This window comes from Pogonomyrmex barbatus, unplaced genomic scaffold (assembly GCF_055798465.1).
Source record: "Pogonomyrmex barbatus isolate J1 unplaced genomic scaffold, ASM5579846v1 scaffold19, whole genome shotgun sequence".
Lineage (NCBI taxonomy): Eukaryota > Metazoa > Arthropoda > Insecta > Hymenoptera > Formicidae > Pogonomyrmex > Pogonomyrmex barbatus.
In genome coordinates this window covers 2,752,277-2,817,573 of record NW_028297115.1, presented here as the reverse complement: position 1 = coordinate 2,817,573, position 65,297 = coordinate 2,752,277, and the positions used below count along the sequence as shown (strand labels likewise).

At 31.2% G+C, this 65,297-nt stretch overlaps 4 protein-coding genes and 1 pseudogene across 9 annotated transcripts in view; 2 read left to right on the top strand and 3 right to left on the bottom strand.

Annotated features, from left to right (window-relative positions):
• Positions 1-4,616: 4,616 nt before the first annotated feature.
• Positions 4,617-6,346, bottom strand: LOC148936902 (uncharacterized; annotated as a pseudogene). Its single transcript, XR_016138938.1, has 2 exons — positions 6,062-6,346; positions 4,617-5,749 (listed from the first exon to the last, which is right to left on the bottom strand). The product of XR_016138938.1 is annotated as an uncharacterized LOC148936902 (transcript).
• A 246-nt stretch (positions 6,347-6,592) lies between these two features.
• On the top strand, positions 6,593-12,610 carry Uvrag (UV-resistance associated gene). Of its 4 annotated transcripts, none has more exons than XM_089075711.1 (10): positions 6,593-6,686; positions 7,245-7,385; positions 7,469-7,673; positions 7,821-8,408; positions 8,486-8,658; positions 8,746-8,972; positions 9,045-9,215; positions 9,282-10,259; positions 10,342-10,411; positions 10,492-12,610. In XM_089075711.1, the coding sequence occupies exons 2-10, from the start codon at positions 7,281-7,283 to the stop codon at positions 10,684-10,686; spliced, it is 2,712 nt and encodes a 903-aa protein (XP_088931837.1). In that variant the 5' UTR covers positions 6,593-6,686; positions 7,245-7,280; the 3' UTR covers positions 10,687-12,610. The 4 variants fall into 4 exon arrangements, with proteins under 4 accessions (XP_088931837.1, XP_088931836.1, XP_088931835.1 ...); XM_089075710.1 differs by having other exon boundaries at positions 6,630-6,817; XM_089075709.1 differs by having other exon boundaries at positions 6,630-7,162.
• On the bottom strand, positions 12,161-13,570 carry LOC105433541 (uncharacterized). Of its 2 annotated transcripts, XM_089075716.1 has the most exons (5): positions 13,275-13,570; positions 12,977-13,134; positions 12,689-12,868; positions 12,594-12,611; positions 12,161-12,484 (listed from the first exon to the last, which is right to left on the bottom strand). In XM_089075716.1, exons 1-5 carry the CDS (start codon positions 13,361-13,363, stop codon positions 12,312-12,314), a joined length of 618 nt encoding a protein of 205 aa, XP_088931842.1. In that variant the 5' UTR covers positions 13,364-13,570; the 3' UTR covers positions 12,161-12,311. The 2 variants fall into 2 exon arrangements, with proteins under 2 accessions (XP_088931842.1, XP_088931843.1); XM_089075717.1 differs by lacking the exon at positions 12,594-12,611 and having other exon boundaries at positions 13,275-13,569.
• A 484-nt stretch (positions 13,571-14,054) lies between these two features.
• On the bottom strand, positions 14,055-16,223 carry LOC105429622 (uncharacterized). The gene is made up of 3 exons (XM_011642730.3): positions 15,102-16,223; positions 14,686-14,803; positions 14,055-14,563 (listed from the first exon to the last, which is right to left on the bottom strand). Exons 1-3 carry the CDS (start codon positions 15,393-15,395, stop codon positions 14,211-14,213), a joined length of 765 nt encoding a protein of 254 aa, XP_011641032.3. The 5' UTR covers positions 15,396-16,223; the 3' UTR covers positions 14,055-14,210.
• A 23,999-nt stretch (positions 16,224-40,222) lies between these two features.
• Positions 40,223-65,297, top strand: part of RhoGAP102A (Rho GTPase activating protein at 102A) — a 33,612-nt gene continuing 8,537 nt past the window's right edge. The window contains exons 1-5 of the mRNA XM_011642724.3: positions 40,223-43,862; positions 48,726-48,882; positions 52,249-52,365; positions 58,433-58,620; positions 64,826-65,041. Of these exons, the coding sequence (XP_011641026.2) occupies positions 41,943-43,862; positions 48,726-48,882; positions 52,249-52,365; positions 58,433-58,620; positions 64,826-65,041 (2,598 nt within the window). The 5' untranslated portion in view covers positions 40,223-41,942. The remainder of the gene's footprint in view (positions 43,863-48,725; positions 48,883-52,248; positions 52,366-58,432; positions 58,621-64,825; positions 65,042-65,297) is intronic.

Here is a 65,297-nt window from a genome sequence, read left to right as displayed (position 1 = left end):
AAGGGAGGTTCAGCGGAAAACGAGGGATGGAGCGTAAGGTGTTCAGACTCGCGACGGTGGTGTGTGAGATCTGTCCTCGGACGGTGATGAAGCTCCAACGGACGAATGAAGGAATTCCCGATAAACCTGATCCAACAGACTTCGCGCTCGGAACCTAGCTTCCCGTCGTAGCCGTCTAGCCGTCTTCAGATTAATTCTTGAGTTGTTCACTATTAAGTGAATATAAGTTACGGATGTTAAATTTGGGTTGCGAAGATATGCGCGGAAGGAAACCGAAAGGAAATAAATAATTCGACTTACTTTGAATGTGATGACAGTCCTGGTACTGGAGATCCTGGCCCGCCGGAACACACTCACTTGGATTAAAAAACACGAGAACTTGTTCATTGGGAAGGTTCCGCGGTGAGAATTTTGGATGACAATGTAGTGGGTGGAGTGTATGTTGTGTTGGATGTTGTTTGGTATTGTTGGCTGTTGTGCTTGGTGGTATGGATAATGATTGCGTGTTGCACACTGCGTCTCGAGCGAGTGTGTGGCCTGCTGCACTGCGTCGCCCGCAATTGGCTAGTGAAAGCTGGTTCTCAGTCCGAGGGGAGTGTCTGTCCTCGAGTGTCTGTCCTCGCCCAGCTGTGTGCAGACCAACGGTGCGAGTCGGTACCAAGCAAAACGGAAGGTTTAGCAGCCAAGTGTCGCTATGCGTTTAATAATAGGAGCGCAAGCTGAATATGTGAAGGTTGCATGCACGCTAACAATCAAGGAACTCCGAGTTAATATAAAGCCATTATATTCTCGCAAACAAAAAGGAAAATGTTACAAAAAGGCTATCGGGACTTGGTTTGAGTCCCGCGAGAATAACGCGTGGGCGAGTCGGTCGCGTCGGTCTCTGCGCGCGCAAGCTTTTGTAATCGCTCCCTGCGTCTCTCAGGAGCCCCGGCTCCTCCTCGGCGTGATCGGGAGGTGAGTATCGGTGGCTCGACCTGGGCCGGTGGCAGTCCCGCGGTCTGCGTGGCGGTTTCGGTGTAGAAGCGGCGAGTGTCACGGCGCGGCGGCCGATGCTGCACGTGACCGAGCTCGATGATCGCAGAGTTGCCACGGCCTATCTTGCTGCGCGCCGAGCTCCAAAGAGCGGCCAGGAGTCGGTGGTCGCTCGGGTGCAGTTGAGCTCGAGGAGGTCGAGGGCCTCGATGCGTCCTCTGCGGGCGGAGTCGGCGGCCGGGGCAGGCTGTCCTCTGAGGAGGAAGCTGACCCGAACAGATACAGGAGCCGTTGCTTGAAGCGACCGGTCGGGCGCCTGGCTCGTCGTCCGGAAACTCGTCCCTCCTCGTCGGTGCACGGTGAGGGAGGTGTGTCCAGGCAGCGGCGTAGATGGCCGCGAAGTCGGCGGCAGCGAGTGTGGTGCCGGTGACTGCCGGATGATGGGCAGCGTCGATCATCTCGAAGATGACGAGTCGTCGTGGGCGGCCCCTAGAGAGGAGGCACGCCGGTGGAGGTCCTCCTGTTGCGCAACGGCTCCCCGAGTCGATAGAGATCGGCGTGCTGAGACTGTGGCCTGGAGCAGATCGCCCGAACACGAACGGATTGGGCGGCGTCGCTGGCCGCGAGAGTCCTTCCTGGACGTGGTACGGCTGCGGCGTTCACGGCCGACAGGAACACGTCCGTAGAAGAGAGGCGAGATGGATATGACGGCGTTTACGGTCGTCAGAGGCAAGGCCGGAAGGATGGCGGCGTTCACGGCCGTCAGAGATAAGGCCGGAAGGATATGGCGGCGTTCACGGCTGTCAGACATAAGGCCGGAAGGGTATCCGCGGCGTTAATTGCCACGGGGAATACTGGTCAGTAATTTCCAGCAGGAAAAACTGCCGTGTACTGAGCAATGAGACCAGGGCTGACCTCCAGAGCTCGGAGGGCGTCGCAGTGCAGCTCGTAACCAGTAACTGGTTGGAGGCGACTGAGGCAAAGAGCGATGCCAAGTGCCGCTCTTATATAACTCCGCTGCGGTGTTTCAAACACGAGAAAGTGTTTGTCGATTCGCCATCTAGTGGTGGGCGCGCGAACCACCATGCTGCGCGGGACTGCACGCGACAGTGTGTCGATGGTGCGGTCGCGAGACAGTGACTGCCACAACAGAAACTTTGCAGTTGCAGAGGTTGGAGAGCACAGAATGGTTGCAGTGCACAGAGAGGTTGCAGAACACAGAGAGGTTGGAGAGCACAGAGAGGTTGCAATGCACAGAGAGATAGCAGAGCATAGAGACAAAGAGCGAGCCGGTCGGAGTTGCGGATTATATATAGGATTTTGGAAATATGGGGGAAGTTCTAGGACGTGTCGCTTACATCTAATTAAAATTTTGGATTTTTAGCCTTAACGATCTTTCGACGTATTAAATCTAACTTATCAGTTAAGATAGTGCATCTTGAAAAATACTTCTCGGCTTTTCCAGGTTGGTTAAGTTGAATTCCCACCGCCGACTTTTGGGAAGGGGGAAATAAAAATATAAAATAAAATAAAATAAAAAGATTTACAATTTCCGTTACGGAATTTCAACTGTTTATTACCCCGTTCGTGGGTCCGTGGGAAAATTTCTTTTATTGGATTTTCCCGTTCTGTTGGCGTCGAGACTATTTGTTTAAAAAAGAGAAAAAAATGTTTAGTGGGCAATATAACTTTCGCCGAGAAACGAATTTTTCGAGATATTTCGAAGCCCTTCGCGATTGTTCGAAAGGGAGGAATTGTAGAGTACGCAAGACGTAACAATATATATATATATATATATATATATTAGGTGTACAAAAAAGTTCTGAGCTTTTTTTTGTAAAATTCAATCTTTATTCAAAAACAAACAAAAAAATATTAATCAGCGAAATATTCCCCGTTTGCATCAACGACCTTTTGCCATCTTTCGGGTAGCTTGCGAATTTCTTGACGATAGAAACTCACCGGCTTCGAAGCGATAAAGTCATCAATGCATTTTCGTATCTCTTCAAATCTCACGAAATGTGTATTAGCCAAATGATACTGCAGCGACCGGAATAGGTAATCGGAAGACGCCATGTCTGGGCTATACGCCGCGTGCGGGAGAAGTTCCCAGCCTAACGCAAAGATATGGTCCTGAGTCGCTTTCGCAACATGTGGTCGAGCATTGTCATGAAGCAAGATCACTTTACAACGTCCTTGGCCAATAAATGGCCTCTTTTCTTCTAATGCATCGCTCAAATTGATCAATTGTTGTTGGTAGCGGTCTGCCGTGATTGTTTCACCCGGTTGTAACAACTCGTAATACAACACACCTTTCCAATCCCACCAGATACAAAGCAAAACTTTCTTGGCGTAGATATTGGGCTTTGGCGTCGATGTCGAAGGTTGGTGGACCAGGGTCAACCCATGATTTTCTATGTTTAGAGTTATCATAAAGAATCCATTTTTCATCGCCTGTAATGATTTTGTGCAGAAAATCTTTTTTCCGAAACTTTGAAAGCAAAGTGAGTGCAGTGTCACGCCGACGATTTTTGTTGTCTTCGGACAATTCATGCGGAACCCATCTGTCTTCCTTCTGAACCTTTCCCATCGTATGTAAACGTACGGAAATGGTTTGCTGCGTAACGCTAAACTGTTCTGCAAGCTTCTTTTCAGTTTGCGCAGAGTTTATATCCAGCAGTGCTTGTAATTCGTCCGTTTCAATCTTTTGAGGGCATTTCCAGCACGCGATTCATTTTCAAGACTGAAATCTCCTTAGCGAAATTTTTGATACCATCTTTTACATGTAGTATGACTTACAGCGTTCTCTCCATATGCAGCACAAATCATTGCAGTGGCTTCAGCAGCATTTTTCTTCAGATGAAACATGAAGTGGATGGAAAATCGAATATGCTCTTTTGCCATCATTTATTGCCATCGTGAACACTACTGATTTTTGAGGTTATGTGCATCAAACGCCAAACCGTATGGCATTTTAGAAGACCAAATGTCAACGCTTTAAAACTGCAAAAGGACGGGAAGATATATAAAATTTAAATTGTTATTTCGGTTGTATGAAATCTAAAGCTCAGAACTTTTTTGTACACCTAATATATATGTGTGTAACAATTATATATTTGTTTAACTTTTTTAGTATTACAAGCATATATACAGGATATACGTCGAGTATACATATAGCACTAATCATTTTGAATAAGAAAGTATATATACATAGATATATACATACCGCACTTTGTTGTTTACTTTATATATATATATATATATATATATATATATATATGTGTGTGTGTGTATGTATAAAACTGTTAAGGAAATAAAGTAAACAACAAAGTGCGGTATGTATGTATCTACGTATGTATACTTTCCTATTCAAAATGATTAGTGCTATGTGCATACTCGACGTATATCCTGTATATATGCTTGTTATAATACTAAAAGAGTTAAATAAATATATAATTTAATTATAGAAATAATATAAGATCATAAGATATTTTCACAAAACAAAATTTATATAAAATAATTATAAACTTTTATTTAGGAAAATTATAATATATTTGATAATAAATATTATTTTTTATGTGATTTTGAAGGATAAGAGATATGGCATCAGGCTAATGATAAAAAAGCCAATAACACATATATGTATAATCATATTCAAAACATTTATTACATATAACTTTAAAACATATAACGTAATATATATAACTTTAAAATAAACTCAAAACTATTTCAAAAACAAAAATATCAATGTTATTAAGTACAACAGTTAGTTATATGCTTAATATATTTTAATATTCTAAAATGCACATTTTTATAGGAACTTATGAGTGAGTATGAATAACAATGACTTTATCTTGTTAACTACAACAGATGTTTGTAATTCATACAATATAATTAGATTTGCCTACTAAAACTTAAAACATTTTGTTATAATAAAAAATAAATAAACTTGCTTTTAAATATAATACTTTTAAACACAATCTAATAATATATAACAATACTAATAATATAATTTTAGTATCACATATTTTCAAACATGGGAAAGGGAACATATAAAGTGAAATGTTAACATACGAAAATATAAGAAGTATAAATATGTTATATTTTAGATATTGATGAAATCAATTTTTAGTTATATTAAGAAAATAAATTCTCGTATTAAAGAATACAAAATATGTGATAAAAATTATATTATATTTAAAAATATTTTTCTATTCTTTCCTGTTTTATATCTTGAAATGTTTTTCTAATAAAGATAAAAATCGTTCTTTTTGCGCACACTTTTCTTAATAATGTCTTTCTTTTTGTTCTATTAATGCTTTCATTCAGACTCTTGTTTTCGATTTTCTTCTTCTTATATCTCTGTTCTTCAAAATTGGTTGATTCGACATTTAATTCATTTTCTTTTTCATTTTCTTCATCAGATGAATAAAACATGTTTATTTATTATAAAATCAAGTATATTTGATGTAATGAACAACGGTGCAATTGCAGAATTTTTTTCCAACACGTCATCAATAATATCGAAATATTCCCAAGTTTTGCTGCACCAGTTCGATTTTTCATGTCTTTAATTGTTTTATATTTTTTCTTCATACCAGTCCATTTTATATAACAATTATCTGCAGTCAAATTATATCCATAACTGTTGATAGATGCAGCAATATTTTTCCAGACTTGTTTATTCAATGGGGTAGTAAAAGATTCTGCGTGTGTATGCATTTCTGCTAACAGTATTTTTATCATAGCATCTCCATTGAAACTTTGTAATTAACTATATTTAAAAATATTATTTATTATTTAAAAAGATAACTTATATATAATTATATTTATTAAAAAGACATATATATATCGACATTATTTGTTTTTATCTATAGATTTATCTATAATAGACATTTGTCACAAAATCTATTGAGATTTGCTTGTTAATGGATTAACTAAATCTTTTCTTCTTTTATTTTTGTATTTAGACGTGATATGCAAATGGACCAAAACAAAAATCGTTATAATTTGAGATATAATCGTAATACAAAATGACGCAATATAAAAATTTTTTATGCGGATGAAATACATTTACTTCGCTTACCGGTCTGGAAGTAACTCAACTCAACTCAACTAATAAGAATTCAAGAGCAGCATTGAGTTGAGTTGTCATGAAACATGAAGATATTAGGTAGTTGTATCTATCATATTTTTCGATCTTAGTGAAACTAAGGCTGGTGTCCCATGGCGCGGAAATCCACAACGGAATAGAACGCGCAAACCAATCACAGCGAAAGAACCAAAAGAAAACTCGTTCATTCTGTTCGTTCTTTTGCTGTAATTGGTTCGCGCATTCCGCTGTAGCCTTTCCGCGCCATGGGACACCAGCCTAACTCGAACTTGGGTATCGTAAACACCCAGTGTCTCTACACGACACTGACACAGACACATTATAGAACAGGCCTTAAGGATAGATCAAAATCTCATTGTAAACGCTGCTTTATGCAGAAATGTGTGCTCCCGGCCTAAAGCTTGTTCTACAATCGTGTGTCGATGTCGATACATAAGAATAGGCCAATCATAATCAAGTATTCTCTCCATATTCATCTGTGATTGGCCCGTTTTACGGCCCACGATCCACGATACCGACATACGACGCATTATAGAACAGATCTAAGGAAATGGAGGGCGGATTGAAGGCATCCAAGAGCAGTCGAAGTTGATAGCAGGTGGCAGTTAAAGAAATATAGAATATAAATTAACGAAAATAGAATTCTTTAAAGAAAATAGAATAGATGCAATTTAAAGCTGATGAAGAAAAAATTTTAAATCAGGAAGATTTAATAATGCGATATGATTTGTAGAGTATTTTCTTTCTATCAATATTGATCATTTGTTCGATCAAACTTGATTAGAGAGTTGCTGATTGCAGAGAACTGCAGAAAACTGCAGAGAACTGCAGAACTGCAAGGAGTTGTCAAATGTTATCGCCTATTGTCGATTGCAGATTGCAGACTGCAGATTATATATATATATATATATATATATATATATATATATATATATACGCGTGATCGAATGACTTGAATCACGACATAAAATGATAAACCAGTCTCCGTGATTAATGCGTGAATAATTTATCAATCGCTGAATACGAATTTATTTGTTATATAATGCAAAAAATCGGCATAACCTTTGTGCGAACGTCAAACTATAATTATTTGTTATGTATATATCATTTATATTAATCGATATCGCCTCACATTGAAACGTGATTCTCTTCTCAGTTAAATAATACTATCGCAGTACTATGAAGTTACACGATGGAGTTATCCGAATCGCAAAATCTTGTTAAAGATTTAGATTTAACTCTTCAACCAAGGATTGCCCCACGGTATAAAACCTGGCTTCATCTTGCCACACAACAGGTGAGCCATGACTAAATGTTATTGTTAGGAATGATTATGATATGTTTAAGCAATAGCGCTTGATATGGGTTTAAAATTTTCAGTTACGACTCAGAAGTTTAATACAAATAATAGGCCATAATCTAAAAGCCAATATAAATGGAGAAATATGTTGGTTTTATTACACATTACATAGATCAAGTATGTCGTCTCCGTTATATACGAGTGAACCAATTGACAATGCTAATCCAAGATGGTCTAGTCTCGAAGTACCAATCCTGTATGCCACAGGTTATTCAACAGCCAGTGGTGAGCATTATTATCTGTTAGTACAATAAATGTTATGTTTCTTGGTATAAGTATATGTGTCAATTTATATTCTCAATATGTCTTATTTTGAATTTATGTAATTAGAAATTACTAGAAATTTAAAAATAATTATATTTTTTTAAACAGAGATTATCTTAAGAGTCTGGAAACGCTCAATACCATATGATAGAACAGCTGATGTAACTCTCTTCACATGGGGAATATCATTCACAGGATTGGCATATATTGGTCCTAAGCTCCCAATTAATTTAGAAACCATTCTAAAAGAAAATTCTTTAATATTCCATTTTAATGGTGGATATTTTACTCCTCCATACTGTTTTATGATAGCCCCAGATTTGAAGCGTTATCTTTATATGTCTATAAGTACATCTGAAGTCAAGAATAGTTATACAGTAAATAAGCTTAGCAGTTTAAGGAGCAAAATGCAGGCACTAAAGCAACAAACGGAATCTGTACAATCACTCAGAATACGTATTGCTTCGGGTGATGATTTTCACACTCCAAAGTACCCACAGTCAACTTTGAATAGACTATTGCAACCACGAAGAATCAATAGGGAAAAAAAGTTGGAAATTATAAGAATACGTAAAGAGCTAGAAATAGCTAAATTTAGAACAAAATTGCTGGAGCAAGAAAGAGCGCGAAAAATGGGAGAAATTCGTGTACTGAACCAATTACATACCAATATTCTAGAAGAAAATCAAGATCATGGTCAATATACATGTGCATGTTATATACACAAATATTCTAGATAAAAAAGTTTATTTTCTATTTATATTTATTCTTAGGCTCCGATTTGATGGAAAGGTATAGACAACTAAATAAAGACATAGAAAGATTGAATGAATGGCGACAAAATCATATTGATACAAGGGAAACATATTTGCAAATGAGTAATCAACTTGCACAGAGACGACGACAATTAATCTCAGAATTATATTTGATATATCCAATTAAACAGGTATATCTCATAAAGAAAAAAAACAAGTATAAAATATATTTATAGCAGAATATGTTGACATCGAATAATACTTTTTTTATTTTGTAGGATAGTGCCGGAAAATTTAGAATAAATGATGTTTATTTGCCAGATAGTGAAGAATTAGAATTGTCGAATGACACACAAGTAGCTGTGGCATTAGGTTTCGTTGCACATACAACACAAATGATTGCAAATTTTTTAAATGTACCAACCAGATATCCCATTATACATTACGGCTCACGCAGTAAAGTTATAGACCATATCACAGATAGTTTACCTGATAATGACAGACAGTAAGAATAATTAGCAATTATCCTTTTAATTTAGCTTTATTCAATGTAATATCGGTAGCATATTATTTTTAGATTTCCATTGTTTGCTCGAAGCAAAGATAAACTGCAATTTCATTATGCTGTGTACCTATTAAACAAAAACATAGCACAACTTCGATGGTATTGCGGCCTTCCAACCATTGATTTAAGAGCAACATTGCCAAATCTCGCTACGCTAATTAATATTAAGCCCAATCAGACACAGTATGTATATACATATCACATTAATTCATTAATTACTATCTGCATATTTATTTTTATTGTAACTAGAATCTTGAATGTTATTTCATATAGTCTCGATGATTCAAAACGAACATTTTCTACCTCATCTTTGGATACTGAAGGTGGTAATGGTAAACAGAATTCATCTCTCACATCATCACTGCAAAAAATTATTTTTGAAAAATGCCATCGTTCTTCTCGGTCAATGAGTCAATTAAAGAATATAAAATCATCTCTTGGATCTTCTTTGGATCAAGGTTTAGACAAACCTATGCAATCACTTGTGCTGGGTAGACAATCAAAGCGAATTTGTAAATCAGAAGAGAGTGCTATCGACAATAAGACTTTGATGCTGGTTAAAGATAGATCAAGTAATAGTAGTAACGAAACATTAAACAGTGCCATTCTGAACAATATTGATAACATAACTCTTAAGGATAAAGATGATTTCGAAATTAGTGATAAGATCGTTATTGAAAGCAACATCGAGATTATGATACCTGTATCAGTTTCTAAAGTGAGGAATGTCGCGGATAGCTTGGAAAGTTCCGTGAATGCTCGAGACAGAAGCTCTAATTCTATAAGTAGTTGCGAAATGGCTCTTGGTAATAGCCAGAACGATGTAGATGAGAGTTCAAACGGTAACCATGTTAGAAGAGAAAAAGTCGACGATAATTTATTTTCAATCGATGAAAGTTTGAGAAATATCAAGGATGTGATAGACAGCGCGCTAAGAAATGGTGAACACAATAAAGAACATAATTCCAAAGACAATGTTTCGCAAAATTATAACATAAATAATGTAATTATCAGTGAACAAAATAACAAACATGTTTACGAACGAGATCCATTTATGGAAACCATCTATAATAGAGAACGTTTTGCTAAATCGTGCTCATCTTTGGATGATGCATGCACTTTCGAAGAATCCAAACAAAAACAAAGAACAAATTCCATTTGCAGTTATACAGAAAAATATACAAAAAATACGATTTCATTACGACAGAAATATAGTTCTGAATCTAGGTACATAAATAGAAGTAATTATACAACTTAATTAGTTTTTAATATTTTATATATTATATAAATAAGACAACTTCTTTTACAGAGAGAATAAATCAGATTATCTTCAACATGCTGAGAACTGGTCTCAGGATATTGTAAGAAACAAACCAAAGGTAAATTTTTGTATACTAATTAATTGTCCTTTGTACATTTCTAATAATATGATAAACTAAAACGTTTACTTTATACCTAGGTTGATCCGAAATTAATTCTAAGTACATCACAATCAGACTGCTGTTCATATGATGAAGCAAAAATGCAATGTGACATTCAGGCATCGAGTGAATATATAGATATCATTAGACGCAGCTCAGAAAACGTGTGCGCGCGTACTGAAGCTTTAGCTAATAAGACAACTAGTTTCAAAGTTATGAAACCACGATTTTAATATCTGCCTATATCATAAGCTCTGTCTGATAATATGTACAAGTATCAAAATTTTCGAGCATGTCCAGTTTATATTACAATTACATACATACATACATACGTGTGTGTGTGTGTGTGTGCGCGCGCGCGCGCGCGCGCGCGTGTGTGTGTGTGTGTATGTATAAAATTGTTGATATATTTTTTAAATTTTATTTAAAATTGAAATTTTAATTGATATCATAAGATGTTACAAAAATATTTATTGTTTTTTTATTTATTCAAAATTATAAAATATTTGTAACAAATTGTTACTTAGTGCAAATGTGGCAATTATGTATTCCACAAATATAAGCTAAATTATTTACAATGCAAGCAAAGTAAAAAAGTTAGTTATGCCTATTATTTTATTATATATATATATATATATATATATATATATATATATATACATATATAATTTCTTTTGTTTTTTTGCATTTATGCAAATGCATACATCAAGAATTATTATTGTTGATATGATTATTTGATATAATAATATAATAATATTATGTATAAAGATCTTGGAAAATTGATAATTTTTGTATAATAATACGTCTTATACATATGTTAATAGTTATATCACTTTAAATATTTGTATCATGCACTTAAAACTTTAGTTGAATATTTAATTATAATTAATCGTTATAAGTCAATATTTTCATAATTTGGCAGTGAGATATATATATATATATATATATATATATTAATGCAATCATTAAGTTACAATCTTATGTATCTTACAAAATTTATATTATTATTGTTCTCTAGGAAGACATTAAATTGACATAATATGTAATACATAAAGTTTGTACACATACGCGCGCGCGCGCGCGCGCGCGCGCACACACACACACACACACACACACACACACACACACACACACACACACACACACACATATATATAATGTATACTAAATTTTTTCACTGTACTTATTTCAAATAATTAACTAATGTTTAGTTCATTTCTAATATAATACAAGCAATCAGAATGCATCAATATATAATTGATTCTATTTTTACCATTAGAAATATTAATCATAAATTTATATATGAGGACCAAACCGCATAATCGCTTAAAAGATCAAGTAGTCAATCTATAATAATCTCTAATTAGATAAATGTGAAAAGAACAATTTGAGAAAGCAGATGATTTCTTTGTGGAACTTGAACGGACTATGCAATGTGATAAATAAAAAGAATTATCTAAAAAAGAGAAGAACTAAAACTCCTTGTATATTTTTATACTCTATTAAATAATTACATATACCTTTACATATTACCATTACCTTTACATATTACTTTGTTTCGTAATAAATATTTAATTTAATTTTTTGGAAAAGCAGTCTAAAATATTTCTTTTTCTATGTTAATTTATATTATACAATATAATTTATGATTTTTATACCAATTTTATTGTAAATGTACAGCTTTTTTTATATTTTTTATTATATATATATATATATATAGATAGATATTACCATTTGCTCTTTCTACTACATTTTTCTCTTTTTCTTAATAGGCTTTGTTAATTTATTTTATAAAAAGATAATTCTATATTTACGCGATTTGTTGTTTCTTTTTTTGCAATACATATTGAATTCATATCTATTTCTGTATATTATGTTTAGTAAGAAAAGTGAAATCATCAGATTTTCTGAACACAGAGAGAGGTTCTAAATATTGTTGCTGATTTTTTATATTAGCTAAACCCATCTTGCTGATAGTATTCATATATTCGGAGCATTCTTTGAACGATTCGTCCCAAAAAGAACAAGTTTCTGTTTCCAATTTATAATTATAACAATTATTATTAAAATTTATTATTATGTGTTATTGATAATCAGTTATAATTATTCATATTATATAATGTAATATATAATAAAATACCTTTACTATAAGTATAATCTGTAATGTTTGAATTCTTTCAGCGGTCTCTTGTTTATATAGTCGACGTATGGATAGTCTTTACTATTTGTGCTTACCTTGCTTATCATTCAAGACATTTATTGTTTTAAAGGGAGTCTTTAAATTTTCTATAGTTAAGTATCTAAATCTGGTCAGATCTTTATAAGCATCTTTTAAATCGATTGTCGGCATAATAGATAGCCCAATTGGTGAATCCATTGCTGCCATTAATAATTTGTATTGTGTGACAAGCCAACCTAGAAATATAATTTGATATAACGAATAACAGATGAGATAATAAAGAAAGGGTAATGCAGATTTTCATTCAAATTCCTTCGTCAATATTATTAAAGAATATTATTTACCTTTCTTCTTATAATCTGTTTGATAAACACTCTTCATTATCTCTTCTACATCGCAATCATTGTCTAACATGAATGATGTGAGATTTGTCCTTTCATGATTGACTTTTATCAGATCGTCGTCAGGAAGTCGACATTTCTTGTCAACTAACTGCTTATATCTGTAAAACGAAACGAAAAAGTCTCAATGCATAATAAAACATTGACACTCACACTCACATATATAAAGGGTTATACGTATTACTCAAACTGAGATTATTAGAAAGAAAAAAACATTCAATTAGAAACATTTTGTATTTACCTAACTTTTTTAACTTTTAAGCCATGAACATCACATTTACAATCCTCCGAATCGGGTCTAGAAAGATACGGCCCAATATCGATATTCATCGGTAATAGCGATTTCGAAGATTTTACATATACTCAATTACAATCCTGATGAATTATATTAATAAAAATTTCCGACGATTAATTTTGTTACTGCATATTTTTATATACATAATCACATTATGTTTTAATCAGAATAAAATATAGCGATGTAATCTGAAGTATACATAATATTTGATATTTTTTGCAAATAGAGTTTGAAAAATCAACTATGTGTCTCTCATTTCATTGCACTCCTTATACATTTTTCCCTTTTTTCCTCTTTCTTTTTTCTTTTCTACTATTAACTTTTTCTACTATTAGAACATATATTTACTTTTATTTTTTCAATATTCGCAAAACAATATATGCGTTAAAAAGGCGAATAAAATATTAATTATTATTAAATTTTTATTTTATAAAATAATTTATTTAATTTTCCATATTGGTTTATAAAAAATTGTACTGCATATATGTATTATATATATATGTGTGTGTGTGTGTGTGTGTGTGTGTGTGTGTGTGTGTGTGTGTGTGTGTGTGTGTGTGTGTGTGTGTGTGTGTGTGGTGTGGTGTGTGGTATGTGGTGTGTGTGGTGTGTGGTATGTGGTGTGTGTGTGTGTATGTGTGTGTGTGTGTGTGTGTGTGTGTGTGTGTGTGTGTGTGTGTGTGTGGTGTGGTGTGTGGTATGTGGTGTGTGTGGTGTGTGGTATGTGGTGTGTGTGGTGTGTGGTATGTGGTGTGTGTGTGTGTGTGTGTGTGTGTGTGTGTGTGTGTGTGTGTGTGTGTGTGTGTGTGTGTGTGTGTGTGTGTGTGTGTGTGTGTGTGTGTGTATTTGGCGATTAACCGCAAATCTTTTGATACAATTGATTCAATTGGATGTAGTACAACGCTGATATTGAACTGGTAAAGCTTTCTTTTTTGTGTAATGTAATTTGGCTTTAATAATGGCTTGACCAATTTTACTAATACTATCTTGATATTCTGATTTCCAAGATGGAAATGACATTTGTCTTCTCTCGACATCTTCGCATTTTTTTTCTCGTTTTGACTTGTACTTATGATTGTGTTTCAAGTTTGCATTATATATTGGGTAAGGAAGACGACAATGTGACGGACAGTCGGCCTCTATGGTTATCTTTATTGGCATACGACATTGTTGCTGTTGACTCTTCGTATCGATGACCTTCAATGCCACGTCACGTTGTGTCATACGTACAGCTGCTAAAAAAAATAAAATTTTTTTCAAATGATGAAAACAATATTAATAATAACGCAAAAACACATATTAGCAAATATAATTTATTTCAAATATTTATAATATGTTTCAAATATTTTTACCATACCAGGATCACTATAATCTGCTTGATATGTCGTTTTCATATGATCAGCATTCACACGTGCAATTGTATTTGGAAGTGATTTCTTTAACACTCCAAACAAATCAAAATTATCTTCCTTAAGCTTGAAAAATTAAATATAGAATTTAATTTAAATATTTTTATCATACTTTTTATTTATATGTGTGCATGCGTGCGGTGCGTGCGTGCGTGCGTTCGTGCGTGCGTGGATATTCAATTTTTAATTATCTCTCATGTATACGAAACAAATTTATGAAGAAGTATAACGAAAGATAATAAGCTATGTGTAAATGTAAATGCATATTAGCTACATACATTCGTAAAATGTCGATGTAAACCACTTATTCTAAAATTATAAACATATTTATATGTTCAAGGAAATTTTATAAATTTTTGCTCACACAAGGGGGTAGCTGATCGAATCGCGTTACATCTATCTTCGGAACTCGTTCAATCCTGCGGTAAATCTTTGGCTCCCGGAATCGTTCCAGTCTCGTAGAGTCCATTTGAATCCAACTGGGACATTTCTCGAGCTTCCCATCTTGAAATTCTTTAAGTATCTGTCGCAAATTAATGCAACCGCATTCTTTACTAACAATTGCTTTTCTTGGAGGTTCAGTATAACATATAGATGAGACATAGGGCCAGGTATAATGCTTCCGATAGGTCGAAACGTAGTGATTTTTCTGATTCATGATTTAATTTCTGGACAACGAGAAATCTTGAATTTTACGAAAATGTCTTAAAAGTCTCAAGCCATCATTATTGCCACCATGCTTTTGCAGATCTTTTTGTAACTGTCACCGAACAAATGTCGATATTAAATACATAGAAAGTTTTCCATTATCTCCATTTATCTGTTAATCTGACATCCACATTTTTTAGAGGTAATTTAGTATTTTAAAATTTCATTATAATTTCCATCACATCAATTTCAAAAGTTTATGCGTTATTTGATGTCATAATAAATTTGAATTTTAGGATGTTTACATTTTTCCATGTTTACATTTTTCCATTGCAATTCTGCAATTTTAAATAAAATTTTTATGGTATTATTTAACTCTGATATAAATGTAGGTTCATATTGATATTGATAATTGATTATTGATTTGTCAAGGAAACGCTTTTCAAATTTTTACATTTTTAATTTATGGAAATTTACAATCTTCTGACATTGTAGTCCCTCCTATCACTTCTATTTTCTGTATACAAATCGTTGTAATTATGTATGTACATACATAATTAATATGATTACGAATAATATTAATGTATTATGAATATTCTAATTAATAACGGATTGATCAATTTTATGTATTACGTGTACATTTATTATATTATTTTCAAAATTATTGAATTCATTTTAGTCTAAACTTCAAATTTTAATTTTTTTATGTAATTATTTCATAAAGAAAAATCTCCTATCTCAATCGATCATACATTTATCAAACATCACACATTATATACATAAATATTGACAATTATATTGAACTTAAAAATTGATTAAAGAGATTCATTGATTTGATCTTTATTTATACAAAATATTTTTCATATGTAAATAATGTAAAGCTATACATTTTTATTTCGCATTTATTTTATGATTTTGTTCTATGATTGTTTATAAATGAAATAAAGAAAAAAATGTAAATCAATAAAATAAGCAATACATTGATACCAGCCGAGTACATGTTAACAAACAACAGCAACAAGTAACATAGCCGGTTTCTCGGCAAGCAGGATCTTGGTTGCTAAATTTTTGTATAAAATAAATTCAAATAATCATATCACCAACTATGTGCCACTTAGACATGAGCAAACTCTCAATGTAGTGATTCTATAATAATTCAATAATCAAATATTTTTTATATCGATTCAAATCCTTTTTATTATCCTCCTCCTGGGGAGAAAAATAAGCTTTAAGACATAGATATCTTTTTACTTGAATAAATCTTAATGAAACTCGAACCATCTTTATGAATAAATTAAGTACATTATAAATTAGTGAACCAGTCTACTTCTTCGTAAATTTTCTATGTAATTTACAAATTTCTTTCAAATTCAATGATCTTTTAGCGAATTGAAACAAAATTGTTCTTTCTAAATTGGATTTTTAATTTGTTTGTTCGATAATAAAAGTTGCATGTAGTAATACTTGATTGATGCTAAATCTGAGATTGTATTTTACAAAATTAAAATTAAAAATGACAAGTCTGCGATTTGTAGAATGTATCTAAATTTGAATCGAAAATTCACTATAGGATATTATATTATCAGATATTTATCCCGATCTGGCTCAAAAAACGTTTACTCGCGTTTTAGACAAATTAATAATATAGCACAATGAGAAAAGTGGTAAGATTAAGATCTGTCATATTCGGAAAATATGGTGACTATGTGGCCGATTTAGTTAGTATAAATCAATTCCGCCTCGCCTTCTCTCGTTAACTAGCACATTTTCGGCCCTGAAGAAAGGAAAGCTCGGAAACCGTACTGATGATTACTCTAAAGATATCACTGCGTCCACGCTACCAAGAATAGAATCGTGTGACGTAGTCATCTGAACATCGACGAAACAAGACGCGACGAAGCCATGTCATGCACCGACGGACATTTATCTGCGGTATTTGGTATATGTATAATTGTATAAATTCTATACCCCCCCCCTCTCTCTCTCTCTCTCTCTTCTCCTCCCCCCTCTATCTCTCTCCTCCTCCCCCTTTCTCTCCCTCCCTCCTTCCCTCCCTTCCTCTCTTCTTTCCATCCTCTTTCTCCTGCTCTTTCTCCCACATCCCCCTCCTACATTCTTCTTTCCTTTAATTCTTCCAAATTCTGTCTAATATAATAAAAATTGGCGTAAAGCTGGTTAGATAAAACAAAATGATATACAGGACGTCCCAAAAAGGTCGGAACCCTTGAACATCTCGAAAAATATAAGTTTTACAGAAAAATGTTTCGAATAAAAATTGTAGTGTTTAACAAGATTTATTTAATAATCTTGTTTTGGCTATTGGTGGCGTCGCCAAGATCAGATCACATCGATTTTTTTAATATGGAAACCCATTTTTGATTATACATTTTTGTAACTGACCTCGAGACCTCTTCAAAACTATGATAAAATAATCTTTTTAATAAGTACTTTCTAAAGTATGAGGCTTGAATATTGATATGCAATTAGATATAAAATTTGATGCAATTTGACATGAAATATAAAAGATCTCGTAAAATATTCATTTTTTGGCAACTATATCTTAATACTTTTATGCACAGAATAATGAGATGTGTCGATTGAATGAATAAAGAAAATATGTAGTTGTTTCTCAAATAAGATATTGCAAAGCATTATTGCAAATTTCCATTCTTTTTAGACAGCAATTATGTATTTTCTTTATCACATCAATTGAGTCATCTCATTTACAAAAATCAATGCGATCCTGACCCGGCACCACCAAGGTCAAATTAATAAGATGAAAAATAAATAAACCTTTTTGAACTCTACAACTTTTATTTAAAACACTTTTCTGTACTTATAACTTATATTTTTCGAAATATTCAGAGATCCCGACCTTTTTGGGATGTCTTGTATAACTAATTACACGAAGACAAATTCAACATTCTATTAAACACAGAAAATACACAAATAATTTATTATACAAACTATTACATACTATTTGTTTGAAAGATAAATAAAAATTCGTATTAATCTGTACCGCTAAATAAGCTTAAATAGCTTAAATAAGCTTAAATAGCTTAATATTTCATCGTTGCTTTGGTTCTGAAATACAGAGCTATCTGAATCTATTGTACAAATCTAATTTACATTTGACATGATCCGAAATGATCAATGGATCGCAGATGAAGGAAAAACTTTTTATATTATCTCTCTTAACTTGTAGTTTACAATTAGCAGGGGGATGAACAGAAGTGTCAAGATTTCCATCATTTGTTTTTAGAAATTGTTTCTAATACAACTTTAATAAAAATTTGTGTATGAAGAATTGTTTTATCATATTGCATTATTTTGCAAAAACAAAACGCTTGAGTTCATGGCCACAACATGGACGCAGACGCGTAACGTGGTATCACGCATCACGAGTATTGTGAAATAAAGGAACAATTGACTCAACTAAAAATAGACGACAAAAAAATGAAAAATGAAACAAAAGAGAAATACATGAGAAAATGCGTTGTGATCAAGATTTACATCATGCTTTATTTCATCATCCTTTTTTCCACTTTGGTTCAAAATATTCGTTTATTCGCGCAGAGAGACAAGGAAACTCAGATAGCGTCTTTGAGCCAAAAATGGGCAATATATACGTTTGCATCATAAATTTTGACTGGAAGCAAATTAGTGTTCACGCGATTTAGTGCGAGATAGTAATCGGCTCTGACCAAAAGCCGTTATAGTGATTTATAAGTATACACTCTTGTGTCTCGTCTCTTTCTTCTTTTCAGTATATGGTGTTAATCATAAAATTCTTAGTATTTTTGAAAATTGAAACGAAACGAAGAAAGAAAAGCAAAAAGAATTTTTCTGTCGCAGAAAAGTTTAACGTATATTAGTAGAAACTTGAGCTTTAGCTCAATCCTAACTTTAAAAAATAAATATTTTTTGTATCTTTGTTAATTTTCCATAGTTAATAAATTTTTCTAACTATAGAAATTTAATCGCTCTATAATACGTAATTATTATCGTTTGTTTTAATGATCATTTTTGCGATCTAACTTGCGATTGACTTCTAATATCACAAACTTGTTTAACGTTCGAGAGAGAGAGAGAGAGAGAGAGAGAGAGAGAGAGAGAGAGAGAGAGAGAGAGAGAGAGAAAGAGAGAGAGAGAAATTGCAAAGGCATTTATTTAAAATTTTAATTCAATTTTATATTTGAAGCTGATTTTTACAATGACATTTATTTATTTTATTATTTAAATCTATTTTAAATTTTTATATATATATATATATATATATAAAATTATTCATATTGTTTATCTATTTTTCAGATAAAATATGATGTGAAAATTCAATATAAAACATATGTCTAACAAAAACAAAAATATATACAGCTCAACGTTTTTAACTCGACACCACAATAATGTTTATATACATGATGGTTATACATCGAGCGACACGCGGGGTAAAGATGGATAGGTATTCTATCCCTATTTACACTCGCGTTCGCATTTCCATGGACGATGCAATGTTCAGTTAATAAGGGCAATAGGCTCGCTGTATGTTTTAAGTTTCGTGGTGATACGTGTTTTTGCTGCGAGACGATGTGGCAAAAATAATTTACCGTGGAACGAGGGTGGAGAGAAAGACCTCAGTCGATTCGCGGAATGACGAAAATTCGTATGAATACAAAGTGTAAAATTATCGTAATGTCAGGAGCTGCGATCAAGAGAGCGCTTTTTGTTGCACATTAAACGTCAGCCGAACAGCTTTGTTCGCGATGTCCGTATGTCGCATCGATAAATAAATTCTGAACATCTACTTTCTCATTGTCGCCTTAATATCGCTGCTATGCGAGGCAATTTTTGTGTAAAATAACTGAAAATGTTTCTTTTACTTTTTTCGACAATTACGTTTTGACGAATATACAATAACAAAATGCAAAAAGAGCATGTTTATTATTAATATTTATATTATTAATATTTATATTAAACAAGTGTAAATAAATTTAATGCAAAGTGAAATAGAAAAGATACGTAAAGATAAACATGTCATATAAAACTGCAAATTATTGTCATAAAATGTTTTCGTACCGTATTTTAAGTTATTTCTGTTTAACATGGAAATTCAGCTTGATATTATCAGCTTAAGTTTTTTTATTAAATTAATTAGCAAGTTTGAAAGAGAGACAAAGAGAGAATCATAAAATTAATATATATATATATATATATATATATATATATATATATATATATATATATACGTAGGATAAACAGATAAACCATTAAATTACGTATTGTACCTTTGTGTGTGTGTGTGTGTGTGTGTGTGTGTGTGTGTGTGTGAGATAATGGAAAGAATAAGAAATGAGATATTTCTATTTTTATAAAATCATCACATCAATTTGTTATAAAGCATATTTATTTAATTTAAAATGCTAAGAAAAATCACTAACGGAATAAGAAATTTATAAACTTTTCTTTATTGGCATCTTTCTCATAAAGTAACGTAAATCATGTCTACACGATTATTGTCAGAGATCAATTAATAAGCGATCACGCGGTAAATTATCAACACATCTATCAAAAGAGCTACTCGATTACGCATTATCCAGCACACAATCGCTGTTATGAAAGATTACGATACATAGGTATACATAGGTCGGAGCGCGACTGTGCATCGACTGTAGAAGGGACGGTCGCTCACAAATTGGAAGGACAGTGGTTTTAAAATAAGCACCGGGAGTTCCAACGCGACGCGAGGCTTTGCCAATGCTCATCGGACCAACCGTTCACTCACACACACTCTCTCTCTCTCTCTCTCTCTCTCTCTCTCTCTCTCTCTCTCTCTCTCTTCCCTATCTCTCTCCGACTCACTCACTCGTTCTTTTCTGCAGCGGTGGTAGTTGATCGTGGATCGCGCTCGTGGTAACTACTGTGTCATTCGCCGTCAGCAACAAACAGTAAGAAGAGAGCGCGTAGTTTTATAGTCAAATGTCAAGACTATCGATATCAAAAGAATGAGAAATAGATATTTAAGGAGATTTCTCGGAATATTTAATGACATAGAGGTTGTTTCAAGTCACGTTAGTCAAACAACATGTGCCGCGATTGATTTAAATCAAGTGATAATTTATTTTATCAGCTGAAATCATCTTTGATAATTCTTAAATGATTGTGCCACAGGTGAACCGGAGTTCAAACAAATTTTTTTCAATTTTCATAGTGTCGTAGAGTAATATTCATTCTGGAGAACCCCGAAGCGTTAATGCGATCGTATGTGCCTGAAATTGAAATGAACATTATGTTGATCACGTGACCGTATGGATGGCGAGAAAATGACGGAATGATCGATAGCATCGAACGCTGATTGACGATAAAGAAAGAAACATCCGTCTATGGTCTACGATACATTTATCCGGCAAAATGCCAAATTCGTTGTATCGGGTTATTTCTTCGACACGGCACGCACGAGGATGATTTTTTTCAAAGCAGATTCACGTGTCAGACTAAATTCGAATGTTAGATTATCTTGAACATCTTGAAGTTATAACCACAACTTTTTCTATCGCATCACATTCTGCTCATTAATAAACACTAATTTCTAATCGGTGTTCTATAAATAACCTACATATATATTTTATATCAAACATTATATTTTTGTTAACCTAACATAGTAGACGCGATTTAACGATTGCTGTATTACCAAATGTTAATATCCTTTGGAAAACATAAAGTTGATTTATAATTTAATTAAAAATATAATAAACAATTTTGATATTTTAATAAATTTAATAAATTTAATAAATTTAAAAATATCCCACTAACATTGAGTTCAATTTATCAAAGCTAATTAAACGTTGATTAATTGATTGTTCAGAGATTATGTAACGTTTGTGAAGCACATTCGTTTCTCAACTATTTCACTTTTTTATGAACGAAGATAATATTGCCTAAAAGTAGCAATTCTCCCTTTCCTCCTCTCTCCCATTCTCTCTCTCTCTCTCTCTCTCTCTCTCTCTCTCTCTCTCTCGACGTCAATTAGATTCTGATTAATCTCAGGACATTTCACAGTGGGCATTCATACTTGTATATTATTCTACTCTTCACCTCTTGTTTTACGACTCTCGTTATATGCCAACGTTTCCGTTTTCGTTTCGTTTCTCCGGTTCGATACGAGTGGTAAATGACGGACGACAAGTAGTCGTACGAGTCACACGTGACGCAAGTCATCGTTGCATTATCGCTCCACGCGTATATCGTGATGCTACAAGTGAGAAAACGTGATTGAAGACGCGGTACGCGAACGATGGAATCGATGTTCTTTCTCCATGGAAACAAGTGTGCATTTTCTGACTCAGCCTAGATTGGAGAAAATCAGAGTGATTCATCTGCACAGTGAACGACGAGATACGCGAGATTCGCGAGTGAGATAAACGCTCCAGCGAAGGCAAGTTTCGAAGTCGCTCGCCGAAATGTGAAGCCAATAATAAAAGTGATTCGGGCCGGCGTTTAGTCAGACGTCGTCTAACGCGTCGCGACGACCGTTCTCGCGTTTACTGTTTTTATCGTTGAACTCGTTTACGACGATCGTAGAACGATCACTGCCAATTAGGAAGATATCCGTCGTAAAATTATCCGACTCGCGCAGATGCCAGGTATCAATTACGTGCAACCGGAATCACGATATACCGCATTCAACTGGTACACCAACATCGACGCGGCACTCATGGGAATTCAAAGCACCGCGCAATTTGTTGACAAGTACCACCACGTTATTGGTAAGGAGCGACAATAAATTTATGTTCGGCCGGAAGGAGCACAAAGGAACCGAGAAGTTTCTTCGGGGTAGCTTCTCAAATCGAAAGGTTTTATTTTCTCGTCTCTCATATACATCGAAAGACACGCAATTCTCTTTAACCGTTTCACCGTTGAATTTTTTTGAAAAATGGGACATAAATTGTTTTGTTATTTTTAAAAGCTTAGAGGGACCGTTGAATACAAAAGTGAGAAGAAAATATAAAAATTCAAAATGACGGATTTATGACATAAAATATTATCAAATTATGAAATGAAATTGTTTACAATGAGATTTTTTTGGATTACTAAACACGAAAAAAATAATGTCGAAACATAAAAATTATCGATCTAAAAATAAAATAGCATCAAATTGCAATATAATTGTTCGTTATAGAGGAATGTACATGACGTCAAAAATAAATCCTCAAAATCGTTTTTCTCAAAAATATAACGTGATAGATAAATTTGGACAGCGGATTAGTGCTCAGCAGGCAAAATTACATCGAAAATGACACTCATAATAACAATCACTTATGAAAGAAAAGATCAAATTTTGTTGAATAGTGTATATTAGTGTATATGTATATGTGTATTGTATATTAATAGTGTATATGGAAAAAAAATTATTTTCAAATTGCTATATCTCGAAAACGAAAAATTATAAATGCATCAATTATAAATGCATCAAAATAAATGCATTTTAAAACTAAAACTTGATACTTTCATGTGGCTATTAATAACTGTAGAAAAAAATATTTATAATACTACAATACTACATTACAAAAGTACTACAACATTACAAAAGTTCTCAAAATTGTTGCCTCTTTGATGTCATTTGTCTCAAAATTGTAAAGTGATAGCCAAATTTTGACAACATCGTGTTCAACAAGCAAAAATCATTGGAAATGATTATTGTGATTCATATTTGTATTGTAAAAAAAAGTCAAATTTTATCGGATCGGTGTTAGTTCAAGAACTTTACTTTATTTTTCTACATAAATAATTTTTTAAATCTTATGATTGCATTTATCACAATATTTTTCAATTAAAGTTTAAACAATTTCCTTTAAAACAAATCCTAGTTGAGCTGAATAGTTTAATATTTATCGAAGATATGATTTTTTTTTAAAGATTCTTATACAGGTACTACTAGATCTGAAAGGATTAAATAGATGTTCGACAAAGGTGCTTCTCGTTGAAGCGTACGTTGAATGCTACAGTATAATGCTCCTTATAGTACTAAGGAGCATTTCTGAATTTCCACGCAAGAGTGAAGGAGAATAATGTATCGCTGTTCGTTGCATGAAGAGATTCGAGAAGTTGAAAAGAAACTCCTCGCAAATCCATTCTTTGGCACTTACATACGAGAATCGTAGAATAAAGCCGATCATGTTTTGCGCGCAGGCATATTTTGCATGACATTGATTTTCCTCCATCAACCAGATGCGACTGTAAAGTATTCAATTTATTATACCGTTTAGATAAGTTTGGAGGCACGTGTAACAGCAAGATCTATGACATAATTGTTGAACGATCATGTAAGTTATCAATTTCAGACTTCAGGCATTTTGACTTTATAACGAATAAAATTTACGATTCGGTTTCCGGCTTGACTGTAAAATCTTACTTCGTAAATGTGATTCTCTTTTGCGCTCCTTCTTTATTTAACGAATCTTTACTTAATGTAATGTAAATGTTTATAGCAGAAATGACGTAACTACATACAGCTACATTATCTACTTTCCGAAAAAGTAGATAACAAGATAAAAATAATATTATTTCTTAACGAATTATTGTTAGAGAATATTCGAGATTTAAATTTTGTATTTGTTTCTGTCTCTAAATATTTCACTGTACATAAAATGTTTCTTTAGAATATATATTATAAATATTTGCATGTAAAAGTAATTTTTGTTTTATTTTTGTAAAGAGAGAAAATTACGTCATTTATGCTGTGTGTGTTTTATATACGTTATATATTAATCATTTTTTTAAGTGTCAGCATAAAAATATTGTGTCAAAAATTTTGTCAAAAATTTAATATTTTTCAAATATATTTCTAATATTTCTGTAATATTGATTGTGATTGTAAGTATCCTCAATATTACAGAGTATTCTCAATAGTGTATTACATAGCATAGCAAGTCAGTGGCTGATCGAGTGTTTGGAATCATGTTTAATACATGTGTTCCCCCTTTCTCCTTCTTGTCCTCTTTATCCTGAAATGTATAAATTACGCAAATAACCGCAAAGATGAAAATAAGGAAGAATAAAGTCTCACACTTCTTTCTCGCAATTAAAAATATCAATGACATATTTTGTGAAAGCCGATGCGAATTATCATCTCTTTTTTTCTTCATTTTTTACATCAAGCAAATAAATCAAACTATATAAGTCATGAACTTAATAATATATACATATATACAATATACTGATGAGCTTATTATTAATATTTATATTATATTATAAGCAAGTGGTTGGAACTGCAATTGTTACACACATTTACCGTTCATTCTTTAATAAATCGTTTCTAAAAAGAACAAAAATGTTTTAATTTAATTTTAAACATATAAATGGTAAATAAATTTGAAAAATAAGAAAGTGTTAATATATATTTTATTGTTAAAGCTTTACAACATTTTCCAAGTAAATTGCATCGATCTCGTACTTGATTATGAATCAATACGGGATACATGATTTTTATTTAATAATTTACGATTGCGCTTTTGTACGATTGTTTTACTGCTTATGTAGTAATACAAATCCAAATTTGTGATATAGACCGATTATCAATAAATAAATATATGCACATACATTATTGGCAATGTTATTTGTGAATTGAAATTATTTATCCGCATCATCATTTTGTTGTATGTAAAAAACATACAACAAAAAACATATAAAAAGAACAAGGAAAAATATGATTGTAACTTAATGCTACCTCAAAACGGCCTACAATCTAGATTGTACACACACACACACACACACACACACACACACGCGCGCGCGCGCGCGCGCGCGCGCGCGCTCCATGCCATTTCTGTAACGAAACGTGATCGGCAATCAGTGGACGGACAGGACGGACAGTGATCGGGAGTAAAGCTACGTATATATTTAAAAATCGTTTTACTCTCGCGTCAGGGATTTCCCCGGTCCGTCTTGGATACGTCAGACAGACAGACAGACAGACAGACACGTTCGATAATCCATCGGCCGCTGCGAAACCATTTATACGGCCAATTGACGAGTTTCCTATTTCTAATTTCGCTCAAGTGCGAAAATCTGTCGATCATTGTTGCCGGAAAATAAATGTATAAATTATGATGCAAAGCAAAGTTTAGAATTAAACTGTTATAACATTTTAAAATCCTTTGAATTTCTTTGGAATATTTACAAATATAACAAACCTTAAAAGAATTATAAGTAATTATATTATTAATATTATTACTCCTATCATTGATATAATTACTACTAAAATGTTTTATTTAAAATTTTATATAACTAATTTACCAGCGTAATCAAAATATAAAAAGATTTGTGAATTATATTTGTCTTCTCTCTTCTCTTTTAATATTTTAATGAATAAATAAATAAATTGTTAAAATTCATAATAGATATTCTGTAAAACATATATTTTTTTTTAATATCTACATTATATCATATTTTGATGATTCTCGACAATTTTATTCTTAAATGATTTATTAAATTTTTTTGATAAAGTGTTTCCATCAATAGCTTGAACGGCTATTTAACGGTTAATTAAAGAATTTTTCGTCAAACTTTCAACAAAATAGTTTATAGAGCGAATATAGTTAATTAAACAATTTTATATCGAGACAATGGTTTCTTTATCTGATGAAACGTTTTATCTGACTTTATCGAAGACAAATTCTGCTGAAAATATCGAAATGAACGAAAAATATATTTTGTCCTAAAAATAATTTATTTTGAATTAATAGACAATATGTCAAAATTACTAATGCATGTTAATGTGATACCATCATGTTTGAATTAATATATTTTACATTAAATACATTAAATAAATTTTATTTTCAGTGCATTTACTAGGACCACTCTTGTGGATTTTTGCCAGCTATCGCGACTCATATGACTATGTTGGCGCGTTTTGTGTGAATCGTAAGCATGCTAAGCATGTAAAATCGACGAAATTCACATGGTTCTAGAAAACTCGTATTGTGTTATATTTCATATTAACTCCTATGTATTATAATGTGAGAAAAATTTATATCGTTATCCATCGTTGTCCATTTATATTATGCATAATATCATCTATTATATTATATTATCAGAAATTCTATTTATTGTATTTTAATTACTTTTTCCAGATTATCAATTTTTATTTAACTTCAAATTATTAATGTTGTTTAAAATGACAATTTATAATAATAAATTTATTATAATAAATATAATCGTTATCAAATATTATCACTATGATGATAATTGTCGATTTAACTTGACTTGAAGTATTATTGCTGATATGGATGAAACGGATGGACGATTTGAAAATGAAAATGAAAATGGATGGATACTACGCGTATACACCGCATGTGTGATGCTTGGCAATAGCTCTCGTTTTCTCGCTCGCAAGATCGTCGAGCTCCGCCGTCTGGCAAAGGTTCCACCATATAATCCATAAATAAGCCTTATCCGAGCCGGCCGCATGTATCCACAATGCACGTAGATGGTTACATGGTAGCTATTGCATTCAAATCGAATCGACGTATATGGCCAGATAATGTATAGTTTTCGACCAAGGATAAAAAATCTCCTCCCTTCTCAACAAGGAGAATCCCTTATTAAAATCTTGAATAGAAATGAATAGAAAAACAACATTTGATTGATTGTATAAGAATTTTTGCATATACAAATAGTTATTATTTCATTACACGTATTTATTAATGACAAAAGGTACTAAAATTATAAAAGGTACTAAAAAACAGTTACTAAAATGATAAATAATATTTTAAACTGTAATCTATTTTAAACTATAATTGATTGTTGCACGACGTGTTTATATATTCATTATTTTTCGAATATTGAAGGAGATTATATAATATAATAATATAATATAATATAATATATGTAATAAATAAAATTAAAGTGTCATTATTAAATTTAATGCAATAGAAGCAAAAGTCGTGCCCTATGATGATCTTTCTGTTTGGAATATTCGTCATCAATTGCTAGAAACAATTGCTAAAATTTACATATATCATTAATGGATGTTTTTAATTGAAAAATTTCAAATATATTAAATAACAGTATTCGATGTAACAAAAAAAAGTATTCGTGATTCACATTTGTCGTCTACGGCACATTCGGCTACAAGTAAAATTAAACTATGTATCATCTTAGTTCTTTGATTCATCACCAACCGAAAATTCTACGGAGAGACTGGAAGTACGATGAGTCTGATTATTTAAGTAGCCTATACTTATTTGTAGAAATTCAAAAATATCGAGAAATTCAAAAATATAGAGAAAAAAAAGAATAATTACAAAATCCAATTATTTAAATTTGCTTATTTATATGTACATGATATGAAAAGATTCATTACATTAATATTTATTCTTTTTTCTTTTTGATGACAGAATAAAGTTCTAAAGATAACTCTATAGTCTAAAGATAATACATGAATAAATTTATTTATTTTAATACAACGAATATTTAAAAGTTGTTGCGACATTAGTTCAAATGCAGAGCTTTATAATGGATATGTGTGCGTGCGTGCGGGCGCGCGCGCGCGCGCGCGCGCGCGTGTGCGTGTGTGTGTGTGTGTGTGTTTGTAGTGTTAATATATCTATAAAGTCTTATTGTTATAAACATATTTTATCAATATATTTATAATATTTTATAATATTTTTTCATTATTCATTTCAGTAGTAATCACTTTGGATTTTAATTCTAATACAGTTAATATTATTAATATAACATATTTAAAAAAATAAATATTTTAACTTTAGGAAATATAATATTGAAAACTAATTTTTCTTATAAAACTGCATGTATTAAAAAATAAAATATTAGGAATTGTCTTAATTCTTTGTTATCGATCGAAATATTAAACTACTTGAACATTTTCCATTTAAAAGTAAAACTTCTTCTTTTATGAATTCATGAATTCTTTTATGAATTAATATAATATTAATCTTCTGTCTACAATCTGTAGGTCTTTTTTGTCATAAACAAAATTGTACTCTTAAATTTCTTTGAAATAAAAACAAATTTCTATTAAATAAAGGTTTTGACATTTGAGTTAAAAACTATTTGGCATGTAATATAGAAATGTCGAAAAATAGTTCTGAATTTTTCCAGATTTTTTGAAAGCTTAGAAACAGTAAAAAAAATTGGACTGAATAAAAAACTCAGATTGAGGAAGAAATAAAGATGTGATTGCAAACGCGGAAGATTAATATCATGTATAGTATTATTTTATTTTATTTTGTTACGTGTAGTACTCTGCGCGCATTCAAGTTTTTATAATCATTATCATGTAATAATTACATAAATCTGCATGATTTTGCGATCTAGAAAATAAGAATAATTTCTTGTAATTTTTGTGTACTAAATCTGAATCTACAAGTAAAAATGTTCTATTAAGTCAAGTTTATGAGAAAAATGGAGTTGAGATTCGCCGCAAGCAATAATGTTTTAAGCCATTTTTAAAACTTTATTACTAATAAAGCCGATGTTCTAATAAAGTTTGAAAAGGGCTCAAATTAATACTGAAACATTGCCATAAACCTGTTTTAATATGAAAGTATTAAATCATTTATTATAGACACTATCGCCCCTTAGGCATGTTTTATTTTTAGAAGTTGATGTACGCTCAAAGGAAAAATTACTTATAATTATTAGAATGATTGCCCTATTATCAGCCCGCTTGACTTGAGAATAAAAAATTTCAATAATGGTTTATACATAGGACTAAAGGTGCTCTATTAATAAAATTTTTTTCATTTATTTAAATAGTTTTTGAAAAATAACAATTTTCCAAAAAACTAACTTCATAATTCTATTGCGCGCACGCACGCACGCACGCACGAACGCACGCACGCACACACGCACTTGCACACGCGCCACACGCGCCACACGCGACACACGCGCCACACGCGCCACACGCGCCACACGCGCCACACGCACGCGCTCGCGCATCCTCCCTCCTCCCCCCGACACACCACACACAATATATTTATAAAATATTTATAAAAATTGAAATTTTTATTATTTGCAATAGTTTTATAATGAAACTGCATGGGGCAAATGTTTTACTTGATACTGTGCGACTACCTTACCTAACACTAAAAACAAAGCGCGCTGCAGATTTGATAATGCTGACAATAAAGGATTCGATTTTCATATTAAATGCATAATAATATTTGAATATTAATTAGAGCTTTTTTCGAAATCTTTTGCATATCGGCTTTGTTAGCTACAAATTTTCATAAACGTTTGTTTATACGCGTTTCAACATATTTTTCTCATAAATTCAATATGGTGGAATATTTTTTGGATTCGGTTTACAATAAACTAAAGAAAACTATTACTCTTCTCTATCAAATAACAAAGAAAAAAAGTAGAAAAAATAAAAAAATAAAAAAAATAAAATTTTGCAAACCTGTGTTATTGATCAAATTAATAGCGATTTATCGATATTAGCAATTAATATATAATTTATATTATATATTAATGTATATTATATGTTAAAAAGTTAGATCACTGCGAATTTTGAACATTTTTTCTGATTTGCCATCCGATGGACAATAGAATTATTGGGATGTAATCGGAAATGGTTCTCCATATAGTGGTGACATCTGGCGTTTTAGCTTCGGAAAAGTATAAAGCTGATTTGAAATGGGAAACTTACCCGCGTAGGACAACAGACGCGTGCGGCAACCTTGCGATATTTTTGCACCGATCTAAAAATAATTCGCGCATTTTATAATATGACGAGTTCTAACCTAGTCTTGCTGATCGACGAATCTATATATCTATATCGAATAATATGTATATCAAAGAAGAACATATGGAAAATGACAGGCTCAGCCTGTCGATCGCCTTGGAAACTACTAACTATTTATTTATTTATTTTTTAATCATATTTTAATGTAATAATTCTCCATTTTCATTTTAGTCAACAAAAATTTTAATGTTGCTTCACTTTATCCAGAAATTTTGAAAATATTCCGTAGTAATTTTTGTTGTTATTTTCACGTGACAAATGTTTTATCGGTTTTAATATTATTGTTTGATTGTTATTAGTCGGTTATCTTTTATTTAATGGGAATAAATTGTGTGATAAATCCCAGTAGCAAACTACGAAACAAGCGATATGTCGGCTTTTACTCGATAACATATGCGACGCGACATCAAGTGGTGGCGATCATGTGAGCACCTACTAGCAGAACAAAATTATCGCAAAGAGAGGCCAATCTGGTATTTCTGGCGCGATTGTCCGGCGAAAAATAGATTCGTATGGCGATACGGATTAAAAGACATCACTAGGACGATTATTCTGGTATTATTATACTACCGATGTCTCTCTCTCTCTCTCCCTCCCTTTCTCCCTCCCTCCCCCCTCTCTCCCCCCTCTCTCTCTCTCTCTCCCCTCTCATCCTCTCTCCCCTCATCCTCTCTCCCTCACCTCCTCTCTCTTTTTCTCTTTCTCTCTTCCTCTTTTCTTCTCTCTTTTTAAAAAATTACAAATATCATTATATATAATAATAATAAGTATGTGTATTCCAAATTAATAATTATTATGTTAAAAATAAACATGAATAACTTTATTATCTTCTTCCTTCATTTGTCTCAGTTATATTATATTCATAATTATTTTTCATTATCTGTAACTTGTTAAAGTTGGAAAGCGGGAACACAAATAAAGATAAATGAAATAACGCTTCTACCATGTTTTCCATATAATAGCATAATTCTCATTACATTTCATCTAATATAATAAAATTTCGCAATTTTTTTCCCAAATCTTATTTAAATCATCTAAAAATTGAATGCTTTCTTAAATAATTAAATTTTATCAGTTATTTTTACATATTTTAGAATTAAATAATTTATTGATTATATCTAAAAGAAATAATATACTAGCTTGTATTACGTGATTTTTTTTATTGATAATTGATATAACAACATTTGTATATACATACATACATACACATATGTGTGTGTGTGTGTGTGTGTGTGTGTGTGTGTGTGTGTGTGTGTGTAAATTACAGTACTTATAAATTATCAATTAATCGAAAATATTACTTTTTTCTAAATATCATGTAGCCATATACATAATTAACACTCATATTATACATAATCAAAATGCATGATAATATATATAAGAGTGCATATAAGTGGTTTGTGAATTGTGCAGCAATTAGTGATCAAACTTTGTGTGCGTATCGCATTGTATATTTATTCTAATCTTGCTTACTTTTTACTCTCAGCTACTATAAATATATTATTTATAAATATTATTGTTCTAAGGTTCGCATATACACACTTTATTAGTACTTTGACGTTAGATATATAGACCATTACGTCAAACTTTTTAACTGGCAGGCGTCATAATATGATAATTGCTTTTATGATAATTGCTTAATTGTTTAAAAATACGGAAGTCACAAAATTAGAACAAAGTAAGATTGATCATTTCACGACAAATCGTTTATTTCAATCATATATGATCTCTCTCTTTCTCTCTCTCTCTCTCTCTCTCTCTCTCTTTCTCTCTCTCTCTCTCTCTCTCTTTCTTTCTCTTTCTCTTGTTTGTTAAAAATTCACGCGTGTCACCTAATTAAGTCAACAAATGTTTTTACAGCTAGTTTTTCACAGTAAACAAGTTTTGAAAAAGTCAATTATGATTATGTTTATCACTGATAAAAATGATTATTATAATCTTGAATGAAATATGTGTGCATTATACATAATTGTAATAAAGCATGTTCTATTAAAGATAGATGTGAGAGATGTGACATGTTACATGATTGAATATATTCGATAATATTGAAATATTATCGAATGTTCAGTCGATGCCGTTGTCTGTTTCAAGGAATCATTTAATGTCGCCGTCATTCATTTATGATTGATGTTCGTACAACGCATATGTATATACTTATTCACGCACAATTCATCATCAGCGATTATACATAGATTGTGATTGGCCAAAGTGATGATATTTAGTTCCATTTATCGTGAGAATTTATTCTAATGATATTAACGCATATCATATCGACTATTATTTGAAGATCAAAGTTCTCGGAAAATTCGCACAACAGAAACAAGTTTTATATTTTATTCATAATTTTTTGAAACGTATTTGCTAGATTTTTATCGTGATGTTATAATTATTTTTACTTAAATCAAAATAGATATACTATACTATATTACTTATAAGTATAAACATATTGATATGATAATGTATACTTTTTAGAAACTTGAGCAAAAAATTCGAAATTTTTAGATTTTCTATAAAGTATATAATACTTATTTATATAATTGTTAAAGTGGACATTTTCATTAATTATTTTAATTGTTTATTAAAAAATCAAAATTACAAGTTATTTATATATTACGCAATTTACTTAATATCAATGAATAAATGAATAAATCAATAAATAAATGTATCCACAAAGGTCCACAGCAGACCATTATCAATTCCTCGAGATAATTAAGGTTTCGATTTCCGCGATAATGCAGCTATAAACCTGCAACATAGTACTTCATATAATGTTCTCGTGTGCAATTCTCCGAAATTGAGTTTCAGATATCCAAATGTAATCCACCAAGTCGATCACTAAATCTCAAGGAGATCTTTGCTTTTGGAATCTAAAAGACGACTCTTATATTCTCAAAGATATAAAAAAATGTCAAAGCAATTTAAAATAAAAAAAGGCTTCACATTCTTCTATCATGTCAATCCTATTTTTAAGATTTTTATGTTTTTAATTATACTGACATTAGAAATAAGATCTTCTTCTAAAATGATTGATATTTTTTTCCCGATATTATTTAATTATACTAATACTTAAAAAGAACTTTCTTATGGTTTTGTGATATACAAAAATATTATATTGGGTCCTTCAAAAGTATGAAAATGATCAAATAACCCATCAGGAATGCATTTTTTTAGAAAAAAAGTTACAGAGTAAGTTGTAGGATTTCAAAAGGTCTATTTACTGATCTTATTAGTTTAACCTTGAATGGTATTACCAAGATCATATAGAAATCAACTTTGTTTTTTTAAATAAGAAGCCTTATTTTTTATTACATATTCTAAAACGGTATAATAATAAAATAGATTTTTAGTAAGTACTTTTTGAGTTATCAGGCTTGAATTTAATATGCAATTTGATATAAAGTATAAAATATCTCGTAACTATTTATTTTTTGACAATTATATCTTAATATTTTTATGCACAGAATAGTGAGATGATTCGATTGGATGAATAAAGAAAATACACAGTTGCTTCTCAAAAAAGATATGTTGTCGCATATTGCACATCTCCATTTTTTTTTAAATAGCAGCCATTTTCCATACTTTTGAAGTATGGAAATTCTGTATAAAACACGTTATATGCATATATGGAAAAAGAAAAAAAATGTTGATCGACTAAAAAACATATCACATTAATAATTACATTGCAAATATATATACGTATATATATATATATATATATATATATATATATATATTTATAATGTCATTAATATAATATGTCTTTAAAATGAATATTTGAATATATATATTTTTATATATTATACATCATATTTCTAAAGTATTATTTATATATCTCAAATTTCAAAACCAAAAAATTATAAATTTACCTAATCTAAAAGAATTATAATTTAAAAGTGAAAACTTCTGAGCAGATATTTCTGAAATGAGGTAAAAGCGAATAAAATTACAAAAAAAGGTGCGAATCGGCGATAAATCAGCGAGAGTGAAAACACAGTGGAGTGACGATACATGACACTCTATTTTTAGAATTTGCGTTCACATCATTTGGAAACGCCGAAGAGTCTGCCAGACGGATCTTATCTAAATTCAAATATGTTGAAACTTCTTATCATGTACTTGCAATATAATAGAATTATGCGCGAATATACATAGTAAAGAAACATGGAAATTACTAGCTTTCTAATAAAATGTTATTATCTTATAAAAAGAATAAGAAAATTTTGATTATATTTACTTTGATAATGTACATATTGTAATGTTACTTATAGAGATAATAAATACACTATTAGACATATTTTTCATTTTTTAAACACAAAAAAGTAGTAAAATACTTAAAAGAATATTTACTTAATGAATATATAATTTTAATGAATATATAATGAATATATAAATCTTGTATTATAACTATAATGTAAAATAATGGATAAATAAAGTGAGTGAGTGAGTGAGTGAGTGAGTGAGTGAGTGAGTGAGTGAGTGAGTGAGTGAGTGAGTGAGTGAGTGAGTGAGTGAGTGAGTGAGTGAGTGAGTGAGTGAGTGAGTGAGTGAGTGAGTGAGTGAGTGAGTGAGTGAGTGAGTGAGTGAGCGAGCGAGCGAGCGAGCGCGCGCGTGGTGTGCGTGCGTGCGTGTGTGCGTGTGTGTGCGCGTGCGTGCGTGCGTGTGTGCGTGTGTGTGTGCGTGCGTGCGTGCGTGCGTGCGTGCGTGCGTGCGTGCGTGCGTGCGTGCGTGCGTGCGTGCGTGCGTGCGTGCGTGCGTGCGTGCGTGCGTGTGTGTGTGTGTGTGTGTGTGTGTGTGTGTGTGTGTGTGTGTGTGTGTGTGTGTGTGTGTGTGTGTGTGTGTGTGTGTGTGGTTGAGAGCATAAGTAAAATTTTGAATTTTTTATTTTGTATATTTTTACATACAATTGATAAAACTCCCCTTTAGGGGAGTCAGCTCTGATGACTTTGATCTTGACATATGTTGTTAGGATCATGATCCTGAATGACCTACAAAAAGTTTTAGCCATCGCTCGTTCTTTGTTAAAAAATTATTAAAAAAAGAAGTTTGAAAAATATAATAATTTATATTAGTGCTGAAGGCATAACTTGCTAATATATATTTAGATACAGTACATGCATGAATGAAGATATTTCCACTGAAAAGTATATTCCATCGAGGAAAAATATTCCATCGAGAGAATAAGACCATCATCTCTCTGGAATACCGATCGTGGGGATTCGAGAGAATACATGTATATATGTATATTGTAATATACGTATATATATATATATATATATATATATATATATATATATGTATCATTGTATTGTTGACGTGTTATTCTAAACACGTTATTTGTGATAAATATCATCACATGCCTCGGTAGTCGAAGGGATAAGATGCCCGGCAGAAGATCTAGGTTCGATTCCTGGCTGAGGTGGTATTTTTTCCCAAAATAATTACGAGTTTTTCACGACTGGTTCGTGGTCGGGCCCCGCCGTGATACACACCCTCTCTTCTTATCTTCTTTGGAATGCGTGGAATCAGCATTTCCGCTCTAATGAAGGAGCTTCATTATCAAAAGATCTAACCGGGGCAGAACATACTGATTCCACGTATACACTTTTCAGTGCAAAAACGAAGTTTCACATGGATTTACCATTTTCAACACGAAAGATGGGAGAAAAGTTGGATTATGTTAGATCTTTTGGTAGTGGAGGGAGCAGAACATACTGATTCCACGCATACACTTTTCACCATGTAGGCAATGTACATGTACAGGAGATTTCATCCGATATCGAATAGTAAATATATACTGCTATATGTATATGTTTACATTTGTCGCATACCGAAGATTACGCTTCTGTTTTCTAAGATTAAATACATTCAGGATTTTCACCTAATGTTACTAGTGTCAGTATATCATAATTGTGTGTCAGACAATCGGATCATTTCAAGATTTCTTAAACGTTCAACATGTGGTTGAACGAATTTCTTAATATAACATACAATTTCAAGTATTTATGGAATTTTTATGGAGTAATAAGAAAGTTGTTCGCAATGAAATAAAATGTCCAAGGTGTCAAAATTTATTAGTTCTAATGAATAGTTCCGAAAATCATTTATTTCATTGCACAAAAAATTATTATAAAATTATTAGAGGTCAAAAACGACGAAGAGTTGTATGCAATTTCAAAATTAGTGCGTTTCATGGTATCTGTTTCGAATAAATACACACACACACACACACACACACACACACACACACACACACACACACACACACACATATATATATATATATATATGCAAAGTGTATCGCTTTATTGCCTACTTTCTAATGTTGCAGCCACGGTACAAATTCTTCATGGTACAAAACAGAATTAGAATTAAATGAAGAATTAGAATTTAAGCTGTAGTTGATTGGACAAATTTCTGTCGAGAAGTAAGTAATATACTACTAATATATTTATTTTCTTTTATTCTTAAGTAATGTTACACGTTTGTTCTTTAAATAAACTCCAGTTATTTCAACAATGGATTGAAAATAAACAAAAGCCAATTGGTGGAATGAATAAAATTGTTGAAGTAGATGAGGCAAAAATAGGCAAGAGAAAATACAATACTGAATGCATAATTTGAGGACAGTGGTGGACCAAAAAAATCTTCATTTTACCTGTATCAAATCGATCTACTGAGACACTTTTATCAATTATCCGACAATATATTCTTCCTGGATCCATTATCTATACAGACACATGGCGAGCATATGACACTTTATCTAATGAAAATTATATACATTAAACGGTGAACCATTCGACAAATTTTGTAGATCCTGAAACTGGTGTACACACACAAAACATTGAAAGATTGTGGAGAGATATGCGGGCACATATTCCTCGCTATGGTATACGTGATTATCATTTCACTAATTATTTAGCAGAATTTTTATTTAAAAAAGAATACAATTATGACGAATAAAATTGAGTCTTTTTTTGAAATAATGAGTCCAATATCCATTAAAATATTGAATAAAACTTTGTTCACACATTAATTATTTCTTTTATTATATTCCTTTATTATAATCCTTCATGCAATTCCTAATTTGAAATTAAAATTTACTGAGTGGGGTGGACCGAAGATTTGTACGCGTGAAAATTACTTTCCAAATTTGAAGTTGAACGTATTTTTTTTACGACTATAACTTTTTAAGGGCGAGCGATGGCTAAAACTTTTTGAAGATCACTCAGGATCATGACCTTGCCAACATATATCAAGGTGAAGATCATTGGAGCTGACTTCCCCCTAAAGGGGAGTTTTATCATACAATTAAATGTATATTATTAAATGTATATTTGTATAATTATGTATATTTGTATAATTTGTATAAATGTATATATATATATATATATATATATATATATATACATTTATACATTATATATAATTAAATATATATTATATATATATTATCAAATTAGTAAAAAATTAAAATATCAAAATTGCAGAAAATGAAAATATTGTAAATAAAAAGTTTCATTTTTTATATTGTTAAGTCGTGAGTATTAACAAATATAAATATAGATAAATGCATAGATAAAAATGTCATATTTTTTAAAGAATTTTGTTTTCTTCCTTTTCTCTTGCAATATAATTATTATTAAATTATATCTTTTTGAGTTACTTGTCATAATATGAAAATTTGCGCAATTTTACGAAAAATACAAACTTAATTAGTTAAAATAAATTCTTATTTGCAAAACAATGTATAAAAATACAGTAAACAATAATAAGCGATTACTGTACCAATTGTGAAGATGAAGAGAATAAATAATTTTTCATTTCTGATTTTCTGATTTCTTTTTTTAAATAAACATTTCTGATGGAAAGTAACATTTGGAGGAGATTATGTTATATCGCATGACGATTTATTTTACGATTTTTTATATCAATATTCTTTATACTAAAACAAATACATATAATAAATCAAACATCAATTTTTCAAGCAATAAAAACAAGAAAAATTGACAATTCTATTGCTGGCAGATCTCAGTTAACTCGACCTTTGATTTACGATCGCCATATCGACAGCACGTGGTGTGGTCCAACCTGCAAATAAAATGAGTCTCGAAATAGTCACGAGCAAAAAATACATTCTCGGAAAAATATCAGGCAATACTGTATTACGATTTTTATCGTTCTAATTACGTTAACTTTACTAACTTTAGTAAAATAATCTTGAAATTTTGTGAAAAAAGATAATTACGTCGGCTTATTATATTCATAATTATAATCATATGTGTGAGCAAATAATATATGTTTTAAAAACAATAGCTAATCTATTCGATGTATGATCCTTTATTATAATAATCCAATTAATATAACATCCGTATTGAAATATGCTTGAAATATTCTATATGTATCGAAGGAATATGTCCTGTATTATCGCATTAATTAATACTGATACGAGTTAATTATAGCTCTTGTTATGAATCTTATTTCTCCGGAAGCCATTCGTCCACATGTTGTAATATAGACGTTTTATTCTAATCCTACGTTTCGTAAATATTATCAAAGTTTGTTCAACACGTTTCAGTTAGTGGATGGTCTTTGCGATAGCATTAAAGAAGCGTTGTCGCTATGAGAACCAATAAAATAAAAACATTGGCTCTTCTTATTCAATTTATCATTTATACTTCAAACATTAGAATATCATGAAAGATTTATAAAGAATTATTTGTGCGTGAAAGATTCCATGTTATATATAAATGTATTGGTAATAACGAGATTATCGAACATCCATCGTACTTGTTGTTCTTTTATTATTATACAATATAAAACATTGAATATGTCAACACACACACACACACACACACACACACACACACACACACACACACACGCGCGCGCGCGCGCGCGCGCGTTTTTTACTTAAAATTAATAAATTATGAGATAAGAAATTATTTTTCTATTTTTGGATTAGATATTTATATTATTAAACATTTTTTTGAAACTAGTCCATTGATGCATTATTGTATTTGCTTATTAATTTTGCAATTTATTGTAGAGTCATATCTTTTTTCTTTTTTTTTTTCTCTCTAACATTATATCTCTTATAAGTTAACAGAAATATTAAATAGCTCTCATATATTCGAATGATATAATTAAATGTTTAATTTAATAAAATTACAATTACGTTTATTTTTTGAGTTTATTGAGTATTTAATAATGTTAATGTCAATATAAGGCAAACTTCAAAATAATTGGAAAATTCTTCAATTACATCTAATATTATCTAATATCGTCTAATAAATATTGAATATTTATATTATATAAATTATCTTATAAAATTATATTAAAATGAAAAAATTAATTTGATAACATTTCAATTCATCTTGATACCGCAAATATTTCTACCTAATTTCTTATTGCCTTTTCTTTTAATCTTATAAGATTTATAAAAGTGATACTTATTTGTTTTGATTATCACTCTTTTCGATTTATTCGTGGACATTAATCTCCATGATTTGACATGATTTTGTGATTCTTATTCGATATTATGATGACGAAATGCGATATATCGTCACACTTGTTAAATTCAGCGTCGTTTCAACGAAGAACATTAACGGCTACGCCAGCGGATGGTACTTCGCCAGAAAGCGCCGTACTGGTATTTGGCAAAGCATGACGACACATCGACGTTATATTTCCGGTTAGTCTGCGACAGGCCCAGGTATTTTAGAGGTTGCTATAGCAATCTCTGTATAACTGTATCTCTCTATAACTCTTTCTCGATCTGTATCTCTCTATAACTCTTTCTCGATCCGCCGTCATCGTCTGTGAAACGTCTATCCTCCTTAAGCCTTGTGTTCACGATGTTAGAAATCGGTCCGAGATCTCGGATGCAAAGGGAGTTGACCAATCGCATAGGTGAAGACAATTTTTTTTTACGGCTTTACGTTCGCCGCTTGTCCGCTCGCGTTTCCGCACGCGAATGGAGCGTCCACGAACGTAAGGGGGGAGAAGAGGTAAAGACGCTTTTAGACACGGAGCGTCCACGAACGTCGCGACGCCTTGAGAAGCAGTAGTCGCGTATCTTAGGCAGCTTCCACCTTGCCGGCTCGCAACTAGTAGCGTTCGCGATTCCGATGATTCCAAGCGAATATCGGAACGTTGTCGTCGTATCGCTTTACACACCATTTCCCGTAAAACTTCGGAGAGGCGGTTTCGTAAGCCGCACAACAGTGAAAAATTGTTGGAGTGTCTTTTTGGAGTTTATCCTCTCTAGAAGATTTATTATATAGAAGTACAGAAGTACTTTAGCTAGCTTTAGAAGTACTTAAGCATGGAAATTGTTGTTTGAATTGCGTAATAGGAATAAATAGTTTTTTCTTATTTCCAATTTTCCTTGTTGCAATCAATTGCGCTTGGCATTCAGTTGCCTAGTGCTCGTACAATAGTGATATTATTGTTTGTAAAATAATCGTATTATCGTTCCGGTTAGATCAATTTTCATTTTTCGCAATGTTCTTTCAATGATAAAGTGTCAAAGTACAATGGTAGACATTTGTCCCATACAAAACGTATTTGTTTCGCTCGATATACTCTTTGGTCAAACGTGACGTGATCACGAGTTATTACGAGAGAGAAGAGAAAAAGAAATACGCATATACCACATCTGGCATGGTAGAGTAACTAAGTTCAACGAAGTGGTGGACGGTTGTAGGACGCGAATCGTCCTATCACGCACGACATCGGGGAAGACAAAATTCGACGAAGGTGGTTCGCGTGGCAAGACGGGACAAGGACGCGACAATGGCAGAGCGTCCCGGTGGCGGGAGGAGACGCTCACGTCGCGATAGTACAGACACCGCGAGTTCGATACGCGGGACACCGCCTACGTCCAGAGATCGCAGGACCAAAAGAACCGGGAAGCCCGTCAAGGAGCGATGGCTGCTCACCAGGAAGACGTGGCGATACATGGCCGATGCTGGCCGACGTCTCATTCCCGATGGTACTCACAATCGCCCAGAGGACATACCAAAAATCGAGCAATACTTTCAGGAGGTGTGTCAGAAAGAGCCGCGCTTTCTACTTTGGAGAAAGGCCTCGTATCCTGGAAGTCTGGGCTTTCGTACTCAGCGACATCGTAGACAGATCAAGAGCGGCAGTTGTCGAACCCAAGCTAGCTCAGCCGATGAAGCTGACGACGCCAGGAGCTCGCCGCAGAGTTTCATCCTTAGTGCGAGCACGTCCGGCAAATTTGATCTGACAAAGGCGAAGAGAGAATGGCTACTGTCATCAGGTGGTAATGGTGAAGGTGGCGGCAGTACGCCATCGAGTCCGGTAACGCATCGTAAGATAACAATATCTCAAGAAGACACTGAGGTTAAGGAGTTGGCTGACATGCTACAAAAGTACCTGAATATGCAAGGTGACACGGCCGATCCGGCGAGGATGACCGTCAAGTCGTCGGGAATGACCAAACAAGTGGAAGGGACAGAGTCCTTCGATTATCGTAGCTTGATAGATAAGCTGCAACGACATCTAAATACGATTGTCGTTCGGGCTAAGCGCGAGGAGGTTTCTCCTAGTGAGAGTACCTACAGCGAAAAGGATGTGATTCCGACTTCCATGTTGCCTTATCAGGGTGACTATGTTCATAAATCGCTTATGGAGACACTGAGTCGTTACTATAGCAAATCGTCTTCTCGAGAACATGTTATTTCTGATATTTTAACAGATCGAAAACTCCTCGAAAAGCTGTATTTCGATCTAAGATGCACCAGAGGGTTCAGAGGACCCCGAGCAACCGGTGCGTATACTTCGCCGTCCGCTCAGTGGTGGGCTCACGAGAGAAGTAGAGCACCTGCCACGAAATCGAGTAATCGATCACCCAGAAGAGACCCGATTTCACCACCGCCTCTAATTGCTGTCCAGGAACCTAGCACTGATCGAAGCTTTCTCGATAATGGTGCGCAAACTGATCCTATTCTTCAAGACGTTCTCGATATGTATCTATTGGAAAAAGAAAAGGAAGAATCTTTACAAAAGGAGCAAATGTCACAAAAATCCAGTGGACGAAGACGCAGTAGCGTCGACAATGATGATGTCTCACCATCTGTGAGTGACACCATTAAGAGGTATCTGAGGATGGCGCGGAAGAAGTCCATGGACGCGGATAAAGTTGACCGATTCAAGCGGGTTAACTACGATCGGAATTTACGTAACATTAAAGCCAAGGGCGAGATTACTAAGCCTGGCGACGACGACGGTAATAGTAAAGGCTGCCAGACGGAGGATAATTGGGCTGTGCATTATCGCGAGATATTCTCTTCCGTTTCCGGAGAGATTGCGTCTGAAAATTTCTCAGACGCTGACACGACGACATCTCCACCAGCCAGCAGGAATGCTAGTTCCAGAAGCAGCATCGACGCCGGTCTCTGCTCTGAAGAGGCTTCCACTCCCGTTAAACATCCCCATCATCATCAATCCTTTTTATCCCATCTCCTGCATGGTTCCAATTCACATAAGGATAAGCCACATTCGGCACCCGGTTCACCAGCACTCACGTCCTCGTCCGCCAATTCCGCAGGTGGCACAGCGATGCAGAAAAGCAAGTCTTCGAGTAGCGTGGTGCATCACGGTAGTCGGCTGGTGGCAAAAAAGATCTGGCGATCCAGGAGTAAAAGCACATCAAGAGCGTCACATCAGCCATCCATCTGGACGCCCCAGGTGAGTTTTTTTTTTGTATTACGCGGTTGTTAGTGTAATAATGACTACAATTATACAAGAGTTTTAATTAAAACTTGATATTTTTCTAAAATTTCTAGTAAGCAGACTTTATAGTTATCGAGAAATTTAATTTGCAATAACTAACTTACATTTTCAAATTCTTTTAAATATCAATATATATATATATATTTGTATAAAGTTTAAATTTTAATGAATAATGATATATTTTTAAATGTAAAGTTCAGTGTTTTTTTCTTCATTTGTAATAAGAGGCGACAGTTGAGAACAGAAATACATTGTATCTTTTGGAAATTACATTAAATGTATCTCGTGGACTTTTTATTAAATTATGGCAAGCGCATTCTTTGGCGTCTCAGCGAGATTAGCAAAAAGCTTGATAAAAAGGAACAGTAGATATCATAAATTTGGCATAGATCCGCATTTTCGTAATGGTAGCTTTTGGAGGTGCCGTCCATACTACACAAAGCAAAAATATATTTTGAAAGAGAACGAATAAGATTCTAAATTATAAGAGTATTTGTTGAAATTGGCAATTGATGACTGCGTTATTTTGGGAAAAACTCACTCTTACAAATTAATTCATTACTACAACTTATTTCATTGATTGTGAGAAAATATTTCTATTTACAATGTGTTTAAAATATTTTTATAAACGTAATAGAAAACACCCTGTGCAACTTCCTCTCCCCTCCCTCTCTCTCTCTCTCTCTCTCTCTCTCTCTCTCTCTCTCTCTCTCTCTCTCTCTCTCCTCGGTTTGTAATGCAAATATTACAATTTTGCTTTGTAAAAATGTTTTTTAGAAACAGTCAGTTTAAATTACATATCATTATTTACGAGAGTTTCTAACATGAAGAAATGAAAATTTTTGATACCAATAATTATATTCTCTCCGGCATTTGTTCTGACAAATCTCCAAAAAATATAGTCCTTTTCGCATTTATTTCGATTTAAATATTCATATATTATAAATTACAGATAAACCTCTTTGACATTAAAAAAAATATTATATATTCCTTGTATTATTTTATAATAATAAATGATTTAATATTTTAAGAATAATTTTTCTCACATTTATACTTAAGTTTATTCTTAAAATGTAATTCATATTATATTTTTTAATTCATTTTTTTTTCAAAATTTATAGTTGTGTCAAATATGCTTTTTTCTACGGCAATCATTATTATCATTTATTATCACGACAATCATTACTGTATTTGATCATTATATGATTCTTCTTTTTTCTCAATTTTGATGTCTTTATCTCTTAAAAAAAAATTTATATATATATATATATATATATATATATATATACGCGATAGGTGCGAAAGAGGAAAATATAAAAAAAAAGATGGTCGACCTTCTCTTTCGTGGCAAACATTCTCGTTAAGCGGTAAGCGCGATAACCAATTTAGGGCCTCGGAATTTCGCTGGCGCCGCCAGAAATAGTCAGCCAACGCGGCGGTGTGTATAAACTATACTTAATCCCTGCTGCTCTCTACTACTACTTTCGAATATACCCACACACTAAAACCAAAGTCTACTGCCACCACCGCGTCCATGTTATTCTCACGTGGTGTTTCTCCTCGTTATTTCGGCGAATAATTTGCCGCGAAATTGCAAAGAAAAAAGAAAAATCGTCTACTTTCTCAGCATGAAAAATTAAACTTATACCATCAAATTACGCCGTATCTGTAATCAAAATTAATTTCTATTTAAAGAAGAAATATTAAATGTTAGACATATAATTATTTGTTAACTGTTTAATTGCATGCCTAAGAAACATAATTGGCTAAAGTTTTTTTTTTCCTTTTTACATCTCGATTTACATCTCAAGAATAATGTGTATTTTGAAAACTTTTGTGAACTTTTAAAAGGAAAAAATTACTTTAATTGTAAATACATAATATCGCTTCTTAAACAAAATTTGTTATAATTTTGTATAAATATTTTAAATAATAAAATAATATCATTATGTTCAAATTCTGTTGCAATAAATATTGTTCAATATTTTTTATCCAAATAAATAAAAGTAAAATGAAAGAACATTTTTGATCGTATCAAGAATGATAGTATGGCAGTAAAACTGAATTTTCCGAAATTAATTTACATTTGCTTAAAAGGCGAAGCCTTTTACTTGCATCTTCTCTTCTTCTTTATATAATTTCGCTACATATTTTTTTCTCTTTGGATATATTTTTCTCCATTTAATCTCTGTGCATCCCTTGCGAGATTAGACATGGACAGTTTCCAAAATTTATTACAAGAAATGATAAACAACAATTTTCTTCGTATAATTAATAAGCATGTCACAACCTTTTCCAATTTTTTTCCATTTACATATTAGTTTTGTAATTTCCACTCTTACGATAAAAATTGTGAGATATATTAATTAGTCAGATGTATTAATAAAAATAAGCAATTTTTTTAATAACAATAGCAAGTTATAATTGTAGCTAATGATAGTACGATAACATTAAAAAATTTTTACGAAAGTTCAATTTAAAATTTATAAAGATATGAGAATGCTGTATGTAAATTGAGTTTTACATAAGAAAACATATTTGTTTAAATATTTATCTGGAATATAAAAATCTGTAGGTGTTATGTTGTTAAGTGGAAAAAGTAAAATCCACATGTTTGTGTAAAAGATAATGATATGCATTATCCATCTACACATATCAACATAGCTCCTAGTAATATTAATCATGATAAAGCACAATTATTATCACTGTGATGACTGTGATGACATCAACGAAATAAACAGTAACTTAACAGGTGAAAAATATTTAAAATTTTATGTAAGCATATCGCCGATTTTCATGACGTAATTTTATTCTCGTATTCTTGTACATGGCGCGTATCTTGCAATGTTATTACGTTCTACATTGCTATCTCGCAATTTCATTTATTACATTCCAACGAGATAACATAATATGTGATGGCATCCATTACTTTATACAACAAACTACCAACATTACATATACAGATACAACATACATATACAGATGTGCAATTTATTTCATTTTCATTATTTGCAATTCTACTCGCATTTTTCACTAATAATTCAATAGTATTTATCACGAACTATTTGCTTATTAAATTTGTTAAGTTTATTTTATGTTTATTTCGCTTTAATGAGTATTTTTAAAAAGAAATTTTTTGAAATTGCGAAATTATTACGAATAAAAATTGTGTTTTCAATTCATTAACGACAAATATAACGACGAGAATAATTAAATAAAAACAATTGATTAATAAATCACGTTTGAAATACAAAACTAAATTACATCTTATATATTATAAAAATTGTTAAATGTACATATATGTCTAACGTATCAATGTCATATTAAATTATATTTATTATGATTAATAACAATTAGTAATATGTGATTTAAACTTAGTGCTTAGTTATGTAAAAATATTCTCAATTTTGTGTTTATCATTTCATATTTATCAAACTTTCTATTAACTATTACAATACAATAGCAAATAAATAATAACAACTAATTACAAATTTTTTTTGATTGAATTTGAATTTTCCTATTCAAATTATTTACAACTTGTTACATATTTATTTCTTCTTCTCGTAACTCTTTCAGTATATTGAAAATATATAGCAAAAGACATGATATATGTTACATTTCTACCGTACTTAAAAAAAAATAACGCTAACAAAGTTGTTTGTTGAAGTGAATAATAATAACCGTTACTCATTCTTTTTTTTTGACTCTCTTCGATATCATGAGATATTGCAAGAATGTACAGCTGTAAAAAACATACAAAAATGTATTTGTCTGTAAGTCAAACGAGAACAGAAACAAATGCCATTGTTTTCTATAGTAGCTATCGAAGAGACTTGAAGACTTTATCAATGAAATTTAATGCCTTTGAAATCTGCAATTGATAAGTTTATAAATAGCGAAAATAAGTGATAAATCGATAAAAGTCATTTCTCTCAGCAATTTTTATCAATACACAGACATGTATTTATCGCACGTAGATAATAGTAAGAAATAAAATTTTATTACATTTTTTATTACATCATTCTTCTTCTTATGGATTTTAAAAAAGAAAATAGATATAATTATTCACTTAAATTTTATACGTAAATTAAATTTATTAAATTAAATTTTAGCCCGACTCTACTACTATCTCGAAAACACGAGCGAAATATTCAAACAATTGCTTCTCTTGCAAGATTAACTTGATCTTATCCGTGAAGCGAAAAAAATGTATGAATTATGATCCGTCATATTGCATCTCCTCGTTATAACTCGCATTTCCTCGATATTATTCCGCACCTTCTTGATTCCTAGAGTACACAGGGATTATCTTTTCTGAACTATTATATAAATTTTACGAAACATATCTAGCGTGCGACTATATTGCGACTTAATGCACGTGCACGCACAAATGTGGAAAGGATATATCGCGATTTCAGTAGGTTTTTTAAATTTGCTCAAGTTATACAAGTTAAGATTCAAACGAACTGACTATCTCTCGTAATAACACTGAGAACAAACTTGAAAGCCACGATTTATTTCGGTGACAAGTACATAAATTTTAATTTTCCGCGGATTTACATGATAAGATCAATTTACATAATCTTTGCATAAGATAACAAGGAGTACATTACGATCCTAGAATTAAATTTTGTTCTGGAATCTTGTCGTATGATGAGACATTCTATACTTAATTCGATTTGTACGGTTTGTTAGCCTATCTTTCGTTCACAGTGACGGGCTAGAAATTCATTTAAGATCTGTCAAACACAATTCATAAATGCAATAGCTAGTCTTCAGTTGGCCAGAGATTTTTACATGATTTCTTTTCTGTCGTAGGGAAAATGCACATGGGCAGGCACAGGAGGTCGACGTGTGACTCTACAAGAAACATCATTGCGAACACTATCCGATATCGAGAGGAAGATCCTTTGCAAAGTGGCCGTAGCGAAACTTCAAGCTCTTAATCTGGGTGTGCATATCAGGCCACCGAATGGTAAGCTTTTAATCTAGAATGGAAGGCTTTTGCCGATTTCTTGTAGACATTTTGAATAATGTCCGAAACGCAAAAATACATGATAAAAATTCGTGTAAAATAAATTAAAATAGAAATGTTTTTTGATAAAATAATGTTTTCATTCGATAGAATAAAAAAAATGAAAAATCTACTGAAAATTTTTCTTTCGCTTCGTTAAGATAAATTACCATATATTTAAAATTGAATTGTGGCTCTTTTCTTGGTTAATTACAATTGATTTTTTAAATATATGGTTATTTATTGATTATAACAGACTTGTAAAATATATCGAAAACTCTTTTTTTATCTCAATAATTATTGAAATAAAAGAAGAGTATTCCATATATTTTATAAGTTTATTCTATTGAACGAAAACGTGATTTTATTGACAATTTCTATTTTAATGTATTTTGCAAGAATTTTTATCATGTGTTTTCTCACCCTTGACGTCATGATTCAAAATGGTTATAGTGAATCAGTAGAAACCTTAAAAGAAATGTGGACATATTATTCTCTAATTTTTCTCCAAAAGGAAAATGAAAGAAAGAGTAAAGAAGTTCGTCTAGTATATATATATATATCATTTTACAGATATTTTGTATCGGAATTATTATCAAATAATATCTACGGTTTTTTTACATGCTCTATACGCGTTCCGTTTTTTGAAAGTCAAAAGAAATTCCTTCAGCACACGTAATTCTATTAAGGCCATCTGCGTGCCGCATAGCATTAATCCGTAGAATATAGTTGTTCCGAAACGAAGGCGAAAGAAAAGAGGAAATTACGTCCAACAAAATTCCTGGCGTATTTAAGCGCGCGGCTCTCACTAGCTTTTATTTAACAAACAATGATGAGAGTCATGAATTTCTTGGATGCTTTTGTACGTCCTATAGAATCGAATGCCTTCCCCCGAATACCTTCATATATATCCTTATATTTATTGTAAGACCTCTCTCTTTCTCACACACACACACACACACACACACACACACACACACACACACACACACACACATACACACACACACACACACACACAAAACATAATATAAATTTTATTTTAATATAAATAATATAAATTTTGTTTTAACTATACTTTTCTATATATTTTATTTTTCTCCAAGCAATTTTTTTTTGTCAAGATTTAAACATTTATTGATTAAAGTCAAACAAATTTTTTTATTAATCTTGATTTTAAAGTGCAGATAAAATATTTATCATTGCAAAGTATTAAAAATATTGTTTTAATTAATTTTTTAATTAAATAACTTTATTAAATTTTACGTTACATGATCAACATAATATTTACATATAAAAGAATTTTTTTTCTTTCAAAAATTTGATTTTTAAACGATTAGCTTCGCGTACAAGGAATAGTAATGATAGGAATGTCGGAATCTCAGTGTGTCTATATCTGTGACATTACACGAACATCTTCGACATTTATCATGAAAGACGTGGCATCATTCGGCTGTCTCGTTTGAACTCCAAATGATTGACGTGTTTATAACTGCGAGTGTTCGCTCATAGTGAAGTATCCACTCGAATTTCAATGTCTTCTCTTTCATAAGCCTTATTCGTGATAAAGCGCGAACAAGAAACTCTAAATACAAGGATGGCGCGATTTATTAAAACTTTCTCATTGCATTACAAGAATGACCATACGCGCGCGCTCACCACACACACACACACACACACACACACACGCGCGCGCGCGCGCGCGCGCGCGCACACACACAATTGTGTTATATATATAAAATTGCATTATGATAGAAATAAAAATTGCAAGGAATTTCCGCCGCGATAAATTATTGTTTATTTTCCAACATCAAATAATCAGTAATCTATATTAATCTGTACTCTGTACACATCGATCGATATATTTAAAAATAATCTTTTTTTTATTATTTATTCTGTCTACACTGAGAAAAAAATATATTACAAACAAAAAAATTTTTCGTAATTTTAGTAAACTATGTGTTTACATAAAGCTGTGAACACATTTTTTAAAAGTAAGGAATTTTACACACATATTTAAGGAACATAATTCGTTTAAAAAATAAAAATAATTATTTATTAATTATAACGAGTATTTTCTGTAATATAATCAATAATTATAAAAATATAATTTTTGTTTTTTGCTAATTAGTAATTCTTCAATTTTATATATATATATATATATATATATATATATATATATATATAAAATATATATATATATATATATATTCATTTCAAGACAAGCTTTTTCTATTAAATAAAGTAAAATAAAATAAAAAATAAGTAAAATAAAAAATCAAATAAAAATATATATATATATATATATATATATATATATATTCATTTCAAGACAGCTTTTTTTATTAAATAAAGAATTTATTAATTATAAAAAATATTTTATACACAGAAAAAATATTTTTTTGAATTTAATAAATTTGCTTAAATCCAAAGAAATTTAGTCATTGGAATAGACTAACCGACTAATTTAAATAATGTTTGAAGTAAGAAATACGATTGTTTCAAATAATATGTTTTTACATGAGAGAGAAGATTTTTTTAAAAGAATTTCATTATTTCAATAAAAATATTAAAATTTATATTTATATATTAAATTTATTTTATCTTTATCTATAGTTTTTATCTTTATGAGAAATGAAATTCTATTCCGCGCCTATCTAGCTGCGATACCGCATACTACTCGCAAATTGTTTCAAAAGATGTTTTATTTCATCGAATAATTATTTCATTGTATCATATTTTTTTAATGAACAATCATACTTTTCGTTTCTATTAAATATAATAACATTATTGCAGTATATATTTCTTTAAATATAAATAATTGTGTTGAAAAAATATTTATTTTTTTATAAGTACCCTATTTATTATTCTTATAATTTTGGAGATATAAATTTAAACAAATATTTATTAAAATAATAAGAATAGATTTTAAGAATAAAATTAAAATTAAAAGGCCTCGGTATTTTAAAAAGTCATTTGTTACATTTTAATAACTATTACACTGTAATATACTAAATCTGAATTTGATTCGAGTAAACTCTTTAACAAGAAGTCATTTTCTAATTTCAATTTTAATTTAATTTAGTTTATAATCAAATGGGAAAGTTTTATATTCTAAACATTATTTATTTAACTTAAGTGAATCTAATTTTAGAAAATGTATTATCTAAAATTAAGAAAATTTTTTTCTCAATGTAAGATGAGTGAAAAAGAGACAATATCCTGATTTTACAAGTGGATTGCATAATAAAAAGTAATATTATAATTTACACAAAGTTTGTCTCGGAATATGACATTTGTTAGATCATTCTTTCCATTCCTTTTCAGAATCGCTCGGTACTGGGTCGGCGACCACGAAGCCGAAGAGACGAGCGTATTTGCTAAAGAGGAAAGCTCTCACAACGGGCTTCTTCGACAACAAAGGAAAAGACGAGAAGGAAAAAGGTAAGTACAACGTACCGATGTCTATTATTCCACTGGTTATAGCGGTATATTTTTATCGCATTGAGAAATAATTAAGAATCGTGAATAAATGATGCCGTTATTCATATCAGCGATTATATTTATCTCCTTCAATTAAAGATCTTTTCACGAACGAACGAGATATAATTCGAATATCTGTGCAATTTATTTATAAAATAATACCTCAGAGACAAAGAATCGCGGTCATTAGGTCGCGATAGGACAAATTATGAGTTCAACGAAACATTGTGCCCGGTCAACGATAAGAATCTTTTAATACTTGCTGTGCAAGAGAAATTCGTAAGTAGAACGTTTAAAATTAAAATAATTTTTTATATGACTATTACTAATATGAACTAAATTCAAGCAAAAGAACAAGCCGTGAGGACTACTTACTTGAATTAGACAAATTGATAGCAACTTCTGTAGAGTTTTTTTTATAATATAATCTGGTAATTTCTAGTTATTAATTTATAGTTATAGTATATTAATTTATAAGTTGATAAAATATAAACAAATTATAAATAATTTTTAATTGAATTCAATAAATATAATAATTGTAATGTATCATATACATTACATGTGTATTATGTACAAAATTCTTAATATTGCTTAATATTGCTTGTAATATGAAGTATAATATTTATAAAATACTAAGTGTAAACAAATAATAATCTATAAAAAATATTACAATATTATTAAAAAAACTGGTTAACGGTGTGATTGTATTGACCATGCTCAGAAAAAAGAATAAAAAAAAAGAATGAAGAAAGAACAGTAGCAAAAGAGAGAAAGAGGTTTTTCATGTTTTTCTTTATTATATAATAATATATGATTAATTTCTTTTTTTTATTTTTTTCTTGCTATGCTAATTATCGGAATTTATTTCTGAAATAATTCAAAACTACTTCGAACTAATTCTACGTGGTAGGTTTCCTCTCTTTTTCATTCTTTCCAATATTTAAAATAATTTTTTGGAATTATATTTTTTCCTTTGCGAAGATTGTTTTCTTTGTACGATTCGCAATTTTCAACATAGAAATATGAAACGCGTGAATTATTCTAGTCATAGAACGAGATTTATGAAATTTACAAAACGAAATTGTTACAAATGAATTAAACAAAAATTTATCAGCCGAATCAATAACTAAGTACGACATAATTTAATATATAGAAAATGTATATTTAGCAAGTGTATTTTATGGTGCAATTATTTGTTGTAGAGAATAACTAGTTTAGTTATTTTTAGACAGACGTAATAGCACTCACTAAAGTTCAGAGGAGTGCTCTATCATTTGACTACGTTTACGACATTTCTCGCGTACGTATATGTATATTTATACGTATGATGTATATTTTAACCTACATGGAAGAAAGATAAATATTATAAATTTCTAATCTATTTTTAGTCGATCATTTGTAGTTCTACTTTCTCAAATTCCATTGCTTTATCCATTGCAAAGAATAACTGAAGTAAATCTCTCTCACATTTACTAAATATGTTTGTTGCTATTATTTTAGTCGAATGAAAATATTCTTAATGATTGTTGCATAAATAATAAAAAAAGAAAAAAAAATAAACGGCAAAGAATAGCTCCAAAGGTAGCTCTTGAAGATCTTGTTATTATTTCAGAAATGTGACAAAGATATTATATCAGAAAAATCATACGATAAAAATGTGAAAAATTCTCCATAGGGAAATTATCTTCGAAGGGCAAGCACAGATTATATCATTCGTAAGTCTTCTATAGTTTTTTACTTGACTTGAACATATTTGTCGCATATCAAGATAATCTTTTTTGTTGAGTATTCTCATATCGACAAAAGATGAGAGAATTGCAATTTTCTGCAGTTATTTGTAAATGCGCCTCATGCATCCCCTGCATGCCCCATTAGTGTGTTCACTGCTCTCATTCCGTCTCATTTCAGTGAACTAATTATGCATCCTGTGAATATACCATTACATTTCCGGCATTGTTTGTACTGCACTTTGTATCGTTTGTGACATTTCAAATAAAGATTCCCCACGTTTATATTAATGGCAACGTATGAGTCTCAAACGTATAATACGTGCGATATGTAGCATTTTGTACATATCTTATAAACAATTTTAAACATATGTGTGTGTGGAACACACACACACACACACACACACACACACACACACACACACACATATATGTATATATATATATATATATATATATATATATATATTATATTGTAACTTATTGTTAGAATTATCAATTTTATTATTATATATTATTATAGAACATGATTTCAAAAAGAAAATACAAAGTTTTGTGCGACTGATGTGAGTACATAATTTCTTGTTCAGATAATTATATAAATTGTTTTTATTTGCAAAAACTAAAACTAAAAACTAAAAACAATAAGAGATAAACAAAATAATAATAAATTATATAAAGAATTAATTTTGAAATGGACTCGTAAAAATGCACAATGTATTTTTATTCTTATAATATTTTTGGGAATTATTCGTATTTTTCCTCGACATTAAATTAAAAAGAAGAAATTATTCTTATAATTTTTATAATCAGATAATCGGAGCGAAAAACGTATCTACTTAGCTATGTGCAAGCGACAAGGGGCGGGCGCATTAGCTTCGGCCGGCCAAGTTGATACGAGACACAATTTCGCCGGCTAAAATTAACCACAGAGTGCTCGGTAGCGGTACATATTTCCGCATATATCAGGTTTATTTGTGGTTCGCGCGCGCGCGCGCGCGCGCGCGCGTGAGTACAAGTGCCCGCCGTGCGTACGGACACCGCCAGACGTCAATCGCGCGGGAGTCTCTCTCTTTGTCGGCAAAGCGAAGTCGCTCGCACTCTTTAATGCATTATTCGCGTGTGTGTCCTCCTCAGGCGATTTATATTTATTTACGCTGCACGAGATATAAGCCGAGTGAACTGGTATCTCAAAAATATAAATATATTATCTCTCAAGTATAAGAATGCAATAGATATTTATTTGCTTTTGAAATAAATGACATTTCTTTTAGAATACCAATAAATGACTTTCTTAGAGAAAATTCAAGTTTTGTACTTTAAATAATTTTGAGATATTGAAGATAAGAATAAAAACAATATTTATATATATTACAAAAGGAAAATAAAACTGTAGAAAATTTTAAAAAATTAATAAATATAACGATGAAATGAAACAAAAGAATAGAATAAAATGCCTTACACAAATGGATATACCTTATTAAGTAAGACGCCTCTCTCTCTCTCTCTCTCTCTCTCTCTCTCTCTCTCTCTCCTTCCTTCTCTATCTATCTATCTGTTTATCTATCCATTTATTTTTCTTATTTTTTTTGAAATAATAATATTAAAATTGTTAATGACATTTAAATTATTGTAATGTTTTTTAAACGATTGCATACATTTAATAATACTAATATTATATGTATAGTAAAAATTAAAGCTTTTCTGATTCTGATTTCTGATCCGATCGAGACAACGTTTTACGACAAACGATTACTCGACAGTATCACGCAACGATTTAAAAAAAAGACTCACGAATGTATTGTTGTGTTAATTCTTTGAAACATGAAACAGTACGAGAATTTGAGTCCATATATTTCACACTCAAAGTAACGATCCAAATGTGCACACATAAACAAAGTTACATCTATATCGTATATTTATACCGATCAGGAAATATCAATTACTTAACATGAGTGTGTGTGTGTGTGTGTGTGGTGTGTGTGTGTGTGTGTGTGTGTGTGTGTGTGTGTGTGTGTGTGTGTGTGTGTGTGTGTGTGGAGAGGGGGTGCGCGCGTGTGCAACAAGATACATCGAGGATATTTATACACGCAATGTCCGTACACTCGCATTTCGTGCATCTAAATACGTACTCAACATCGCCGCCGAGCCATCGTACGGGGGTGGTAAAAGTGTGTTGACGATCGATACCAATGATTGTTTTGACACTTCCAAGAAGAAGCGTCTTCTCTTCGTACATTGTAGCGCGTAAAGTACCTCACGTTCCACGTATCCGAGAGGCACATTTCGAAGTGAGAGCCGGAATGGCCCAGATCACAGTCTATAATCGGACCGGCATAGGGACATGGTTCGCTACCTTTCGACTTTCAGCTGACTTTTCGAAAAGTAATCGATTATGAAACTTCAATGTCCTTCAATGTCCTTTCTCGATTATCACTAGCCGTGATATGATCGCGAATATTATTTTTCTTTAAATTGAAATAGAAAATTGCATTGCCAATAAACAAGCCGTTACGTTGTAATAATCGATATATTAAATCATCAAGTAATTAGTAAAATTAATTCCATAACAAAGAAAGTAATATAAAACTACTATAGATACTATAGATAAAATCTCTATCAAAATAAGTTTGAAATATCGTAGAAACTACGAATAAAATAATAACCGATAGATAATCGTGAAATATTGAAAAGACAGTCGTTACTAAGAAATGCGATCGCTGATCGCAATGAATGTGCCTTATCAAAATGAAATGGCTTTATTGACAAAGAATTCTTTGTGTGGATATAAATTGCAAGAGTAGTTGTTGGTGTAATTCTCTTTTATTCTGATATTATAATCGAAGATGTAGATGTATCATTGCTTTTAACAAATATTCATCGCAATCATGCTTCATATTACTTGGTTTCTTTACATCGCAATCGACGAGCGAGGCAGACGTGGGCAGACATCGCGAAGTTTACATCTGTCTTCCTATTGCAACTTTGCGTTTTGTGGAATACGTTCTTGGCGGCGATGAAAAGATGCGCAATAAATAGCCGGTGGGTGAAACGTTGATGCTAATTACTGTCACATTACGCACGTCATTTCTACGGAAGATCTGCACTTTTGAGTGTCAGGAATCGAATCGCTAAAATATCTCAAGCTATATTGAATTAGTACATAATGATACCAATACATAAAGTCTGGATAATAATAGTGGCAAAACTCGAATAGAGTTATTCTAGGCGATTTAAAATTAATCAGAAAGCAACAATAAAAGATTCGTGTAACTTTTATTGGAGTATTTCTTGTGGTGAGAGATGTTGAATCTAAAATTAATAAAATATCATCTGATCTTATAATTCTTCTATTATAACGAAAAGTTATTCTTGGAAGAATAGCTCCATTTCGAGATATTTTCTACTATAATTAATTGATTCCTATTCTCCCATTATCGTACCCCCGTACGATGGTTTTTTATAAAACAAAATTCACATTTTGGGCATTCACATATATTTAATTAATCAAACTATTGCATCGGAGCACAAATTGTTGCAATTATGTAATATATAATATAAATATTACTTTTGTTAATAAACGATTGTTGTAATGTGTCGATGTGTCGAAGTTTGTTTATGCGTAAAATACGTATGCCAAAACGTACACACGTATATACGCAAATTCGTTGGTTGGTGAACGTGAAGCGCAGCTGACGGCTCGTAGATCAGATAGATGTTGATTTCGTCAAGTTCGCTTGTTTGCTTGCTAGCCAAGTCAAGAGGAGAATTATTTGAAAAAGAGATTTACTGACGAAATTATATATATGTATAATATACTAGTTAACAAATTTAGTAAACAAATTTAGTAGCAATAATGATACCATGATACCAAATATGTAAATGTTAATTATGCTTATAACGTACAACACGCCATCAAATATATATGTAAATTTCAATTATACTTGCACACTCTAATTACAACCAAAACATTTCATCAATAAACGTTGTACAACGTTGTTGCTCTTACTGTTATATTCATATTCAAATTACACGTGCACATTCATTTAGATCAGATAAAATAGAGTGATGTCAACATATTTACGATGGAAATTTAAGAAATGCGACAAGCATATAAATGCCGTATCTATAATCTCAAATTCACTATTATCATAAATCGGTGATAATTTTTTTTTAATTTGTAGAATAATTAAAACGCCATGTTTATTTAACATATACAAAACTTGAATTTTTGAAGGAATTATATTTATAAATTTTTAACAATTTTTAAATTTTTTATCTATCTTTCTTATCTTTTACAGACGTCGCTGGTGGCCTGGTGTTCGGTATACCATTATCGCAATGCATAGAGAATGATAGGATCGCTAGAATCGCTGCTGGAGAGATCAATGACGTCGGCTGTTTAAGTAGGAGTAGTAGACACGGTAGTAGGGCCAGTTTTTCTAGTCTTATAGAAACACCAATGACAATTGCGGCAAAAACGGAAGAGGTAAGAAATTATTAATCAACAATTTATTATGGATAAGAGATATTTTCTTTTATTTATTTATTTATTTTTTTTTCTAGACAACTCTTTCCATACAAGTAACTATACTATAATAGTAGTATAGATTATAATTATTTCATTAAATTTTAAAATAGCTCCCTTATTAAGCTAATACTTTTAAGATAATACATTTTATTAATAATTACTGTTCTAAATTTGCTTTATTTATAAAATTTATAAGATCATCATAAAATAACTATGTCACTTAAAATTGAATATACATAAAAATTATTATATAAATATTATGTAAATAGGACAGTACCAATAAGCTGGTTTAACGAATTTCATATATATTTTATGTAATTTATTTTTGTGAAATTTCTCTGCAGATTTACCACACTCTATATTTCTTTGAGTTTGAATCGATTGTTGGTCGATGCGACTTTGACTCGATATGTATCCGTTATTTAGCATTACCTCTTTTCAAATATTTTTTATTTTTATTTTTTTTGCGAAAGGGAATATTTTTCTAGTTGTTTTACTAAAATCATTGCAATAATAATGAATAGAAACATTCATAAGGAAATATTTACTCACAACTATGTAGCAACCGCATACGTATTGCTATCGTTGTTAAAGTCGTTGACCTGTATTACTTACGACAGTTTCTTTCGAGAGGTAAAGCTTGGCAAATCGACCAACCATTAAAGATGCGCCGCGCGAACGACGGGCAAATATAAAAACGTAAAATGCCAAAATGGTATGATATATACATATATAGAAAGCACAATTTACGTAATTCTTAATTTCTATAATAAACATGACATGATAACGGACAATTCATTTAAAAAAATGTCTATAATCTTTTTAAAGAAATAAACGACGATATGTTCCACATTTTACATATAAAGTAACCAAAGATATCAAGAGTAGAAAATCAGAATTGATTTGAACAACGCCCAAAATTTACCAACACGACACTTGACATCGACGAGACATCAACGCAGAACATCTTCCTTGGCGACGTCACCGTTGACGTTGCTAATGGCATCATTTTCACTGCATCATATAAACTTATCGATCGGTCACTTGCACGATGTGGAATAGACGTCGAGCTTATAAATGGGCACTTTTGGCAGAAAAATGTTTAATATTTAATTAATAACTATAAACACGTTTTTATTTTATATTTTGTACCTTGTTTCTAAAAAGGTTACTAATATTAATATTAATTACAACTATTATTATTAATTTACAACAATGATAAAGTCTTAATGCGGCGATAATTAATAAATTATGAAAATAAATAAGATTTATAAAATAGAGATACAAGATAGAAATAGAGATTTTTGTCTGAAAAAGCGACATTTTATAAAATATAAATAATAAATTTAAAACTCTTTTCGCTTAGGAAAAGTTTATTTTAAGCATATAAAAATACACTTCTTCTCTTGTTTTTAATTTTGTGAAAATATCAACATGAAAATAGTCAGGAGACACGGGTGTCAAGTCAACCGAGAACACTGCCGTGTAACTTTACGCGAGTCGTCGAGGTTCGAGCATCTGAAATTATCGAATCTCAATAACGACTATAGTGATCAAGTTCTAAGTATGATACTTGATCGATAGCTTGAGTCCGACTTGCATAATAAAAATATTTTTATTTTTCTGCTACGTGCCCTACAAACAGAGATATTGCTACACAAAGTCCGATTTGGAAATTTTTACTTTAAGAAACGTCATTATCGTCGCCTTTGTACGGCTGCAACGTCTATCACGAGATGTCATTATTAATCTTATCGACCCAGCGGATTATCAGACTGAAGTGAGGGTTATTGTAGAATCTAGCGAATCAATGTTCGCTGGGTCCTGCAGTGACCCTGATTTATCGGCCTGATTTATCCGCTGGGTCGATAAAATTGATTGATGTAAACACGGTAGTGTTTTTGGTTAGACCTCTCGGGTATCAATATAATAATAAATACGCGTATATTAAAATTAAAAAGGAAACATTAGCAGTATTAATAAATTGCATACTACTATTATTCTTTTTCTGCACGTCCGAGTGGTGGCCAACGATGTTGGCGTTCGCGGCGAGTTTGACAATTTGTAATAATTTCGGAGTGTAACTCATGTTCGTGTTTATACTTTGCAGGTAAGTTCTATTTTTCATTTTATCAGAGAACAAAGATATTATTCTTTTATTCAATCTTATCTACATACTCTTATTATGTCACTCTAGAAAAATCAGTTTCAAAGCGAATAAAAATGAAAATTTGTCAATTAAAAAAATAACATATCTAGAGAACTATACATATATTATAATTTTGAATCATATTTCTAATCAACTATTTATTATTAGACAATTACATACATATATATGTATATATATATATATATATATATATATATATATAATTGCAAAATTTACAAAGAATTTAAAGATTGATATTTGATAATTTCCAACTTATATTGATCTTAAACTATTTAATAACAATATATATGTGTGTATATATACACATTGTTTGATTGGATGATTATTTTGCATGGATGATTATTTAAGTTTATTATTTCTTCCAAAAAATATATATATATATATACATATATATATATATATATATATATATAGAATAAAATATATGAAATAATAAGATTACATGTTTATTTATTAGGTATATATATATACATATATATATATATATATATATATATATACACTATAAAATTACCTTTTTTTTAAAAAAAGATAAAAAAAAGGTGTCAAGTATAGTGGATATTGCCAACTCAAATGATTGTGAAAAATTTATATAAAAGATTTGATATCAATAATTAGCGCCAAGTTATAGTCTTACAAACATGAAGCTACAAGTTCATTTTAGTCAAATTATATATTTCAATCGTATAAAAGATTTGATAAACCACTGTTTAAAAAAAATAAAACTCAAGTAGTAGTTTCTTTAATTTAAAAATAATAAAAACCAAATTATATGTATATCTTTCTATCCATTAAAAACTTCTTTTTCTAACCCAAGTGATAGTAATTATTTAGCTTTAAAATATTTTTATATCACAAAATTGCTTTACTCAATTTACGTTTTTATTACAAAGAATTATAAAGTAACAGTATAAAATAAATGATAAAATTTTATTTAAATAAAAAAAATTTTTATGTAAAAACACTTGGCGCTGCTTAGATCAAACGAAAATGCAAAACTAATGATGAGATTATTTGAATGTTACAAATAAAGGCAAAATTTATTATTTAATATGATTAAATTATAATTACACACACACACACACATTTTATTCATATTCTTTTTAGAGGTATGAGCAGCGCCAAGTGTTTTTACATAAAAATTTTTTTATTTAAATAAAATTTTATCATTTATTTTATACTGTTACTTTATAATTCTTTGTAATAAAAACGTAAATTGAGTAAAGCAATTTTGTGATATAAAAATATTTTAAAGCTAAATAATTACTATCACTTAGGTTAGAAAAAGAAGTTTTTAATGGATAGAAAGATATACATATAATTTGGTTTTTATTATTTTTAAATTAAAGAAACTACTACTTGAGTTTTATTTTTTTTAAACAGTGGTTTATCAAATCTTTTATACGATTGAAATATATAATTTGACTAAAATGGACTTGTAGCTTCATGTTTGTAAGACTATACTTGGCGCCAATTATTGATATCAAATCTTTTATATAAATTTTTCACAATCATTTGAATTGGCAATGTCCTATACTATACTTGACATCCTTTTTTTATCTTTTTTTAAAAATTAGACTTTACTTCAATATTTTAATCTTTATTTTTCTGCATGTGACAAATTTTTCTCAGTTAAAAATGAATATTTTGATATCAGAAATACCGCTACTTGAGTAGAAAACAATTTTTTACACTTTACTCGAGAACAGATGTTCATCGTTATTTTGAGAAAACCGTTAGTCGATGCGCATCTCGATTTACAAGCTGCGATACTATTTTCAATATTTTACATCGCGTATAAATGAAGAAGGATAGAATTTATGACTTAACCGTAACCTACGATAACGCGTCGCGTTATATAATCGAAAATAAAAAAAACTGCTTCATAATGTCTTTCTGGAAAGCTTTTCTTTTAGCGATATTTATAATTCAAGATATGCAAGGTATCTTAATTTATTATAGAAAAAAATTTCGAAAAAGTCAAGTTTTATTTTTGAAATAGCAAATCTCTTTTTTTTATTTTTTATCAATTGTAGCAGTTGTTACATCATTAAATATCATCAAATATATCATTTAAATATCTGATAGCAAAAGTTACAGAATTATATTTCTTAGATATATTTTGCCGTTACTTAATTAATTTGTCGTTTTGTCATTACTGCAAAATCCAGATCAAATATTGTGAACTTTATAAAACAGTAAATCCAATAAATCCATAATAATGTGTAAACTTAGATTAGATCCAATAGAATAATAATATTCTTTTCTTCTTCTTTCTATTTCGAAATAAATCGAATCTGTCGGAAAAAGACGAAAGCTGGTTGTGACAACAGAAACAAATTTTCTGCTCACATAATACAATCACTTTTCGCTCGATAGATTTGGAATAAAATCATACAAGAGTTGTAAACGTATATCAATATCAACATGCATGCCCTATTTTTGCGATAGTAGAAACTGATGAATGTTATTATCCCGATCGGGAGAAATTAGTTTGCCTTATTTACATTCTTTGTTTGAGATGTTTGTCAAACATCTCAAAATTATTACCTTCATTCATAGTAATAGTAATTGATATTATAACTTTAACTAATGCAAAGAAAAGCTTATTATTTATTATGGAAAATTTGTTTATAACAGAATTTTATAAAAAACGGCGTTACTACGAAAATATTAAAGAAAAAGGAAAAGAAAATAAGAGAATAAGCATTAATTAAAAAGTGAAGATAATAAGAAGACAATAAGAAAATACAAATAAAAAAGCCAAAACAATAAAAATTTTTAGAAATTTTTAGAAAAACAAGAAGAAAGAGAGCGAGAGAAAAAAGGATTAAAAGTATAAAGAGAAATAAAATATTATTTTATATCAAATAGATTGAAGCAATTGATCGCGGTAATAAACCAGCGTGCCGACGTAACCAGAAATTGATGTGTCGCTTGCACTTGAAATTTTTTACAATCAAGAGCTAAATCAGCTATTCGCGGGACCCGAAATATCTATGCTTCATCGGCAGAAATAGCACGATATATTTTATAATATCTTTACCGCCCTCACGCACAGGCGTTACAGTTTACTTTCGGTTAATCGATATTAAAAGATATTAAACGATTAATTTAAAGGGAGAAGAAAAAGGGATTATTCTATGATCAGTTCTATGATCAGATCAGCAACGTGCAAAGCTCTTATAATTAATTCTTATTATACGAGAAATTACACATTTACAAAAATTTTTAAATAACGTATATAATTTAATATGTCGTATAATGTAGTATTAATCATCTGATCGTTAAATTAAATAAAAGCGACTTTAATAGAAAATGTGATGTGGCAAAATGTATTTTTAATGGATAAGCTAAATCCAAAAGAGTTTTGTTTCGTTTTTCGTAGTCTGAAAATATAGAAGAAATACGGCAAATTTTTCAAAAATTATCTCACAATTTCAAAATAAGTCATATTTTAATTCGAAAAAAAATCATGGAACATTTAATTGATCTATCTGTATCAACATTTTTCTTGACTTTCTTACGCAGACCACGCCTAATATGATTAATCGATCGTCTACATGCAATACGAGAAGAACGACGTACAATTCTCGTGCCGACGTCACGTGTGTCTCTCCTGCGTCCGAGGTGACATCATAGACATCAAAGACACAAATAGAAGGGGGACGCGATTGCTAATTTTAACAGTGGTTAATTAGGAACTTTTAATTTTGCAAGGGACCTTATTTTCATTTCTAAACAATATAATACCCATCCGTCTGTTAAAACAGTTGAATGTAGAACTTTTCACTTAGCCTTTTTCACTTATAATATCATTTACAAAAATTGTTTGTATACGAAAATCGATTATATATATTATAAATTGTATATATTATAAATTACGCGTCATCAAACGAGGCAAAACAATATATTTATATTTTCTCTCCCTCTTATATCTTTTATTTTCATTTATTTTTCTTATACAAATGGCGTTCTCTTTTATCGAATTAGGGAGGTTCCTGCGAGTCTCTGTCGTCGAAAGGGGGTGCTCTCACAGGAAGCGATTCCGGAGTGCTCGAATTGAATGACAGTGGTGGAGGGTGTCTTGCCGGTGAATGGGACGCGGTGCCGGACATCGTCAGGCAATGCATTAAGCACCTCGAGGCTACTGGTCTCCACACGCTAGGCGTGTTTCGCGTATCACCCTCGAAAAAGAGGGTGAGGCAGGTATAATGTTTTCCTTTAATAATGACAAAAGCTTCTTGGAATTTATCTCGATATTCGAGGTAAATTCTTTTGAAGAAATATCAATAAGAATGATTGTTTGACGCAATTTCTTTAAATTAGCAAAAAGTTTTACAAAACGGTTCAAGTTTTTTATATTTTTTTTATATAATTGTATTATTAATAATAATTTTAAAATTTATTACAATAATTTAAGTTTAAAATACAAAACACACATATATATGAACGGAACACAAAA

Coding starts and splice junctions, on each gene's coding strand:
- Uvrag (XM_089075711.1), top strand. CDS start 7,281: ATGGAGTTATCCGAATCGCAAAATCTTGTTAAAGATTTAGATTTAACT. Junction 8,409..8,485: donor AGAAGAAAATCAAGATCATG/GTCAATATACAT, acceptor ATTTATTCTTAG/GCTCCGATTTGATGGAAAGG. Junction 10,412..10,491: donor TTGTAAGAAACAAACCAAAG/GTAAATTTTTGT, acceptor CTTTATACCTAG/GTTGATCCGAAATTAATTCT.
- LOC105433541 (XM_089075716.1), bottom strand. CDS start 13,363: ATGAATATCGATATTGGGCCGTATCTTTCTAGACCCGATTCGGAGGAT. Junction 13,135..13,274: donor TTAAAAGTTAAAAAAGTTAG/GTAAATACAAAA, acceptor TTCGTTTTACAG/ATATAAGCAGTTAGTTGACA. Junction 12,869..12,976: donor AACAGATTATAAGAAGAAAG/GTAAATAATATT, acceptor TTATATTTCTAG/GTTGGCTTGTCACACAATAC.
- LOC105429622 (XM_011642730.3), bottom strand. CDS start 15,395: ATGAATCAGAAAAATCACTACGTTTCGACCTATCGGAAGCATTATACC. Junction 14,804..15,101: donor TCGATCAGCTACCCCCTTGT/GTGAGCAAAAAT, acceptor TAATTTTTCAAG/CTTAAGGAAGATAATTTTGA. Junction 14,564..14,685: donor AGCAGATTATAGTGATCCTG/GTATGGTAAAAA, acceptor TATTTTTTTTAG/CAGCTGTACGTATGACACAA.